Here is a 72,089-nt window from a genome sequence, read left to right on the forward strand (position 1 = left end):
CGCGTGCGCGTGCGCGCGCCCGCCCGCCGGCCCGCCCGTGTGCCGTAACTGCACTGGAAAAATGCAGGATAGCCCTGGGAGTCTGCAGAATTTGCGAGATGTTATTTCTTTGCAGAATGCACCGAGTACAACGTAAAGTTCGTGTTAGCAGATTCACTACGGAAAAAGTTCTCTCACAGAATATAACCCCTCGCATCTCAGTATAATACATTCTCATTTCCATGTGGGACTTATAATTCTCGTCGATGGAACAGTGCCAAGACACCGGTTATTTGAAATCAAGATTGCTCACTTAATAACCTACGTATGCAATTTTGAGATGAGTACTGTTGGCAGCATTAGGTATAGTAAAGAGTAGCAAGCTCAACTCCTCTAATAAACAACAAATGTTACTTAGGACTTATGTTTAGCACTCACATGCCATGGGTCGTAGGTTGGTCCTGACTAGAAAAAGAGGTACCAAGTACTACGACGGTTGCTTAACCACACCCTATCAGGTAGTACTGCTCACCGTCGCAATTACCAGAGCAGATAAAGGGCTCATTCGTCATTATACGCACACCATCAGGCAGAGGAATTTACAGTCCCCGACGCAACTTTACGCACGCAGTTTAAAAAAAAACTTTACGCACGCACTGTTGTTCCAATGACACGTGGGCCCACCAACACACGTCCTATTCTTTAATTTATAAGTTGTATTTTTTTTCGACCGTACTTTCAGTCGATGCTTATCGGCAAGTAAACACGACGACAAGCACTAAAGCACGTGAGACGGTTAACGGCTGCGGCGAAATGACGCGCCAGCCCGTGCTTTTTGAGCAGCAGCCACTGACATGGAGGGCAAGAGTGTAAATTCTCATGCTCAGAAACCCACGCCAATAGCACTTGGATCTCCAGGATTTCAGGCCTGCTTCGGTACTACTGCTACGTGGCGGAATAGTCAGGAAACAAAAACGGACCTCCGTCTCTGACTGGGAAGGGGTCCAACGTCTCGCGCCTGTTTTGAATCGCAGCCGCTGGATGTCCATCGGAGGAGCGACGGGAAGGCACAGCACAGGTCGTCGCTCCCTTGTTTTCCTCGCCCAGTTTTCTTTTTCCTTCGGTTGGGATTTGGGAGACTGCGGCTCGGGAGGTGGCCGTCTGGCCGGTGGGGTTGCTTGCGGCTGCGGCCTGCGGGCCATTCAAATTTGGGCGATTACTTTTCAGAAAGGAAAAAAAAAGGCGACTGTTTTTGTAGTTGCGATCATGTAAGCGGTAATCAGCCCCGGCCGTGGCGTCCAAAATGGTCGGTCTTGTTCTGGTTCAAAGGGCGGTTTCGTGTTTGATGTGGAGAGCGGCGGAGGAGCTGACAAATAAAGATGCTTTCCTCTAGTTTGATAATCACTTATTATTTGCTCAATCCCGTGCTGGTTTCAGTTGTCCCGTTTGTTGGGGCTCGTTCGGCTTACCTTAAATCCGGTTTATTCGGCTTATTTTTTTAGCCGGAATAATATTTTTTCTCATAACATTTCAGCCAGAATAGTGTTTTTCAACCAGTTCCAGTCAAGTTTCAGCGAGTCGAACGCGACCTTGATTTTTTTTTCATTGGAACCATTCAACCGAAGCGTCCGTGGTTACGGATTGTTAAAGCTTGAATTTCTTTTTTGGTCTTTACAACTTTGAGACGTGTGTGGTTTACATTCGCTAATCGGTAATGCTGTGTGCAGGACGTCTCTTGGTCCGAACGTCTCTTTCTGGGCCTGCGCACCAGCCCAATATAGAGCGTCCGTTTTTATTACGATGCCCGCATCCATTCCGTTGCGCCGGCCGGATAAGGAAATGAGACGACAGACCTCCCCTGCTCGGGTGCTCTACTCTGCTCCGTCATCGATGGTCACCATCGTCCATGGCGTTCTCTTCCTCTTCTTCCCCAAAAAATCTACTGCCCGCCACCTCCACTGCTCAAGTCTCCACACCGAGCGAATCTCTCTTGTCGCTGCTCCTGCTCCGTCGCCCGCCCCGCCTAATGGCAGGGGCATCGACATGCCCGCGCATGGGGACCGCTTCCTCGGTTGTCAGCTGGCCACGGTGGTCACCGAGCGTGCTCGCACCTGATGACGCCAACAGGCGCCGCTGGCGCAAGGAGAAGCGTCGGACCCTGGCGCGGAAGCCCTCCGGTCTCGCCTCCTACTACGGCTATGAGGCCCCGCTGCAGACGGCGAAGGAGGCCGCACGGGGATACGTCGCATGTTGCAAGCATATGTGTTGTCTCAAATGCTTCAGAGGTATGCTGCAAGTGTTTTGTATGGATGTTACAAAATTAGATCTAGGTGTTGAATATGTTTGCAGTGGTTGTACACATATGCTGCAAACGTCTGTTTTCAATATTTCATCTGTTTTTCAGACGTATGTTGCAAGTGTGTTTATCTAGATGTTGCATATGTTTCATACATATGTTGCAAGTGTTTTATTTGGATGTTGTGTATATTTGCAATGGTGCCTTGTTTAGATGCCATCCAAATTCCAAGTTTTTTCACTCTCTCTCCATCACATCAATTTTTAGCCGCTTGCATGGAGTATTAAATATAGGTAAAAAATAACTAATTACACAGTTTAGTTGGAAATCACGAGATGAATCTTTTGAGCCTAGTTGGTCCACGATTGGACAATATTTACCAAATAAGACGAAAGTGGTACTATTCATCAGGTTCAAAAAATTTGCAAAGTGAACAAGGCCTGGGTTTCAAGTGTTTTTGCAAGTGTTTCAGACGCATGTTTCAAGCGTTTTATCTGTCTTCAGATGTATGTTGCAAGTGTTGTATTTGGATGTTTCAAAAGTAAATCGGATGTTGCACATGTTGCAATGTGACCCGCCTGCTGCATCTGCTGGAGGGGGCGCGAGGGGTCGGGTGGGGCGCAGACGCCGCGTGGGGTCAGGTGGGTCGCATACGCGTTGTGGGGTCGAGTGGTACACGGAGGGCAAGCGTGGGTGTCCGGACATGGGCGTCCGTCCGGACGTCCAGGAGCTAGCAGTGTCGTTCGCTAATCCCACTATTTTAGATTAATAAATTTTAGATCATTTTATTTTTTTTTCCTTTGACAAAGTTTATTGAAAAGTGTTAACAATGACTATATTAACACTATGACCGTTTGTCTTGCCCACCATCCTTTGGAGAATCTGAGATGATAGGAATGGCGAAATCTTCACGAGTGGGCCCCACCATGCCATCATACAGCAAGCAGCAACTAAAGTCTGTGATGATCTTATAATCTGATGAAAACGCCTGAGATCCAAGTGATGTTTCTAGTCTTAGACATTGGCGCAGTTTGATCTAGAGTTTTTCAGGTGGGGAAACGCACCCTGTTAACTTAAAAAAATGATTATATTAAAAGTTTAACACTATGGAATGGAGGAAGCACAATCTCACTTATAGCGATATAGGTGTTAACAAAAAAATCATGTGTCGAATGATCCAAAGTCTCAAACACGGCTACCGTGTCACTGAGCCTGAATCTCTCTCTCTCTCTCTCTCTCTCCTCTCTCTCTCTCTCTCTCTCTCTCTCTCTCTCTCTTTTGTGCGAGTAGAGCCTCAATCTAGACACTTAAATATAAGGCACCCAAAAAAAGAGCATTGAAGGATTAAGAAACACTCAGATCAAGTGTTTTATGGCTTTCCCCTTTTTCATCTCTTATCATGTAGGTAAAAAATGCATATACACCTTTCTATAAACAATGTGTAATCAGTTCATCAGTTGGATGACACACGTGCCGAATTCGGTAGGGAGTTATCATGGTTGAATTAGCCGACACCTGCAAAAACGATACAGCTATTTACCGGGGCACCCTAAAGACCCTACAGCTTTTAATTTCGTGGTGCCGAAGAACGTTAGGTGTTCCCTAAAATGTGTAAATAGCCAGCTTGTCATGGTGAGGATGCATGAATAATTGAAAATAGGTGTTGCGTTATGAGGAAGTTGCACACTTGGATTCACACCTGTAGGTTGGCTTGTGCAGTTACGATTGGTTGAGGTTTCGAAATGGTCCACTCTCGATCCACTGTCATAATTGGAAGATATAGCTTTTCACTTGCGCTTGCTTCTTGTCGATCTCCATAACAATATGCATGCATGATGTTCATCTGGTCAGAAACTTGGATGTGTCATGTGTGGGAGCAAAGGCAAAGGACAACACGTCAACACGGTCTCAGAAGATATAAAAAAGTTAACTGGGCCTACGGGTATTCGTTAATTTGAAGCAAAGCTTTACGTACGGTGTTATATATTCTCGTTCAATTGACTATACTCTCGCCTGTTAAATTTGTGCCTAATTTTCACTAGTAGAGAACAGACCTTTGATCCTCGGTCAAAATGGGCTCTAGTCCTGGAATTTTTTGCGCCCAGGACTAGAGATACCTTTAGTCCCGGTTGGTGGCTCCAACCGGGACTAAAGGTCCCTGCCCAACGGCTACTGCGCCAGACAGAGGTGGCAGGGACCTTTAGTCCCGGTTGGAGCCACCAACCGGGACTAAAGGTATACTTTTACTCCCGGTTGGTGGCTCCAACTGGGAGTAAAGGTCTACTCCCGGGCCGTGGCTACGCCCGGGGTTGGAAAGTTACCTTTAGTTTCGGTTGGATCCATCAACCGGGACTAAATGTTCTCCCTTTATAAATCGGCCGTCTTCTCCTTTCTCTCCGAGCCCGAGCTCAGCACATTTTGAAGCTCACTGCAGTAGTGTTCTTGCTTCCTCCCTCCCTCCCTCTATTGTTCCTCCATCCATTCTTCGATTCCTCCATCGATTTCTTTGATTTCTCCGTCGATTCTTCAGTTGTAAAGGTTACCAATCTCATACTCTCATTTTTCACCATTTTCTTATGCCATTTTGTTCACTATATATATTTATGGTTCTTTATTGTGGTTTTTTTCATTTATAAGCAATTTGAGCTCAAAATCACTTCAAACTTGCATATTTATATGAAAGAAGGTTAAAGTATATATAAATATAAACTTAGAAAATAGTTAGAAAATTATAGCAAATCCGTACTAGTTGAACTTGCGGACCGTGTTCAGCTCGGCGAGCATGTTCTCTGCCGAGCGGTAACGGACGTCAAGGAGGAGCTTTGATTCTACGAGGGAGAGCGACAACAGTCGTGGAAGACCGTGTTCCCTTCCTTGTAGAATCGGAGCTCTTCCTTGACCAAGTACGGTGCCGTCCGGTGGAAAAATGCTCGCTGAGATGATCACGTAAGCAAGGTCAACTAGTACGGATGGTTATTTATTCACATGTCCCGATATCATCGCAGTAGTCTGTCAATCACCGTACCTAAACGTAGTATATATAAATAAAAACTTAGAAAATAGTTAAAAAATTATAGAAAATCCGTACTAGTTGAACTAGCGGACCGTGTTTATTTCGGCGAGCATGTTCTCTGCCGAGCGGTAACGGACGTCAAGGAGGAGCTTTGATTCTACGAGGGAGAGCGGCAACGGTCGTGGAAGACCGTGTTCCCTTCCTCGTAGAATTGGAGCTCTTCTGTGGCCAAGTACGGTGCCGTCCGGTGGAGAAATGCTCGCCGAGATAATCACGTAAGCAAGGTCAACTAGTACGGATGGTTATTTATTCACATGTCCCGATATCGTCGTAGTAGTCTGTTATGTGTGTACACTCCCATTCTTCTGTTAATTTGCGGAAACATCATGTGAATTACTTACCTGCCGCAGTAAAAGACGAGAACACAATGACCATTAAAAATATCATTATTTAGAGATCTAGATAATTTTATAGTTTGTTAATTTTATTTGTTTATAAAAGGAGAAATTTATAGTGTATTAAAAAATGAGTATAGAGAGTAGATGGCAACTGCTTCCGGGTCTTCGGCCTCTCATGGGTTTCCAAAGCGACTTAGGCCGGGCCTTCCTCTCATTCCATGCGGCAAGTGTCGCGATGAGACGAAGATTGTGATAGAGTACCGAGTGAAGAAGGAGGGTCCCAACAAGGATCGTATCTTCTACAAGTGTCCGAATCGCAATGTGAATTATTTTATCGTATTTAATGATTATGGTTAGTTTATACCTATTTTCATGATGGTTGTGATTAAAGGTCTAATTTTTTGTTTTAATTTCAGTGGGATGGCAGTGGACGATATTCAGGCTTCTACTAGGAGGAAGAGTATATTGAACTCGTGCAAAAATATCTTGCACAATAGGCAGATACGGCGGCTAATGAGGCAGTGATCCAGCCGAAGAAGCCCAAAGATGTTGCACAATCGGGGGATCTGTCTGTTTTAGTTGAGATTGGTCACGAAATCCTTGTGCTCCTAAAATGTATTTTAGCTTTAGTTCTTTTAGTGGTAGTTGGGATTGTCTACATTGTAGCGATGCTTTCATAAATTTGTATCTTTTGTGGTGGCACGCATGTTGTATAAATAATTAATTATGATCTAGGTTTTAATATGATATTTATGTCATATAATGCAGATGAGCCGTCATTGGATGTATAATGCTGATCGCCGCTCCCAAGAGTTCATTGACGGCGTGCATTCTTTGTTACGTGCGGCCGAGGCAAACAAACGCGACAGTTTCATGTGCTGTCCATGTGCCATATGTAAGAATACGGTGGAATATCCTTGCTCAAGGACTCTTCATTCACACTTGTTCAAGTCGGGTTTCATGCCAAACTATATTTGTTGGACAAAGCACGGAGAAACTGGTGTTGTAATGGAAGAAGGTGAAGAAGAACAATGGGACGACAATGATATTATTCCTGATGGTGCGTGCTTCAATGATACTACAATGGGAGAAGCTGAAGAAGAGGTAGCCGCAGAAGATGAGCCGGCTGATGATCTTTGTCAGGTTATTCGTGACGCACAAAGAGAATGTGAAAGTGAAAAGGAGAAGATCAAGTTCGAGTGGATGCTAAAAGATCACAAGAAATTATTGTACCAAACTTGTGATACAGAGCAGAAAAAGTTAGGAACCACACTAGAATTGCTGCAATGGAAGGCAAAGAATAGTGTATCTGACAAGGGATTTGGAGAGTTACTAAAAATCTAAAAGAAGATGCTTCCGAAGTACAATAAATTGCCTGCCACTACCTACGAAGCAAAACAAGTTATCTATCCTATGGGGCTAGAAATAGAGAAGATACATGCATATCCTAATGACTGCATCATGTACCGTGGCAAAGAGTACAAGAAATTGGATGCATGCCCGGTATGCCATGCGTCGCGGTATAAGATCAGGCGAGATGACCGTGGTGATGTTGAGGGCGAACGTCCGCGTAAGAAAATCCCTCCTAAGGTTATATGGTATGCTCCTATAATACCACGCTTGAAACGTCTGTTCAGAAACAAAGAACATGCAAAATTGTTACGATGGCACAAAGAAGACCATAAGGTAGATAATATGTTGAGACACCCTGCTGATGGGTCCCAGTGGAGAGCAATCGACAGAGAATTCCTGGAGTTTGCAAATGACGTAAGAAACTTAAGGTTTGCTTTAAGTACAGATGGTATCAATCCTTTTGGAGAGCAGAACAGTAGTCATAGCACTTGGCCTGTTACTCTAAGTATCTACAACATTCCTCCTTGGTTATGCATGAAGCGAAAATTCATTATGATGCCTGTGCTCATCCAAGGCCCGAAGCAACCTGGCAATGACATCGATGTGTACCTGAGACCACTTATTGACGAACTTCTCATTTTGTGGAATAAAGAAGGTGTACATATGTGGGATGAGTACAAACAGGAACACTTTGATCTGCGAGCATTGTTGTTCGTAACAATCAATGATTGGCCTGCTCTAAGTAATCTTTCAGGACAATCAAACAAGGGATATAATGTATGCACACACTGCTTCGGTGATATTAGAGGTGTATTCTTGAAAAAATGTCGAAAGGTCGTATACCTTGGCCATCGTCGATTTCTTCCTGCAAATCACCCCGTAAGAAAGAAAGGCAAGCATTTTAAAGGGAAGGCAGACCACCTGACCAAGCCTCGCAACCGAACTGGTGAGGATGTACTCGATATGGTCAATGATATGAAAGTCATCTTTGGAAAAGGACATGGAAGCCAACCTATTCCGAAAGACGCTAATGGTCACGCACCCATGTGGAAGAAGAAGTCCATATTTTGGGACCTACCCTATTGGCAAGTCCTGGAGGTCTGTAGCTCGATCGACGTGATGCACCTGACGAAGAATCTTTGTGTGAACCTGCTAGGCTTTATGGGTGTGTATGAAAAGCCTAAGGACATATTTGAAGCACGATAGGACCTGCGTTGTTTGAGAGAAAGAGACAACCTGCATCCAAAGAAGACAGATGATGGACGCCATTACTTATGTCCTGCTAGCTACACTCTAAGCAAAGAGGAGAAGGAAATCATGTTTGAATGCTTAAACAACATCAAGGTACCATCTGGATTCTCCTCAAATATAAAGGGTATTATAAATGTGCCAGAGAAGAAATTCTATAACTTAAAGTCCCATGACTATCACGTTCTCATGACGCAATTACTTCTAGTTGCATTAAGAGGAATTCTACCTCTAAATGTACGTCTAGCCACCGTGAAGCTATGTGCATTCCTCAATGCAATTTCTCAGAAGGCAATTGATCCAACTGATCTAGCTAAACTACAGAATGATGTGGTTCAATGTCTCGTCAGCTTTGAGTTGGTGTTCCCTCCTTCCTTCTTTGATATTATGACACACCTCCTAGTTCACCTAGTCAAAGAGATTTTCACTCTCGGTCCTGTGTTCCAACACAACATGTTCCCCTTAGAGAGATTCATGGAAGTCCTGAAGAAATATGTTCACAACCGTGCTCACCCAGAAGAAAGCATCGCCAAGGGCTATGGAACAGAAGAGGTCATTGAGTTCTGTGTTGACTTTATTCCCGACCTTGACTCGATTGGTGTTCCTAAATCGAGACATGAGGGGAGACTAAGCGAAAATGGGACACTAGGGAGGAAAACATATATTGGTACGGATGATGATTATTTCAATAAAGCGCACTACACAGTTCTATAGAACTCCTCTTTGGTAGATTCGTATATTGAGACATACAAGGATCTCTTACGATCCGAGTTTCCAGGGAAGACTGAAGCTTGGATTACGCATAAGCACATGGAAGCTTGGATTACGCGAAAAAATGTTAAGGTGATGAGAGCATCCATGAGCAACTGTATTTATTGGCTATGCAACCATCATGGCATATCGTCACATACAAAGGGTACGAGATAAATGGAAACATATTCTACACAGTAGCCCAAGATAAAAGGAGTACCAACCAAAACAGTGATGTCCGCATAGATGCCACAGACCCAAATGAGAATAAGCAGACATATTATGGACGCATAGATGAAATATGGGAACTAGAATATGCACCTACTTTGAAGATCCCATTGTTCAAGTGCCAATGGGTCAAGGTGACCGGAGGCGGGGTAACAGTAGACAACGAGTATGGAATGACAACAGTAGACCTTAGTAATATTGGGTACAAAGACGAACCATTTGTCCTTACCAAGGATGTGAATTAGGTGTTCTATGTCAATGATATGTCTACCAAACCAAAAAAAGGGAAAAACGATAATGACTCAACCAAAGAGCCAAAGCGCCACATAGTTCTTTCAAGGAAAAGAGTCATCGTGGGAATTAAGGACAAGTCGGACATGTTAGAAGAATATAAAAAGAATGACCGAATTCCGCCCTTCAAAGTGAACAAAGACCCTAGCATCTTGATAAATGATGAGGACACTCTATGGTTACGAAGCGATCATAACCAAGGGACATACGTAAAGAAGAAGTTCACTGCTGTGCCCACTTGATGATATAGTGATTTAATATAGTGTGTGTTTGAAATATTATGTAATAATTGTGAATTCAGATGTTTATTATGTCATATTTTAAATTAAATCAATGTTTGATTTGGTGGGATTTCTCTCTTAAAAAAGTAAATTAGGATACTGAGTGATGAAAAATTAAAATATTAACGTTAAAATGATGTGAAAACAAATTTCCTGTCCAAAACCAATAGTTTTAATAATTTTAATTAAACACTACATTTTTGCATTAACAAAATAATAAATATTAGTTACATTATGTTTTATAATTCTAACAAAAAATAAAAAAATTAGGTTATAGATTTTTCCTATGTGCAATAAACAAAAAGAAAATTCATATTTTTAACAAAATAATTTTATGTCTTTTATTTAATTTACTATGTATTTAACAAAAACTATTGCATTTCTATTGTATTTAACAAGACTATTGCTTAAAACAGGCGGGAAACGAAACTGCAGGCCACCTTTACTCCTGGATGGGAAGCCCACCCAGGAGTAAAGGTGGACTGCAGTTTCGTGGCCCACCAAAAAAAATCCTTTACTCCCGGTGCGTGTTACCAACCGGGAGTAAAGGTATACCTTTACTCCCGGTTGATAACACGCACCGGGAGTAAAGGTAAAGGGTTTTTACTCCCGGTTGGTGGCTGGCACCAGGAGTAATTCTCTCTGGTATATAATCTCCAGCGCCTGGCGCAGATCGATCCGCTCGTCTTCTTCCTCGTCGAACACCGCCGCCCTCTTCTTTCTCGCGCCGCGTCCGTTCGCCTTCCGTGACACCGGCGCCGCCCTCTTCTTCCTCGTGCGGCCTCCACCGCACGTGCCCGTGCCCCTCCTCCACGCGCGCCCGTGGCCCTCCACCGCGCCCTCCTCCGTGCCCGTGGCCCTCCACCGCGCCGTCCTCCGCGCCGAGGCCCTCCACCGCGCATGTTGCCCCACCGCGCCCGAGGCCCTCCACTGCCGAGCTTGAGGTGATATGTTCGTCGATCTCTTTGTACATTCGCCCGAGCCCTCCACTACCGAGTTATAGATCACGTCGAAAACTACAACTTTGGTGTAAGCCATGTCAACGCTCGAGGTCGATTGAAAATTCCAAATTTTGAATCACAAAATCTAGGAACTGAAAATGAATATTTGGAACTCTAAATGATTTTAAATAAAAAACATATCTTAACGCAAGTTTTGAATATTTGGATATTATATGGATAAATTAGCAAGTTTAATTAGAGTGTCAAAAACTGCATTTTATGGTACTAAAATACATTTTAAGATCACTGGGACCTGAACTCATGACAAGTTTAATTAAAGACCATCAATGAAATTACTTTAGAAATTAATTAGATCGATGTAAATCCATGGCTTGTATAATAAACACGCTATATATTATTTGGAAACAACGCTACGAACCATCCGCTAATGAACTTTCGTACAAACTCCTCAGGATGGCAACCATTGTCGTTGTCACTAAAGCTGAAAATGATCCAGCCCATCAACCGCCATATATTCATCACTATATGATATTGTCGTTGTAGGATATATAATGGTCAAATAGGAACTCAATTTTGATACCCAGTTTGTAAACTAAGCGTTTTTTAGTTTATAAAAAATATCACATGTGATGATGTAAGCAGTTTTGGTTGGACTTGCATGCATGGCTACAGACAAATGAAGGAAACTTCATTTGTGAACTTTGAATATACAGATATAATATATTAATGTTGCTAAAGTAATATGAGCATTACATATTTTTTTCCGGGAAGACTATCTTCAAACTTTATATCATAGCATCAGAGATCGCCTGTAGAAGAAGAAAATAAATTCTTATCATTTCGGAAATAGCTAGTAATGGTTATATTAGCAATAAGACACATATACTTACATTTTATAATGACTTATACTTACATTATTAACATAGAATTTTCTCATATGATGAATGACTACATGGTTCACATGGTACATAGGATCACAACATCACGCACCGACACCACCCCGGCCCGCCTCACGTTGTCGTTGTCGTCAGCATGCCGGCCCACCTCACATCGTCGTCGTCAGCACACCGGCCACCGCGCCGACACGTATATATACGTCATTTGTATTCATATGCATGTATATATATACGTCATGGAGCACCGCTGCCATCGTTCGTCCATGCGTTTCTATGTATACGGCGGAGCACCGCCACCCTCGTTCACCCATGTGTACAGACATATATACAGCGGAGTGGAGCACCGCCACTCTTGTCACACCGCCCTTTCTCGTGGCCTAGTTGATCAACATTCGTATTATCGTTATCGTTAATGCTAAACAATCACACCAGGGCGAACCGCGCTGTTGATGTCACCGACGTGGTTCGCCCTAGTCACCGATGCAATTTGCCCTCGGCCATTTATGTATAGCCCTAATTCGCCCTAGTACCGACGTAGTTCGTCCTAGTGTGGCGAATTGCGTCCGTGACCGAGGGGCAAGATTTAATAATGCATATTGTTCGTAGATTTTACGCATGTAAGCAAAGATTTGACGTACTATATATTGGTTTTGTTTTTTGAAGCTAGATGGCCGACCCGAGAAACATGGATGAGGAGGAGTTGATGATGAATTTGATCAACACTGGCACTCAAGTTGCCAGCGATGATGGTGCTAAAAATAACGTGCAAGAGGATGCAGATGACGGGAGTCAGTACTTAGCTCTTAAACAAAATGAGCAACAACATATTGGCCAAGTATATATTTTTTATTATTAGCTATATATATTATCATATGTCTTATGTGTGCTCATGACATTAAAAATAATGTTTATGTTTTGTAACCCTCTGGATCGACATCAACAACTACAACGAAGAGTAAAAATGTTCGAGGTCCCAAAAAGCCATTGGAGGGTCGCTTCATCATCTTGGAGTTCAATGTGGATACAGGAGAACCGGAGGGGGGGGCTGAATAAAATGAAATTTGTGCACCACTGTGGTTACCTTGTACGGGACTGGCTCCCGATTAGTACCCGTGAATGGAAGAAGAAGACCAATGCTCCTCATATCAGTTTTGTCTCCGATCGTGACAAGGTGTTAATTTGGAATGATGTCTTGGTACATTTCACGCTCCAAACAGATGGTTATGATGATATAATAGATGGTGATGAATTGAAGGAGCGAGTTAGGGATTGGGCAATGAAGAAGATGGCCACCCAGTTTCAGACTTGGAAGAAACACCTATACACGATGTATGTCAAGAAGAACATAGCACCAGATTTTACTGTCCCAGGCCCGATCTCAAAGCAGAGGCCCTATTGGGATGAGTTTGTACAGTACATGACTTCGGAAGAGGGTGTGAGTCGGGTGATAAAGAACTAACGTAATGCCCAACAGAAGACATACCACTATACCTTGGGATCAGGTGGCTACCCGACTGCCATTAAGAAGTGGAACAAAATGGAAGTAGACCTTCTTGCCAAGGGTATCAGACTAGAATCACTCGAGTGGGGAGAACATGCAAAGAATTAGTTTTTCGCTCATGGGAGAACACTAGACCAGGAGACAGGGAAGTGCGTTTATAGCGCAAGACTGCAAGAAGCAGCAGAAAGATTGTTTTATGCTTAGAGAGCTACTGCTAGTGGTGCGTTCAGGCCCAATAGAGAGAAGGATGAGCTGACATATGCCATCGGGACTATTGAACATGGTGGCCGAACTAGAGGCAAATGAAGTATCTCATGGGAGCATGGATTCCCTCAGGATAGACCTTCCTACAGAAGTCGCCAGAGAAAGAAGAAAGAAGAGGCACAGCGGCTCCAGAGGTTGGAGGAAGCGGTGCGTGAAGCACAGGAGCGGGAAAAAAAACCTTAAAGCGAGAATGCAGGAGGAAATCAGGAGGCAAGTGCAAATAGCAGTGAGTGCAAGCAAGCAGGCATCAGAGCCATGAATCAACATTAGCCAATCTGTTCAGTTGAAAAGCAGCTGCGCTTTCACGGGGATACCAAATCAAGGGGACACAGGACTGCGCTTCCCTATAGATGACGTCACTGAACCTTGTACAACGTGTGAGCTACACATTCCGAAGGAGAATTCCACAATCAAGGTGGCTATCGGTCTTGTTAATCCTATCGACTGAACCAAGACACCAAGGATTCATGGGAATATAATCCAAGAAGGATATGCTACCATCTCGGTAGATAAAGCTGAAAAATGTTTTAGTGATTTGCCTCTTGACATTCCTGGAGGTGATGGCGAGAAGACTCTAGGAGAAGCGGAGAAGACATTCATTCTATGGCGCAAGCGCTACATCATCATTCCAGGGATGTCGGCTCCACCTCCTCCTGAACTACCTCACCATAGGTACGTGCGGATGAAAACACTACATCATTAATTTGTATTGGCTTAAATAATTAACAATCTGCTCATAATAATATGTCATTCCTTTTTTTGTAGCAGATCCTCCCCCAACCTAAATCCAATTGTTCAATCGCCAGATCATCATAGTGCTCTGTACGATGACATTGTGTTGGAAGACGAGGCTGCATCCACACCATCTCCAAGGAGGTCTCCAACGCCGCTGCCAACACCTCCAAGGAGGTCTCCAACGCCTCCCCCACCCCCGCCTACCAAGAAGCCTAGCAAGAGGCCAGCCCCTCAAACGAAGAACCAGTCCCCGCCTGCAAAGAAAGCCACCATGAAACCAAGGGTTATTCCCAAAATAATATCTGAAGAGAAGGAAGAAGGAACTGATGCATATAAAAAAGACATGTCTAGATTCTATGACAAACTTAAAATAAATCAAGAAGCAAGGAGAAACCCGGAGAAACCGTACTTCTTCGTAGCTCCAGATATTCTAAGAAAAAAGGTGACTTCTTACCAGCAACAACAGCAGGAATCTCATAAGCCATCCAAATCAACGTTATCAGACTATGACCGCACTCTCACCAAGTCAATTGAGACGGCACAGAAAAAGAAACGGGCAAGGAAAGGAGTTGCCCAACTCGAACAACAAGCGCACCAATCAATCCCCCTGCTAGTTGTTGGTAATGAATATGGTTTGAATTTAGGATTAATGCATCAGGCAAACATACCTCCGGATGTCGATTTGGATCACCTTGGTGAATTTCTTGATGAGACTGGTCTCGACCTTTACCAGATGTTTGGTGATGGAAACATTGAGAGTGCGGCGGAGGTTGATATTTGGAAGAAAAAATTTGTACTAGGCCAGAGTCTATACAACCCTCGAGCCTTATCTGATCTGGGGACGCAAATGTACTTGCTAAACAAGTGGTACATGCAGGCGTCTACCAGTGGAGACTTCTGCGTTGGTGTCAGAATTAGAGACGAACATTGGTTCCGTGGCGATGATGTTATGTATGTTGACTTTGCAGAATTTCATCAACTATGCCACCTAACCTCTCTGGACAAAGTTATCATTAGCTGCTATTGCCTGTAAGTAATAATTCTTTCGATCTATTATTAAACTCATCATATGTGTGTATATGCATATAAATTATCCTAACAAGTACTATATATATGCAGATTTACAATGACAGAGCTCAAAAAGGAAGGCTGCAATGAAATTGGTTTTGTTGATCCCCATATAGTATTCAAAGACCCAATTACTCCAAAGACTAATTGGAAGTCTGAGTCAGAGAGTAACCTCATGAACTTCTTAGTGAACCAACGCCACAAGAAGGATATACTCTTTTCCTATAACTTCAAGTGAGTGTTAATCATGTCGATCATATCCTTAATGGCTCATATATTGATTCTAGTTAATTAATGAGTGTTATGCATTATATCCTATAAACACATGCAGCAATCACTGGATATTGATGGACATCGATCTGGTAAAAAGTCACTTGATAATCTATGACTCGATGAGAAAACCACAACAAGACTACCAAGATATGATAGATATTATCCAGAGGTAATTTCGGGATCTCTAGCAACTATATATACACACAAACATGATGATTAACTATATCTGATGACATGGCAAATTTTTTATTGGGCAGTGTTTGAAAAACCTTTATTGAGAAGCAACACATGGAAAAATGCAAAGCGCCACTGAATGTAATCCCTTTGAAAGTAAGTCCCCTGAATCGCATCATCTTTATTAATTAAACATATAGCTTTCACCGGATCACCAGATTGGATGACAAATCTTTTTCTTGTAAAGTGGTGTCTGAGGCAGGAACAGGGGAACAACTACTGTGGTTACTATGTTTGCAAGTTTATCAAGGTGCTCTCCCAAAGAACTCCTACAGAGAGACTCAAAGTACGTTAAAAATACACTATATATTCATTTAATTATTATTATTGATTGTGTTACTATGTCTTTTTTAATATATATGTACATATATTAATTTATTTTCCTTTAATTCAAACCTGTAGACTCGATGGTTGGAGGAAAAGGTCATACAGCAAGACCAAATCAAAGCAATTTAAGAGTCTATAGCCGGATTTTTTAATGAGCAGGTCATCGATTCCAAGGGCGAGTTCTACTTCGACCCAACACTGCCATTGAAGCCAAGCTAGAGGATGAGAGGAAACTTGTTATGTCACAACAACTATAATGCAATCTTTTGTAATATATGCACATGAAATAATATAATATAAAATACACATATGCATGCATGCATGTAAATATATATATATATGATGCATGCATGCATATATATATATATATTTCTATGCTTGAATTGTGTGATTTCATACGTTCATTGTGCTTGAACCGAAACATACTATATGCGCATATAAATGTATAATTAGCAGCGTACAATACGACTTCGAAAACCTATTTTGAAAAGAAAACAAAAAAATGAAAAGAAAAGAAAAAAGAAAAAAACCTTTTGTCCCGGTTCGTATTACCAACCGAGACTAAAGGTGTCGGCCATCGTGGCATGTCAGGAGGCACCTTTAGTCCCGGTTGGTGTTACCCACCGGGACTAAAGGTCCTCCTTTAGTCCCGGTTTCTGACCCGGGACTAAAGGACCCCCCTTTAGTCCCGGATGCTTGCTCCCGGGTGGGGAACCGGGACTAGAGGGGGTTCCCCACCGGGAGTAAAGCTCGGTTCTCTACCAGTGTTTGTTATGACAAATCTTAGACAAAGAAATATAGCGAGCAAAATCGAAGCCACACTTATAATAAAGTTTGGTAAGGAAATATGAGTCTATCGTGTGTGAGACGAGATGCTAACAAATTATGGTGTGCACTATTTGGCAATGAATGGTGTTTATCCTGATCAAGTTCCATAAGTCCAGTGTCAATAAAAGTTTCATGCCTCAATTTTTAAGACTCTAATGTGTTGGAAAAAGTATGAACTAAATCTCAACCCATGAAACTCATTTTTATTTCTATCAAACTTTGATCCTCTCTCTTTGTTAATACCATGTCACGTTAGCATATTTGCTAAGCTAATACTCCGTCTATTCTAAATTATAAGATATTTTGGGTTAGGTACATATTTGCTTGCTATGTACTTAAATCTACACTACGTCTAAATACATAGTAAAAGTAATGTATCTAGAAAAGATAAAATGTCTTATAATTTGAAACAGAGGAAGTAATTTATTTAATACTCAACAAACTCTTAGGAATTCCACTAAGGCCTCGTTCGCTTCACTGAAAAAATAAGTCAAAACATTGTTCCGGCTGATTTATTGTGAGAGAAAAACACTGTTCCGGCTGAAAAAGACGGATTATAAGAGAAACGAATAGGGCCTAAGACTGACATAATTAAAAAACAGTAGCACAGGAAAGAAAACGCCACAAATAAAGTGTGCTGGCTACCAAGCCCACATGATCCCAAGTGACTCAGATCGCAGCTGGGCCATTGTGTGCAGAAATCACAGTCATGCAAAAAGGACCTACTACCATCTCAAGCATACCACTCATCGTGTTTTTGCTACGTCGTCGGTTCCAAATTATAAAGATCCTAAATAAACAAACGCTAACAAGCAAACGCACGGTAGGTACGTCGTTCGCAATTATGGCATTTTGTTCTCTACGCACACACGAAAAGGAAATTAAGGACAATATAGATATATATACTTTATAGCAGGATCAGGAGACGGTGTGGTTTAGTCAGATCGTTATCGTGTTGCATATTTCGCTCAAAAGCACCTCGCCCTCATCATAGTTTAATTAACCTTCCGGCACCTGCCAAATGGCGAATATTTGTCATGTTGACCCCAACCTTTCTCGGTCATCAGTAACCGTGCGTGCAGAGTTTAATACTCCCAGTGCAGCAGCGTTCGTTTTTTTTAGCAGTGGGCACAGAGCACATGCCAGAAGTAATTAATCAGACCCGTCCCTGTGCATGCGCCCGATCTATACTGTTCGGTGGTACGTTGTTCAGCATGTGAGGTCATGAACTTTTCTCACGAGCTCCCTATGATATGAAGGGCTTTTGTCCAGAGAATTTTGTTTTTGGTTGGTCGTTTTGCAATTCAGAGTTTCGAGCCCTGTTGATAACGTGGGATCACAAATCCACAATCAACAAGGCTTCCAGAAGTCCAGTTCATCATGGGGACCTGGCAAAGTGGCAGATTTTTTTTAGAAAGAAGAAAGTAGCGGGTACTCCATCATCCGTGGACGCTAAAATAATTTAATGGTGATTCAAACATGCTAGATTATTATGGGGGTAAATAAATTACTATAACCAAAACACCATATTACAATAATCATGTAATCCACCTAACACTAGCTAATTGGAGATTATGGGCGCTAGAAACATCAACTTTCATCTCCACCTTATCCTCCATTAATAAAAGAAAACAACAGCAGCATACAAAGGGTGTGTTGTTGGTCTTATACTCTAACAACAATAATCAAAGCATCTCCAAGTGTCTTTCTAAAACTCACTCTCTACGTCATCATTTGGAGAGTTGTTTAAAAAATCATCTTCTATATCTTTGCACTCTCTAAAAACTTTTATATATCTTGAGCATACTCTAGAGAGTCATTCTTGCCGTCTATCTTTGGCTAACGAGAAATCCGAAATAAAGGGTGTTTTTTTCACGAAAATCTTTATTCCTAACGATTAAGAAAGGTACAGAGTCTCTTTGAGTTGCTGCTCTCAGCCACTTTATAAGACCCAAACATTCTAGATTATTATTAGAATCCATAATCTAGATTATTGTAACCCAACGAATTCTGTTGGGATCTAAATAGGACTTAAATTTATCCCGAATATAAGAAATTAAGTCCAATTATCCAATCAAGAGCAGGCCAATAGAAGCTGATCTGGTCACTTGTTGCACCAATCAGGACGGTTGTTTAAGGAAAGAATGGCGGACCTTTTCATTCTCTATTGTTTAATTTGTTCTAAAATCTTCAGATTTCTTTATGTTTTTTATATGGAGGGAATCTAGAAAAATAATATCGTGCCACATGATAGACTTTTCCTAAAATTCTCGGAATTAATGAACAAAGGGACCATCTAGTTTCTAGGTCAGGAGTTCTCTAATCGAAGTCTAATAAAATGATTGTTCAATACAGTATGTCATAACCAAGCATGCAAACCGCCTAGTGAGGTTATGCTAATAATTAGTAGGAGGAAAAGGATTGGGACTGATTGCTGATTCATGGAAACGATGATCAGTTAGATGGTAAGTACATAGGAACATGTATGGCACCTAAATGTGCCATTTGCAGTGTTTATTATGCTGTCATGCATGCCGCGGAAAAGAATATTCTATCCCAACTCTGTTCACGGTAAGCTAAGTTTATTAGGTTCTTGCACCCGTTCCAATAATCCACGACAGGGAATAACGGGTGCAGGAAGTTGCCTTGTTTCTCAAGAAAAGAAAAGGACCAATGACCTTCTTCTGGTGGGTGGAAACGTTTTATCCGGTGTCGCTGGGATCAATCAATCATACATTGGATGAGGCTTCTTTTTAGTTTATCCTAAGCAGAAGCACGCTTATGCCAACTCTTTCATTGAGCTGTGTGGCTCATGATAGCCTACGGAATAGCGCCACGTGCCTAGGGCCTTTAGGCTTGTTAATGCTCATGAATTTGTGTAAACTGTTAATTACTACTACTATATAAGCTAGCCTGGCTGGTGTCGTGCTGAATTCTGTTGTCTGTTTATAAAAACCAGTGGACAATGGATTCAGTTTCTTGAGCTTTTCTTGTTTGGATAACAAATTTTCCGTGAGTATCCTGGACAAGATATGACTGCATTGTTAGTACTTCTGTTGACTAGGGAGAATGGAAGACCAAATTGAGTAGTAATATTGAATTTTTAGTCCAATGTTTTCAGTGATTCAAAGAAACTGCTATTTCATTTTCAAATTCACAACCCCAACCTGAGCAATTTCTCCAATAATCCAACTTTAGAATGACAAGCTGGGTACAAGCTAGCAGACGTCATTTATTTTACATATCCAGATTGAGTTTAGGTTCAGTGTTCTTAATATTCCTATGCATCCATGCACCACCGGCAGTAGTTGAGATGCCAGATACTACTACGAAGGCATGCAGCCACCGCGCGCCTCAGTAGTGAGCTCTGTTGGGCCGGCATGACTACCTTCTAATGCCAATTTATTAATGCTCTAATAAGGTCTTCAGTCTTATTAGAGGCTGCTGACCCAAGGCATGATCCCACTCCGTGTGGCTGCAGTTCTCGCTGGTTCTCGTACAGTAGTGCAGTGGCATATGTTCAGAGTGTGAATCTGTCCATTAGAATGGGCACCAAAGGTTACTGCTAAACTCATTCTTATTAATTTATGCGTTGTGGTCTGAACTTTGAATATTGGATATTTCCATGAACTTGATATTTTCGCAGATGCATAGTGCTGCTTTCTTAAGCTTGCAAACTTGTATCTCAAATGTATATACAGAGCCTACCAATTGCATGGCATGCTATGAAATATTATTTATACTGAGTTTTGGCATCTTCTTTTGGATAAAGATGTTTTTAGTTAACTACCGAGAAGCTGTTGCTCACTTGACCTCCTAGTAGTGTCAAATTTTAACTTTGATGATCCTTGTGAGACGTCATTTGCTCTAAAGCAACCCCGGGCTGCAGTTTCTTGGATGGGTGATGACTGATAATCTAGTGTCTGAACATGAGTACTAGTAGTGATAACCCCAGCACTAGCTTGCTGTTGGGAGGTGCTAGCTTAGTAACTATCCATTCTTTAGTTTGTGCCTACAATTGATACTTTCATGTCAATACAGAGTTTTGTATAATGTTGATATATGACTGATTCTTTAGTTTAGTAGGCAGTAGCTTCATGTATCTATTTTTCCTATACTTGGCAGTATACATGATATTATTTGTTTACAGTATAAATAAAATAAAAATAATTTTAATTTTAGCATGTTGTTTTTAGCTATTTTTTAGTTTCTAGAAATGTAGCATGCAATGCTAGATGTATTGTGTATCCTCCAGCACTATTTAGATGTATTATATAATCCTCCAGCACTACGTGACTTGCGGTTTCTTGTTACTTGTAGATCTCTTCAGCACCATTTAGAGTTGTGGAAGGTGAACCTCCGCCTTCTTGGGATCCGGTACCAACTCCAGAAGGTACTCCAGAAGCTTCTATATGACTAATCTTTATTAGAGCTTCTATATGACATGGTTAATAATATTTAGCTTCTATATGACTATAAAAGTATATGCTTCAGTTCTACAATGCGTCTCTCACTGCGAGATCGAATTAGAAAGAGGAGGGAGGAAGAAGACAATGACATGATGCTATTTATTTTCCCTGCCTTATATCTTATGAGTTCTACTAGAGGGGGAGGAAGAAATGTCATACTTCGGAAGAAACAGGCGAGGTTAAAGTTCGTAGACTCCTCGAGGGACATGTCAAGAACTATCAAGAATTTGTATTTCAGACAGTTTTTATGGTGCTAAGTTGCCATTGATGCTCCCCTGAACACTATTGGGTCATACGTGCTGGAGTGTTGGTTGCCATGTTCTTAGGAGTGGGCCATGCACCATTGTGAGATGAGAAACTGTTTGTTAATAGTACTGTCAGTTATCAGGCTTGGAATTGTAAGTGATAGTTCAGACATTTTTACTAGTGAGAGTAACCATAGAGTATGTGGCGACTAAAGTGTCATAATTTGGTCTTTCAGGAGTTCTTCTAGACTTTAATGGATTTGCTAGTGAAGTTACAATATCATGTCTAGGTAGTGACTGTAACACCTCTGGTATTACAAGCTCGCTTAGCACTGAGATTATGGCCTGAGAAATAGATCTATAAGTACAGTGAGTTAGTTTAATCAAATGCGATAATGAAAATTCTTACAAGAAAATAAGAAAAGTAGTTTTAATTGTTTGGCACGAAAACCGATTTCTATAAACTAGAATAAAATAAAACTTGTATTTAGTACTTAAATAAAAATTGAAGTACAAGTTTTGTAGATGGAAATGCAACATTAACGTTTGGGAAGTAAAGGTTGTTAATTAGTGTTCTTGGAAACTCAAAAATCAAATTGGAAATTAAAATTAGCCCTTTTCGTTGAACCGGCAAAAAATTAAAGTTGTGTTGAAAGTACACTTTTTGGTGATTTTTAAAATGCAAAATAGTTAAATAACGCCCTGATGTTTTAGTTCTATTGTTTGGTATAAAGTGTGTGCTATGTCGTGAAATGGTTGTTGGTGAAGTTTGGTAAAGTTTTGACCATTTAAGAATTCAACCAAAAGTGCTAGGGAGTGTTAGTTCTAACTGGAACCTTGAATTTCTTTTAAGTCTGAAAAGATGATAGACAAAGCTACTTCGACATTTAATTATCCACAAAATTTCCTGTTTTTGCACCGTCGGTTGCGTCGAAATGAGCACTTGAGAACGGTATAGGTCGAGGGGGCGATAGGTGTCACAGTACTCTCGTAGAAATTACCTAACTTCGTTAGAACGCGCTGCGGTCCGCGAATTGCTGCTCGATTCATGAACCAGCGCCTAGCTAGACGAGCTCATCTTGGCACGCATGTATCTTCCTCTCGGATGGTCTTTTTGTTGTGCGGATTGCTCTGTTAGATAGCTGATAAGATCAACTTTAGAGTCGTGGAATTAGTTGAACCTCAATCATGGTCGTTAGCAGTTTTTCGTTCGGTTTAAAACTCGTGTGTAACTGTTGTCGACCGTAATGCCGTCCGCGCGCGCGTGCAGGGAGGTGCTCTTGTCCGTTGCCGTTTGGTCACTGCATCACTCGCTCTCGGTCGTTCATTCCACCTACCCGAGCTACTGTTGCCGCGTACTGCCTTTGCCCCTGCCCTCTACCTTACCGAGCCACCAGGCCATCCTATGACATTGCTCACCTCCTTCCTCCCCTAATCGAGTTCCCCTATTCTTAGCATTGAAGGTGAGCGCCTCGTCAATCTCCACACGCAGCCCGCCATAGCTCGATTCAGTTGCTAGTGAGCACCTTCAGCATCTCCTCCATCTATCCCAAGCCTCTGCTCCCCTCTTCCCACTTCCAGTCGAGCTCCCATCGAGCTCCGAGGCACCCATGCCCCCCCATCGCCTAGTCCCTCGCGAGTGTGCGCGAGCGCGCATGAGCCCCCCATGGCCCTACGCTGGTCCTGTAGTCCCACAACACTGTCCCTCCCGAGCGCCTTCCCCGCCACCGCTCAGCCTGCCCTGCTGGAGCCGCAGCCACGGCCTCTGCACGCCGCCATGCGCATGGTCAGCCTGCTGCAAGAACCTGCGGCTGCTCCCACCACCCGGCCACCACGCGTGCGAGCACGCCCTGAGCCCCGCGTTGCCCCGTGCCACTCCACCTCCATTATCGCGCCCCGCAGTGCCCCTGCCGTCGTCCGTGCCAGGCCGCCCCTACCGCTGATGCCCGTCGCGGGGTTCCACCTCCATGTGCCGCCCCCAGGCCATGTTTTGGTCCCCACTAGCGTGGCCAGGCGCGATCGTGCTTCGTGCATCACCAGCGTCACCACCGTGGCTGCCCCGACCAAAGACCCGCCAGTGACAGCTCCCCCACCGCGTACTCTGCTCTAGAGGAGGTCAAGGCGTAGAAGTGTAAATAAAAGCTTTTCCGAAGGGCTAGGTGTGAAAATTGTGACTCATATGAATAGTAGCACATAGTGTTGTTTACCTCGAGTTAGTTTAAGGTAAATGCAGGGTCCTTTTTACATAACCGCTAGGTCGGCTTGGGCAGGCCGCGCTGGCTGGCCTGCCGTCGCGCCGGCGCCTCCCTGGTTTGGGCCACGCGTCGGACGGTCGCTTCTGGCTGCTGGGCAGCCGCCTGCCCCGCCTAGGCTGCTCACGCCCGCGCCGTGTTGGGCCACGCTCGCCGTGCCGTGGGCCACGGCCTGTGGCCGCACGCACGCCCCGCCCCCGCCTAGGCCGTGTGTCTACGTGGGCCACCGTGACTGTGGGCTGGCCGCGTAGACTAGTGCCTAGAGGAAATTTCATTTTTTCTTTTTCTTATTTGCAGGAACTTCATAAATCCGCCAAAAAGTGTAGAAAATCACAAAATGCCAAACCAATTTTGTTAAGTTTCAAAAATCATGATCTATGTGACAGGGTATTTTGTTTACATAGGTTCTGTATGCTTTTAGGGTTGCTCTAATTATTTTAACATGCTTAATATTGTTAAGACATAAACTTGTAGAAATTTCTGTGATAAATCGGTGATAGTGTTAGCTCTAAAAATCTTGCAGTAGGTTAGAAGTGTTATCAGGTATTCTCGGTAATTTTTTTGTAGCTGCAGAGTAATTAAATTGTTAAGATAGCAAATGAGCCCTAGTTTGAATATATAGTAAATCAAATAAATGAAATAAAGAAAAACCTTGGAATTGTATAACTAAAACACTGTTGTGAAATGACACCTTTCTCGACGATGTTGATACGTAGATTAGTATGTTAGTCATTAGAGCTAGCTTGTTAGTTCGTAGTATGTACTCTGTTTTATGAGTTGTTGTTGCTTTGTTAATTAACTGTTGCATCATGTCTACATCGCATTGCATACCATAATAGGGACGATGATGGATCGCAAAGTCATCGGGAGTTGCTGGTGAGATGATACTTTTGGAGATCATGTCACCAAGTTGGAATACTAACTTTTGGTTATATGTTATCCAGGCAAGCCTAGGTGCATAACCTCTATTGTTCTGCACTTTAATTTATGCTTGTGCATTAAGTTTTAAGGAGTTGAATGAAACCCACTTGCATATATATATATATATATATATCCTATGAGTCTTACTAGTATGATAGGATCGTGTAGATTGCTATGTTACAGGACTCCGGTAGAAGTCGAGTGATTGCCTATCACTCGTGAGAGATAGAAAATATATTATTGTTGTTACTATATTATTATCACCTGGAATATAAATGAATGATAATTGGAGACCGGGTGGAATGGTACTTTGGATCTGGACTTGGTTTGGCATTCGAGCGAGGCTCGAATTGCATTTTTCCGCCTATGTCGGTTAAGGACCGACGGTTGCATTGGGTTCTAGGTAGGTCACAGACTTATTATCCTGAACACATACTTGTGTATGGGCACGGGAAGACTCATTGCTCTCTTGTCATGGGTTCTGGCTCTTTCTGAACCGACTGATTGGAGGCGAGGATGGTGGAGGTCTAAGCACCGCACTGAGTTCGGGACTCAGGAGCGGGGGCTTGGAGTCCAAGTTTGGATAGGGACCTAGACCCCATGATAGGAGGGTAGCGGGTTGGTCTTGCGTGTGCCTTGGGTACAAGCGAGGCATGTGTTTCAGGGTACCCTGCTAGGATACATTGGTTCATGAATCACCGAGTGATCCGATATGACTTATCTACAATCTAGCACCGTAGTAAGAACTGGAATATGAAAGATGTAAAACTAGTTCTTATTGCTTAGCACCTGCTTGAAAGTAGTATAGGTGCTTTACATAGAATGGTTAGTTAATGAACTAAGGATAACTGCTAATAAAATTGAATATAAGGACACACGTTTAGTAATGCTTCCTGCAGATGCAAAAAACCCACAAGCCAGATAGCCTTGCATATCCTTGGAGTCTTTTCTTTCCTCCTATCGGGTAAGTCTTGCTGAGTATAATTGAGTACTCAAGGTTTTATTTCCCCCTGTTGTAGGTGATAGGCGGATGCTAGAGCTGACTCTTGGGTGTGGATTCCTTCTGGTGGGCTCAGAGAGGATTCCTTTACGCTACGATCATAGTTTTTTTATTTATAACTCTCGCTAAATGTTTTATAATAGAAGTTTTATAATCTATTGTCATAGTTTATATATCAATGCTTCATCATGTCATGAATAGATATTTATTTCCGTTGTAACCCTGATCACATGTTTAAATTCTATTGTTAAATTAAATTGTTCATAACTCTGATAACATGGGTATATTCCCCTAAAAGTTCCGCTGTCATAATCTGTTGTTCGAGCTTGGCTTGAATTCCTCTCGCGCGACAGCATCCATGACTGGGCGGACCTCAAGAGGGTCTTCATTGGGAACTTCCAGGGGACGTATGTCCACCCTAGGAACTCCTAGGGCCTCAAGAGCTGCCACCAAGAGCCCAATGAGTCCTTGCGGGATTACATCCGTAGGTTCTCGAAGCGGAGCAACTCCCTTCCTGATGTCGATAATGCGGACATCATCAGCGCATTCCTCTTTGGGACAACCTATGAGTCCTTGATCCATAAGCTCGGCTGGCTGAAGCCCCGTACCACCCGTGACATGCTCGACGTCACCATGAACCATGCATCCGGTGAGGAGGCGGTCAGAGCGGTCTTCAACGAAGGCCAGGACAAAGGCAAGGCCAGGCACGAGGATCAGGACAAGGGCCCCTCCATGCATAGGGGCAAAAAGAACAAGAACGATCGGCGCCGACCGGCCAACCCCATGTTGGTCGTCGTGGCTGATCGCATGGGCAAGCAGCCCCAGCAGGGCCTACCTGACCACTTCAACGAGCTCATGGAGAACTCATGCACCAACCGTGCCTACCCCGTCAAGCACCTCTACAAAGACTATGAGCTCCTCAAGCGCTTTCTGCAATAGGCTGGTGGGCCAAAGGAAGGAAAAGGCAAGGAGGCAGCAACCGAGAAAGGGGGCGTGGCAGGCAAGGATCCAGACAACTGAAGATCCCTATATGGCAACCGAGGTGATCCGACTGGGCGCCTACCGACTAAAGGACAACAACAGAAACATTCTCACCAACACTTGGAATAGCGAACAACTACGTCGTTTCTTTCCCTAAAATTCGGTCTTACCATTTTTTTACTTAACGCTTGCTCTTATAAAGCGCCCCGACCCAAACGGTTTTGGTTCGGGTCGCTCAGGGGGCTCCACGGGGGTGCAATACCACCTCTCTTTTTTACTATCATATGGTAAATACATTTTTTACCCAAACAAAAGGGTAGTCTGTTCCTTTAATTACCTTACGTAACTTTGCTTTAAATATTTCGACCGATCGCACCCTGCCTCTACCTACGGTTATGAGCAGCTGAGCCTTGCGGGCCACGCTCGAGCTCTTAAGGTTGCAGCCTACTGGACGAATGGGCAGGTGCAAAAAAGAAAGAACAAAAAACTAAGTTATGCTAAGGTAAAAAATAAGGAACGAACAGGACAAGCTTCCCCAAATGAAGTAGTTCCATCACAAAAACAAAGTTGTTGTATTCATGAATACACAAAAACACTTTACATAGGGGGCTCCCCCACGACATTATCTTTTACATCTTCTAAAGTATTTCTACTCTAAAACTTCTACTATGGCTCCCCGGCGGCATCGGCTAAAGGCTCGACCGGCGAGGGTAGAGGCTGCTCATCCTCCAACTGGGCAACGTTTGGCTCGGTCGGAGGCGGGGCGATGTCCACTTCTGACCCAGGCTCTTTGCCATCCATAGGCTAGGCGACGTCCTCCTAACACGCGCCTTCGGCCGTGTCCGCACGGCAAGCATCCACCACCCACTGCGCGGAGACTTGCTCAGCCACCAACTTTGCGTGTGGCAGCAAGCTCTCCCCAAGCAAGTGGATGTCCTCCGTGCTCTAGCCATCGGCATACCCACTACAGATGGCAGTGAAGTCTAGGTCTGGGTGGTACATTGCCACCAAAGTCAACACCCCTGACGTCCTGTAGAACAACCCATTGGTGATGAGGGCCCGAACCTCTTTCAGAACCTCCGCCAGCTGGACGGCGGGCGCGCTGGTACTTGGTGCTGACCCAAAGACCTCCGAGACGATGAGCTAGGCAACATTGCGTATCTAGTCAAGTTCCCCCTCGAGAGCATGCTGCTCTTCAAGGGACTTGGCTAGTGCCTCCGTATTTCAGCCAATCGTCTCCTTGGTCGTCTCTAGGTCCCGCTCCAACGACTCCACCTTTTTGCCCAGCTCTAGAAGAAGGATGACAAGCTCAGAAGCAGGCTAAAGAAAAAAAAACCTAGACACCAAAAGTAGAAAGGGTACGTACCGAGGTAGGTGTTCTCAAGGATGGAAAGTCCCTCCTTGTACCGAGTCACCTGCTCATGCAACCGGTAGTTCAACACCTCAGTCCCAAGCACCCAGCCCCGGAACGCAAGCACTTCCTAGTCAGCCTTCGACCAGGCCTTTTGCTCTGCCTCTAGGGTCCCAGGGTACTCAGGAGCGCCACCTTGATCTTCACCAGGGACTTCTGTAGTGCCGCCTTGGTCTCTGCCTGTCGGACCTTTAGTGCCTCATGCCTCCTCTCGGCGATGGTCGCCCGCTCTGCCACGAGCAGCTCCACCGCTCATGTCCCGGTCACCTCCGCTGCCCGGTCTTGGGACTCATGGCAGGTAGACTCCAGCTCGTGCTCGAGCTCGACGACCCGGGCGTGCTCCATCCAAAGGAAACGGGACTTGCGGCTCGACATCTCCTCTAGACCCTACAAAAATGAGAAGCAACAATGCTGAGGCAATCGACAAAAGACCAAGGGGTCAAGGATGAATGCAGAAAACTCACCTCTGTGACACGGGGTAGGTCGACCGTGACCGCCCACTGAATAGACTTAACCTGCTCCTAGGCCTCCTCAAGCTTCACCAATAGTTGGGCGAGATCAGACTCCTTGGTGAATCCTCTCCCTCCAAGCACGTCCCAAAGCTGATCCTCCTGCTCATCCCGAAGGAAGAACCAAACCTTCCTCGGGTCCTCGGGGCAAGGCCACACCAAGTCAATGGCCCTCAACCCACTAGAAGGCCTAGTTGATGATCTGACCACCGCTAGCTCCTATGATGGTGCTGGCAGCTCCACCTCGTCACCTGCTTTGCCATCAGAACAGATCTCCACCACCTCAATTTCATGGGCCACTGGTAGGCATTTCGGCTCTGGCCCAGCCACATCTCCCCTGGCACCTCCAGCTCTGACCGATAGGGTGAGCCGTGTGGCCCTCCGCCTAGTGAGGCGGGGAGCTTGGTCTCCCTCTCCTCTTCTGCCATAGCCGGTGGAGGAGGGGCCGCAAGTGATACCTCTAATGTGGCCTCTGCCATCACCACCAAGATTGCCGCCAATACTGTCACCACCGCCGCTGCCATACTGGCGACCGACCCGAGGGGCACCACCCCTAGAAGGGAAGGACCCGCCGCCACCACCCTGCTCTCCCCGCTGCACGCCATGGCACACTGTAAGGTGGGGCCTCCAATCCTCCCGCATGGGAGTTGGGGTGATGCTTAGCCCCATTAGCATCTGGCCACTGTCGAAAAAAATACAGGTTAGTCGCACTCTAGAAAACTCAAACAACAAGATCGAAAAGAAACAAAGAAAGACATACCGAGATGTAAGCAGTAGGGCTCTAAAGCCCCGACCTGACGTCAATGGGCCCGTTGGGCGAGGACCGCTCCCGGACCATGACCCACGCCCCCCTCACTTCAACCGGGGGGGAGTCAACCCAACCGGCTCCTGCTCAGCCCATGAATCACCATGACCTTTGACTCAGGGCACGCCGACTAGAACAGCTAGCGAGGCATCATCCCATTGTGGGTCACACACTGGCACCGGCCCTGATGATGTGCGGGTGCGAGCCCGCTCCTCCGACCGCCTGACCTATCCCGCCGCACCCACAACAAGCGGGGACGAGGCCAGCGACGGCTCCAAAGGGCGTGGTGACCATGTCCGATTTGCCTCCCATTCACCAACGGTGTTCGAGCTCATGGCATGCTTCCTCAGCATGGGAACATCGCCATGTCTCTCCACCTCTCGCTCACCGCCAGTGGATGAGGCTGTAGGATCGTGATGCTCCACCGAGGTCGCAATGACCTCCCAGCCTTCCTCCTCATCAGAGAAGATCACATCATTGCCTACCTCTATGGGGTCCTCTGACTCAAGCTCTAACTCGATGTCGCTCCTATTTTCCCTGGTCCACAAACATCGGGTGATCTCCATCTCCTTCTCATGCTTCCGCCGAGCCTCCTCGGCTTTCTTCTTCTTCCTCTCAACCACCGCCTCCTTCAGGGTGGCTTGCCGAGTTGCGCCCTACGGCCCCTTCGGAAGGTATGGCTAGGACTTGTAAACTCTAAGTCCCTACGCAATGGATGACTCAAAGTTAGGATATGAGAGAGCAAAAGGGGAAAAGAACACAGAAATAAAGAGTTGGACTGCTCCACAGCGTTGAGAGCTCTAGGCTTTCCATCAAGGGTCTCTCTAGGCCTTAGTTGTAGCACCTGGTCAAGACGACTCTAGACCTCATCATTCGCTAGCTCCTCCGGCAATGCCTAGTCAGGGTCCATTGGGCCACCATACATCCACATCGGCTACGTCCTCTCTACCAGTAGAGCGACCCGATGGCGGAAGAAGGTGTGGAACACCAACACCCCATCAAGGCCACACTGCACAAGCTTCTAGAGCTCCACCTAGATAATCTCCACCTTCTTCTTCTGACAGCTAGTGGGGCCCCATGACTAGCTCTCCTACCTCTCTGGCCTCCTATCGGTAAAAGGCACGAACGGTGCCTCTGCCGAGTTCCTGATGTAGAACCATTCCCCATGCCATCCCCGATTAGAATCACAGGGGGTGTACATGGGGTATGAGCCCAACACACTCAGTGTCTTCTATAGCACGAAGCCCCCCACTGACGCAATCATGAGCGGCTTTCCCTCCGACAAAGCTTGCCTAGAGAATATCCGTCGAAAGAAGTCCACGTGCAGCTCCATCCTAAGGAAGGCCTCGCACATGGTAACAAAGCCAGCGATATGCAGCACCCCAGTCGGATTGAGGTGCTACAGCTCTAGGCCCCACTCATTGAGGAGCTAGCATAGGAACCAGTGCGTGGGGTATCCTAACCCACGCTCATGAAAGGTGAGGAAGGAAACAACCTCGTCGGCCCAAGGTTGCGAGAAATTCTCCCCATAGGAGCCCTCCAGTGCACCACCCTTCGGCGGCAGAAACCCCTTCTCGACGAAGGTAGCCTGCACTGACTCCCTCATGACGAATGACCTCTAGCTCGACATTGCGCTCTAGGTTCGCAAATGGATCTGTGAGTTTTCTCCTCTCCCTCGCTCTCCCCTTTTCTCTCCTAGGAACCACCACGGCACTCAAAAGCTCTTGGCGAGAAGGAAGAAGGAGAAGAGGTGGCAGATGAGGAATAGGCGAAGGAATGGAATGGAAGCCCTCTCCCTTCCCCTACTTAAAGAAAGAGGCACAATAGTTGGGAAAGGCGCAGAGATTGGGGAAAAGGGTGAAACAACGAGGGTGAAGAACCCTCTCCCTTCCCCCATTCAATGTGGATGGGATACAATGGGACGTGCCCTGATCAATGGGACGCACCTAGCTCGACGGAATGGCGCCTGGTCAGACGGGACGTGGCCTGGGTATGGCCCACTACTACCGTATGCTGGGTGCAAGAAACAAGGCACCACTATGCGTAGGTGGCCCTCCGCCTTCCTAGATGGGACTTAGAAAGGCCCAACAATGGAATCTCTGTTAGGACAGACCAACGGGCTTCCCGAGTCAAATCGGATGGCTTAGGCGAACACCGAGAGACAGCTAAGGAGCAGGGGGATGCCCCATGTGGGCCATGCCGACTCCATCATGAACAATGAGCATGGATCTTAGTTGGACATATCCGATAGGAGCTCCTCAAACCTTGTCACTTGAGTCATCAAGGTAACATTATCAACCCCCACTATTTCTTTATATGAACATTCATTCATCCATGCATGCATTCATTCATTCCATACATCCAAAAGCATCGCATATGTAGTTAAATGTATCACAACGCTCCATGTTGTGTCACAAAGCGGTAGTTGCCTCATTCAACATGAGCAACGACCGACCGGGGTTCGAAGGCTAGCCCATGAAGGGCTCGAGGCTGCCTCGTGTCAAATAGAGCCAGGGGAGAAAACACAGATGAGCCCCGAGCGGCCCTCGCCTAGTCTGCCCTGAAGCAGATAGGGTCATCTCAACCTTCTCGTTCGATCCTAACCTCGAGCCAAACCCATAGAATCTCCATCGAGGGGAGGCCAGCGGGCCACCTAGGTTGGTCTCTGGAACAACCCAGGCATTTGCCAGGTTGCGGGTTAAGGAGCAGTGGAGTGACACATGAGGGCTATGTCGACCCTATCACAAACGATAGACCCAGACTTTACTCGAACATGCCAGTTAGCGAGCTCATCGAGTGCGTCACTCGAGCCATCAAGGCAAGCGACATTAGCTCAGTCCCTCTGGTTGTGAGAAACCATGGATAGGGTAATGCACAAAACTCAACCGACCCCTACCAAGCCCAACAGGGCTTAGGGGGTCAAGACACCCAAACACCTCGGCTACACCTGGGTCCATGACTCTGACTCGCTCGATCCCCCAGCGCGCCCGACGCCTGGATCCATGAGTTCATCTCGTCCAATCCCTTGGCACGCCCGACGCCTTGGTTACCGACTCCAACTCGCCTGATCCCTGGATCCGCAACTCTGATTGGCCCAAACCCTCAGCACACCTGGTGCCCCAATAGATGAAACTTCGTCTCGCCCAGTCCCTCGGCCATGACCAAAAGCCTAGGACCATGCTCCTGGAAACGATGGGCTAGAAACTAGAAAAGAGAGGCTACGCCCACCAAAGTGCACACACTCACGCCCGCTGACAAAACCCCCAGACGATTCTATCGAATCGCCTAGGGGCTCGGGGGCTACACCTACGGGTGAGCTCGCATGCACCCGCTGATGAAACAAAACTTCCCCCGCTGGCAACACAAAACCCCCCTAGACGATTCTACCCAAATCGCCCGAGGGCTCGGGGGCTACACCTATGGGTGCGCTCACGCACACCCGCTGTCAAGATAAAAATCACCCAGATGATTCTACCCGAATCATCTGGGGGCTCAGGGGCTCCTGTCAGGTTCATAAACCTAGGGTCCCTCATATACCGGCTTATACCGGCTTCCTAGCAAAAGCTTGGCCTAGAAGACGACATTGCGAACGACGCGCAAACTCCTGGGCTGGCCCAAACACCTAAACGATAGGCCAGAAGGGTGATCCAATCTTCGATCGGAAGGCCTCACTAAGGAGGAACAACGCTCGCTTCTGACTCTGGCTCGCCTCTCCGACCAGAAGGCCTGGCCAAACACCGCTTCTGAACTCCGACCCGCGTCTCCGACCTAGGACACACCGAACCCCTGCTTGCAGCTCTTCACCGACTGGCGTAGTCGGAGCCAACTGGGACTAATCGACCGGGGATGCCCGCTCATTGAGGACCTAGAAACGGACGGAGCAAGTAAGGCAGGGCACTTAAGTCAACCGCAATACCGAGGACCGTACCCTATACACCTAAAGGACAGTACCGACAGGACATGTGAGAAGAGTGCTCTGCAACCTTCCAGGCATGTAAGAACCCAAGCAGTGTTGTTGGTGCTGACATTTGCCCTACAGTGTTGTGGGCGCCCGCAAACTCCCATACCAGACGAGCACGGTAAAACCCCTTGCATGCCTCTAGGCATCAACAGTATGGCAGGCACCAACGTCTGCTATACCAGAAGAAGACAACACAATGTCCCATATGCATCTGACATTAACAGTGTTATGGGTGCCTACAATCATCTTGTACCCGACGGCGTGGGCAACGAGACTTAGCATACGTACACACTCTCTATCTCTCACTTGTAAGGCCATCCCCTTCATCTATAAAATGGGGTGCACTCTCTCCCAAAGGGGAGAATCAGTTCACTTATATCGATTCAACACACAACAATAGAACCACCTGGTTCAAACCTTGAGCACACGCTCGAATACTCAGCGCACGCGGGAGCTCTTGTCACTCTTGGCCCTTCAGACCAAAATCCGACTGGGCCTCTTGTACCCCCCATCTTTCTCCCTTCTGTTTGTAAACCCATAACAAACTTCAAGCACCTGGGCTCAGGAATAAAGTCACCGACTAACTCAAACTAGACGTAGGGCACGTTGCCTAAACCAGTATAAGCCCTGTGTCATTGAGTGCTAGGCCACATCCGATCACAACGTACGGCAAAACTATATATATTTACGTTTTGGTCACTTTCTGCACCGACAGGTTGACTACGTTGTGAGTCATTTTCGTTCAATTATTCAGTAATTTATAAAAAACATTGCTGTCATTTTCAGGGAGGAGGCAATGATCATGAAACATTGGATTGGAAAAAGTACCTAGACACTTGAGTAGGCTTAGACTAGTTATTACAATCTTTCCTCATACAAACATTTGGATTTGTGCACTTTGTGATGGTTTGTATGATGAAAGATTGTAATTTCATGAGTGGATCATGACAGTCTTTTGGTGCACCTCTTGTCACTTTTAGCACTAGATAGCATGTCCTTGATCTGTGGATGCACATTATGAGAGACTTACATATCAAGAACCCCAAAACATGGGAGATTTTATTTATTTCATTTTGCTGCAATTGATGAGAGCATGTTTTTGCTGTTTCTGCAATGTATTTGCAATGTATTTCATGAGATGTGTTTGCAACACTCCAACACTTGTCCTAGCTGGTTTAGTGCCCCAAGTAATACCTGTTTTGGATCTCTGGCAAACCGAACAGCAGATGGTTGAAGCATAGAATAGTTATAGGCAGGGAATAGTTACAGGAAGAGAATGAGTGATAGGCACGTACCCACTCATTCCTGGACTGGAAGAAATATGCTCTGGTATTGAATTCACAGCAAACGAATGAGGCCTAAAGGTGTTGAAATGTCTTTTTTCTCATGCGAAGACACTGTCCTAGGTCTTGTTCGACAGAACTTATTGCTGCTGCGGCTGATTTGTAGGGCTGATTTGTTGTGAGAGAAAAACACGGTTCCATGACAGAAAAGTAGGACTAATTCTGGTTGATAAGCTCAAGCGAACAGGGCCCTAGCTAGTAGCTCTGTGATGTTGGATCCAGATCACATCACACGGAGAACATCCATGCTCACACAAGTCGTTTCTGCCCGGCTTTCTGCAATCTTGTCTACTCTGGGTTATAAATGTCCATAAAGCCCGAGGCACGACGGCACGACATGAAGCCCGCTTTTTTAGCCTGACACGGGCACGCATGGCCCGGTGACGTGCGGGTCCAGGCTGGCTCGGCCCGAGGGAGCAGGCCGTGCCTGGGCCGCTGCTCAGGCCCGTGGGCTGGCACGGCACGGCCCGCCCTGCGTCGGTCGGCCCGGCAGCGGCCCGGCCTCCCCCCTCCCCCTCCTCACTCCTCCCTTCCCTGCGGCCTAGCGCGGCCGGCCCACCGTCCCCGCCTCCCCCCTCCTCATATATAAGCCGCACGCCCGCACGCCTAGCGCAGCCGTGGCTCTCCCCCGCGCAGCCCCACCCCCAAACCCTAATTCCCCTCCCCCTCCCCGCCGCCCCACGCAGTCCCCTCCCCCACGCCGCAAGCCCGCAACCGCACTCGCGGAGTCACGGCCTCCCCATGATGTGCCCCCTCACTCGCTCGTCTTCTTCCCGTGATGTGCCCTTCACTCGCTTGTAGCCTTGTCTTCCTCCCGCGATGCGGCGGGGACGGCCTCTCGCTCCCTCATGGCCTCCCGACGGCGGCAGTGACGCAGTGTCGAGCGCTGTTGCGCGCGGTGTCGAGCTCGACAGCAGCAGTAGCGTCGAGCGGGCGGCCTCCTCCATCCTCCATGGATCCGGCCTCCTCCATCCTCCTCCTGGCTCCTACCGCCGGATCCGGCGGTAGCCGCCAGCCCGCCACCTCCCGCGACTCGAGTAGCTCGCGCCGACGGCCTCCCCTCCCCCGCCTCGCTATCTCTCTCTCTCTCTCTCTCTTGGGCTATGGTTACGGGCTTCGGGATAACCCGGTCTGCACGGCCGCACTCGCACCCCGCTTCTCCCCACGCGTGATGCGGGAGACGGGCCTCCTGCCCTCATGGCCACCCACTACCGCCGCCGCCGCCGCTGTTGGAGCACGTAGCCGATCTTAGGACCTCGTCCTCCGTCCTCCGTCCTCTCTCCCTCCCCCTGCTGATGCGGCCTCGGGCCGATCTGGCCTGTTAAAAAGGCCATGCTTTTCGGGCTGTGTCTGGCCCAGGCCCGGGCCGGGTGGCCCGAATGGTCATCTTTACTCTGGGTTATTTCTGCAGCAAGCTTTTACCATGCGGCCAAAAAAACAGTGCAATATGCAGCAGGGGGCAGATTTGTTCGTTCATTACAAACACGCTTCTGATGCACGATTCCCACCCAAACAATGATGCAAGTTACCTTAACTGGTTACATTTTGGCGTTGAAAAGATGATTGATTTGTTTAGTTAAAATAAACAGAAATGATCGTGTGTGTGGCGCTTTATGATGAGGATGGTTCATGTGGCCACGTACTCCTACAGGTTAAAGGCGCAGGGGCCACATCCGGTATGGACTCCCGCGGCGCGGATGCATGATGCGTGTCCGGCCGTGCAGCTGCAGCGGGGAGTACGAGCAGCGCCCATCCGCATTCACCCGGCGTGGCGAGCAGACACGAAGGGAGCGCGTGCTGGTCCCACTCGAGGTTGCCGCCGAGACGCGAGGCACGGACGGACCCGCGCACGCGTCCGGACACACGGGCCCCGGCGCTGATCTTGGTCCGGCCCGGCGTGGGGCCCGGTTTCTGTTGATCTGTGGCGGGTGGGCTGGGCCGCTGGTACTACCAAGGCTTGCGGGCCCGCGCGACCTAAACCGAGCAGGGCTCGCTGATCGGTTGATGCTTGCTGCCCGGCAGGCGGCACCACCGCATCAGCCACCAGGCGCGCCCTTTGCGCAGACGGCAGAGAACTGATGTGTAAACTTCCTCAAAGGCGAGAAACGGCCAGGGGAGGGGCACGAGAGTTGACATCTGCTCGATGCACAAGGGCACAACTCGCACAGTCACACATGAAGCAGGTGACGCGCATGCATGGGCGTGGACCCATTAAGTTAGGAGGCCAGCCGGACAAGCGAGCTGCTAGATCGACGCCCTACTAGCTTGCCACCTACCTAGCTATACATGCATGGGCTCAATCGATAGATGTGGGGATCGATCGACATGACGAGGCCGGCCGGCCGGGCTGCTTTGATCTGCCATGCATACACTCTTCCCCTCATCGATCTCGTGCGCGCGGTCCTTCTTCCAGCTCCCCTCCATGATATGATAGATGGGGATTCGATGGGTACGTTTCGGCGCGCCCGTTGATCCGTCCGCGTCGATCTCCTCTGGTCTGGGCCTTCAGTTGCAGGAGCTAGCGCAGGCGATCGTCGTCCTGGGTGTGCTGTACGTGCCAATGTCTTGGTTGGAAAGAGACGATGATGCGGACGTGAGGCTTCCATCGAACAGTGCCGCGGCCGGCAGTGAGTCAGTGACCCCATCGATCTGTCCGCTGCCAGCGACCAGCGTGCATGCACGCAAAGGCGGAGGGTGGAGGGGGTGAGTACCGTGGTAAGTTATATATAAATAAAGAGACAAAAATGACGTGGACAGACAGGGGATGTAGCTCAGATGGTAGAGCGCTCGCTTAGCATGCGAGAGGTACGGGGATCGATACCCCGCATCTCCATTTTTTTTCATTTTGATTTTTTGTCTTTCTTTTCCGTGCAAGACGTGAGCTTCTATCTGGTTTTCCATTTTTTTTCATTTTGATTTTTTTTCCTTTTTATTCATGCAAGACGTGAGCTTCTTTCTGGTTTACCATTTTGATTTTTTTTTTCTTTCCGGGTTTTCCATTTTTTTATGTTTTTTTTTCATTTTGATTTTTTGTCTTTTTTATTCCTGCAAGAGGAGAGCTTCTTTCTGGTTTTCCATTTTGAATTTTTTTTCTTTCTGGTTTTTCCTTTTTTTTTGTGTGTTTTTCCCCTGCAAGACGTGAGCTTGTTTCTGTTCTTTTTTTTTTGTTTGTTTTTTGCCCTGCACGACGTGAACTTTTTTTAAGGTATATATACTCGGCACAATTTTTTTCCTCCACTTCTGAAGTCACCATTCTCTATTTCTTTTTTTGTTGTTGCCGATGAATTCTAGGCTAATCTCTCATCATATGAATAAAAGCTAACCTGTTTGCTTTGGTAGCTCATGGCCCTTCTCCGTTTAGCTAAATCAAATGTACCATCTGCTAGCTTCTTTTGTGTCTCCATGTTCTGTATTCCTAGTCTACGCTATTTTGAAGCGGAAATGGTCGATCTACATATATATGTTGCTATGATTTGCTATTGAAGTTATGAAATGAACACACCTAAGTAATGTTAAAATGTAATTTTTTATACGTATCTAGCTAAACATATGATCTAGTACTACTAGAGCTTACTGGTCAGAACATGGGAGTGCATATATAGAGGAGTGCACCCCAACCTTTTCCCTTATAACCACATGGACAAGATGTATTAGATGGGTGGAGACAGGGAAGCAGAGGTACCTTAGGGGTGTACAAATAATCCTCTCACGAGGAATTCATCACTAATCGAGTTTCTTTGGTCTTCTCTCTTTCACGTCAGCTACCTTACGTACGATGTCAGCAACCTTCTAGATAGATTGTTACAAATGCTCTAAGACTTATCTCTTTCCTACTGCTTTGAAGCATTCCTTGATGTCTTGGTGCCCTTTATTATGATCAATTCTTGTTAGTTTTGAAATGATATCGACGTACTCTTCAAAAAAGTGAGGTTCACGCTTCCTTGGGAAAGGATGGAGTAGTTCGGGCGGATGATGCAACAGATCGATGCTGCTGAATTGATTGGTTACAACAATGCATCGTGCCGCTGATCGGATCATCCGTGTACACAGGCACAGGCGCACATGCATGGCGGCGGCCCTCCCGCCTCCCCGGCCTATCCCCCACGAACGTCCGGCAGGCTACGGTACCGGCCATGGACACGTGCGTGCACCAGCGACAGCCAACAGCGGCGGCAGGCACCGATCGAGCGGCACTGACGACGGCCCCATATCCGGCTTCGATCGGAGAACGAATTGAAGTCCGGCCGGACGGGGGCCAGCCGCCAGGAAGGATCCTTCATCTCATCAATTCGCCGCCTTATCCTGCCTGCTCCGGCTGTAGGAGTGCGTACGAGTCGCCGCCACCAGACCATGTGCACGCAATGCCATTTACTAGGCACAAGGACTGTGCACTCGCTACTCGGTCACTCCACTCGCAGTACTGTACTAGTAATGGCCACCTCTGAGCTAGCAGCGTGTCCTTCGATTTCCCTTTTTTGTGCCTCTGGATGCGGCTCACGCTTTTTCACTCGCTCCCCTCGCCTTATCCTCATCCACCTGCCCCACGTCGCTCAGTCCGCTCCATACGGAGACGCTCGCCGCCGCTCCCTCCCGAGCTGCTCATGGCGCCGCCCTGCCCGAGCCGTGCGCTGCCCGCCCGTCGCGCCCTCCCTCCCTCCGCGACCTCCGTGACCTCCATGCCACCGGAGAAGAGGGCAACGGCGGCGGCTTCCGACGAGGTAGGTGGGTCCTTCTCTGGATCTGAGCCATCCTTTCTCCACCTCCTTCTCTGGATCTGAGCCCTCCTCCTCCTCCTCCTCCTCCTCTGGATCTAAGGGATGCGACAGTGGCTAGGATTCCGGCGAGCTCTCGGGGTCAGATCTCGACGTGTTGCCATGATTTTTTTGATGTTGCAACAGATGATTTCGAATGTTACAATGAGATTTTTTTCAGGTTGTTGCAATAGATGTTTTTGCGATGTTGCAGTAGTACGGCTTGAGATGTTGCAGTATGTTTTAGTTGCTTCAATCTCATGTTGCAGCAGTTGTTCCATGTTGTTGCAACTGTTTTTATTTCGAGCGTTGTTTTATATGCTTCACACCAGTGTTGCAATAATATGTTTTAAATGTTTCGTCTCCTTCAACCTATTGTTGCAGCAGTTAGTTCGGTGTTGTTGCAATAATATGTTCATGGTGTTTCAACTGCTTCAGCCTAATGTTTCAGCTGTTGTTCCTTGTTGTTGCAATAATATGTTCATGGTGTTTCAACTGCTTTATCCCAATGTTGCAGCTGTTGCTCCTTGTTTGTTGCAATATATATGTTTCATAGTGTTTCAGCTGCTTCAGCCTAATGTTGTAGTAGTTGTTTTCGTGTTGTTGCACGTGTTTTTCTCCAGCTTTCTATGTTGTTCGGGCGCGGAGGGGCGAGCCAGGACGGACGGGGGCGCGTGGTTCGCCGGGGCCTAACGGGCGGAGGTGCTGAGGGTGGCGAACGTGGGGGTGCTGTGGCGATGGGGGCGTTAGGCATGCAGCATGCGCGTCGTGGGCGTGGGGCGGACGCGACGGGCAGCGGGGCGATCTGGGGGCGTGCGGACTCGTGCGACACAGAGGCTAGCGAGCTCTTCGTAGGCATCGTGGGTCGCGGGTTTGTCAGTGTTAGCGGGGCTCTTCGTTCGAAGAAGACGAAGCAGCGGCAGTTCGCGTGAGCGCGCGATCTCAGGGCTGCGGCGTCGGTCCATGCTGCTGCCCCCACCTCGTACCATCACAAGCGGGTCTGCTCCTTGCGCGCGTCGCCAGGGACGTGCTAGTAGCGTGCGGTGCGGAACTAGAAAAGAGACGCGCGCTAAACGTCCGAGCGCCAGCACTCTCGTTTTTTTGTGCGGCGGCCAACCCACGCTCGCAAGCAATATAGCCTTCCTTCGCAGCATTAATAAAGTTTCAGAAGCTCGACTTTTCTTTAGTTCAGAAACCGCCCCTCTTTTCCTGAGTGCAGGTTCAGACTTCAGAGGAGATTGTACGATTATTCCAAGTTCGTTTTCAGTTTTTGCCCCCGGAGCAGAGAACGGAAAACGACGGCCGGCATCGGCATGCACGCAATACTGCAAGATCCGCGGCTCTCCTGTCGCCTAGGGACAGCTGCTGTTGCTTCAGGAATCAGGATAAAGCTTGGGACCCGCTGCTCTCTTTCTCTCTGTCTGTCTCTCTCTTTTTCACAACCAGCCAAGCCAACTCGGCATTATGGAAATGCATGTAGTACTGACAGTTGCGCTCCTGTCTGGATGCGCATGTCCTAATGCCTAGGAGTACTCGTACTATCTGTGTGTGTTACTGTCATGGAGCAGCATCACTTTTTTGAATCTCTGTCCGCGGTCTGGGAGGACCGGAGTAGACGAGCCTCTGCTTTTTGGACTCGTCATATCATCATCCAAACTTAAAGTAGACTTGAGATATAGAGATGCCACAAATTCTTGATGGGGCCAATGATGGTAACCTGAAGCAGTTAACTTGCAGCGAAGAAGGGATGTTTTTGAGTTTTCTTTTTGTTGAAATTCTTGTCACGCAGGCACCGCAGCCCGGGCAGCAATGGTTAACAGTCTCCTAAACAGAAGGGGGCAATCTGCTCACTTGAAATGTAGAAATCAGTTTGCAAATGCATTTCTATGGTCGAATTTTTTGGCATTTGGACACCCCACGTACTTCTGAAACATGAAACAAAGTTCAGAGCAAAACTCAAATTCAGATCATGTCCCATGTAGACGCAAGAGAGAACGTTTGGGTGCATGTAGTCTAAACTGAAACAATTGTTAAACTGCTGACTCTTCAGACACAGATGTTTGGGTGCATCATCAGATCTCAGCAGTATGTGGCCAAGCATGTTCTTGAAGATCTGAAGCATCTATCACTAGAGTTACTATACGTTTTTACGGTAGCATTAAGTCATCGACGGTACAAAACGGGTGCTCTGGTGTCTGTGCTGATGTGCTCTGTACTCTGTACTCTGCACCACGGTCGCTCGAAATTTCGAAAACGTGAACACAAATTTAGAGGAGTTCGGGACTTCCTATCCTATAGATAGAGTATAGATGACCTCTTATAACATTTTTAGGGAACTTTCTTGTTCGATTGAACGGTATAAGGAGACGGGGACAAAATTTTGGAAAAAGGACGACCGACTTATGAGATCTTGTAATTCGAAACTCAGCCCAAGAGATCTTGTAACTTATCAATGGGGGTCCATGCTGGCAACCCGAGCCTGCAAAAGCCCATGTAAATTAGCATACAGGGCAACGAGGGAAGGCCATCAATATTTTGTATTATTTTCTATAAAAAAAAAATCAATATGTTGTACTAGCTTTTCTCTGCGAGAACATCAATGTTAAGTCTTTTTATTAGCTTAAGTTTCCATTGCCGAAACCTAGTATGCACACACTCATATACACATATACATTCACCTCTATGGCTCTATGAGTTGGATAGGCAAATCTCTTAGGCCCTCTTTAGTTTCCAAGAACTGAGAGAAATTGAAAAGTAATTTAACAATAAAATGAGAAACACTTTCTAAATATTGATTTCAATTCATGTGATACAAACGGGTCCTAGCATACAGGCATTGAGGGAAGGCCATCAATATTTTGTAACTTTTTTTACGAGAACCGATGGCCATCAACATTAGGTTTTTTTCATTAGCTAAAGCTCCCCCTCCCTAAAACCTAGTGCATGCACACATGCTCAGACATGTCACTATCACTAAAAGATAGTAGTACCGTTAAATCCTACAAGAAATCTAAAAAAATTTCGAGCACCCATATTACCTAACCAACTGAACTATGCTCAAACCGCTTCATTAGCTCAAGCTGATCAAGGTACTAGGTACCTTGAGTAACACGATGTTCAGTTACTCAAGTTTCCTGCATGTATACTTATCGAGAAGACCCAAGTCCCTACTAAATTGTTCACTCTATTTATTTAGAATGGAAAGAATGTAATTTTGGTCTCAACCAAATCAAACTTTTTTTAAAGTTTTTTTAATAAATATGTAGAAATTATTATCAAAATTTATGTATCCAAATATGTTTATTGTAGAAATATATTTCATAATTAATCTATTACTTCGGTATCATAGATGTTAGTAACTTTTTTTTAAATTTACTCAAATTTAAATTTATTTGACGTCTCAAAAGTGAGGATTATATTATTTTTTGGGATGGAGGGAGTAAATCATTTTGATTTTGTCATAAGTTAAATATCTAAATTTAAACCTGTTTCTAGAAAAATATATATTAACAACATACTTTATGATGAATTTAATGAAACTAATTTAATTGTAGATGTTTGTAGATTTTCTATGATCTTAATAAAAGTTGAAAAGTTTGACTTCAAACTAAACTAAAAAGACTTACATTTTGAAACTAAGAGAATGTATCTTCACTCGTGATCATATCACATCAGCTACATATATAATTCTACTCCGGCACCGCAATCTCGGCAGCCAATGAGAAAAGTTTCCCCTGCAAGAAGTATATAAATCATAATAAAAACACCATCGACATCAAGCTCCGGTACTCAAGCAGTGGCTTTGGTTTACACAAATGAAATAACATGACTTCGCAGCTTGGCCAGAGAGCACCGGCAAATTTCGTCCCTCAGAAATAAATTATATATACTCCTCGTTTTCAAGCGTCAGATTGAAGATTTTCAGGAAGAGAGGCAGGCCTGCCCCATTGCTGCTAAACAAATGTTTCAGGTCGATCATGTTGCTGTCGATTAATTGGTTGCCGATTCAATCACATCGTCCAATCTGGCAATTTGCATGGCAAGGTCACCAACTAACTCTCTCAGTTTATTGCCCTGTCGAGGCCTTAAATATCTAGCTTCTCGATGATTTGAGAAATATATATATATATGTAAGCCGGCTTCATCATATGTTCTTTTTTGGCTTCATGTTTGGAGAAGATATTTTGGTAGTTGATAAGGCCACTGGGAAAGCGTCAGTGATATTTTACTGTTGTCGTCTCTGCTGTGCTGTGTTTAGTCTCAGATAAGTACAAACGTTTTACCCTTATTTAATTGAGCGACAGAGCTCCTTCCTTTTATTTCCAAAAAAAGGAGAAGAGAAGTGCAAACGTGCGTACAAATATACTACGCCAAATTCATGTCTCTAGACGGACAAGCGAGCATAATTCATCCAGCACCGTGCACGAATGGAAGCTGTCAGACCGGACTGATTTCGTTCCGGAATGAAACCATATATGCTGTTCATGAGCCAATAATAATACTAGCATCCAAATGTCGAAGGAAAAAAAAAACAGTCGGTGGCAACTAGCAACAAGGCATGACAAACTCAGCTCCTTAGTTATTTCATTCTTGTACTGAATCCTCGTCCACAAACTTTGCATATGTGATATATCACATCTCTGTATTTCTGCTATCACCCAACAGCATTCTAATCCTCTACTTCCTTCTTTCTGGATATGTTGTTTCTAGTGAACAAGAAGTTGTTAAGAAACAGCCAAAGGAAAATAATGTACCAACATGGAAATTTAAATTTCGGTAAGAAAGAACTTATAAATATATTGGATATACATTTCATATAGAAGGGGCCGAAAAATGCAAGCATATGTTCAGATTTTTTACTAGATAATAGACATCATATTGGTATCGACAATTGACTCGGTTACTCAGAATGAGTTTTCTTGGTTGACTTGTATCCACGGGTATAACAACACCAAAGACACGGCAGGCAAAGACCAAGCAGTTGCAGATTTGAATCATGGCCAATCAACTCTGGCAGTTGCAAATCAAACTCGGTGCAAGTGCCATGCAGTTTAGTGCAGGTAACCTGTGCCTTCCACTTCCACGTCTAGTCCCTGCAGTTTACCAAAGGAAAAGGTCTATCTATGCAGATTGAAGTTGGTTTAGTTGCAGACGTTCACATCTGATAATCTGAGTGACGTGATGAAGAAGATCATTTGACCCACACATCGGCAGTATATATGACGCAGTTCAGATGACGAAACCTAGGTTACTTTGCATTTCATTTGGCGGCCGTTTCTGACCTTTTGCTGGCAACGTGTCGAAAAGCGTATGCACCTAATTGCCCTCCACTAAAATAAACCATGGATCTCGCTCGGAGTATCACTAGATTGATTTTCTTCAGTACATTAAGTTGACCATGGGAATTTACTGTTATATAGAACTCCTTGAGGATAAATAAATTTACAAATAGTGCTAGTTGCATGGAAGTAAGTGTAGTGCTGGTGCTAGTCACAATCTTAAGCCACCATTCAATTTGGACATGTCAATGTCAGTAACATGTTGTATGAAAGCGTTACGAAATGAAGTGTGTCATAAAGTTTAGAGTTGTACAGGCCCGTTCGGCTTACCCCATATTCGGCTTGTTTTTTCAGCCGGAACAGTTTTTTTTCTCCCACAACAATTCAGCCAGAACAGTGTTTTTCAGCCAGTTTCAGCCAAGATTCAGACCAGCGAACGGGGTCAGGTGGTGATGCACCTATGATGTCACTCACCCCCATCCTCCTGAATGGCCAATTGAATATCACTGAAGCTTTGTGTCTATGCTACTAGTATTATGCCAAAACCATGTGACTCTTTAAAATCTCTGTACTTGCATGGTTAATCTAGCCTCAATATTTAATCCATGCAGCGTGTAAGAAATCAGGACCATTTGACTTAAATATGACTAGATCAAAACCATTCATATTGCATTAGCTTTAGGCTAAATTTATGCATGCCGAGTTACTCCAAATGCTACGATCATATCAATATCATCTTCACTGGTAACCATTCACTTGCATGGCGTAAGGGGCAGGCTCCGGAAGCTGCGCAACGAATGAGGAAATTTCCTCTGCATCAAGTTAACTGTAAACCAGCTTGAAAACGCCACTGACATGGAGCTTTGGCACTCACCCTGTTGCTATCGTCTGAAGTGTCTTTGTCCTGAACCTGAACAAATAAAAAAATCTAGCTTCCCAACTTGCCCAAAAAATCTAGCATCGATTGGCAATTTGGCATAAAAATACACAGCTCATTTTCAGGCAGCAGATTTAAGATTTCCAGGAAGGGAGGCAGCCCTGCACCATCGCCGCTAAACAAATGTGAAACGTTTCAGGTCATGATCCTGTTGATTGATTGCTTGTTGCCGGCAATCACAATATCACATTCACAGGTCGCCACCTGATTCTTCAGTTTATTGCTGGTTCGGAAACTGAGCATCTGCCGAATGATTTCAGTCAGTACAACTTGCGAAATACGCGCCGGCTTCATCATATATTCAGCTAGCATATGTATGTTTGTTTGTTGCTGAGCAGACAATTTGTGCAATGTTTATGCGTGCGTCATTATTTGACAGGCACACAGTACCTTGTTTATTTCATCAGTAGGCTGCTTATGACAACGCCAGCCAGTTCGATCTTGCTGTCACGTCACTGCTGCGCTGTGCATAGTCCCGATCAGAGCAAGAATTGGTAAGCAATCTGGCATAGGAGTATATGTCAAGCACGTTCAGACATACGGATGAGGGTGCGAGAATTCATCTAGCGCTGCATGTGTGTGTTAAACTTAACATCAAGTTATTTCAGATCGTTGTAACCATATACGTTAACATCATCTTTCAACCAGATTTCCTTCCTTGCTTAACTTGTATAAATGCATGAAGTAAACAGAACAATATGCAATTCAAAGCTGTTAATGCGCCGAAACGTAGTACTAACACTAGTTTCAGGTCAAGTCAAGGACACCAAAGTCCAACGGACGCGGCAGGAAAATACCAAGCAATTTCAGGTTTGACTCCGGTGTGCCAACTGGCCTTATCAATCGATCAGCGAACTCTAGGACTAGGACACGACCGTAAAAAACTGCATTGTAGTTTATCCTGTAGAAGTGTAGATAACACTGTGCCTCCCATTTTATTTCTATCTTCTATATAGTCTCTGCAGTTGGTTGTTAGTTTAGTATTTGATCTGATCCTTAGCAGGGGTTTCAGTCGATTTCTCTGCGTGTGTCACCTGTGTTCAGTAAATTCAGTAGAGATTGGCCAGAGATCAGAGATTCAGTTTGTAGTTGCTACTTCTTCAGTAACTAAATCCACATCTTGCTCCAGCGAACTATTACTGAAATCTGCTCCTATCACTACTGCTTGGTTATTTCATCCAATTCAGACTGTGAAAAGCAAACCAAATCACCACCCGCGCGCTTAAATGACAAATCGCAAGTTAACTGACGCAGATGTTCTAGTTTGAGCAATGGATGACGCCATTCTTGTGACGATCCTGCGGTGACTTCACAATGCATTTGGTTTAGTGCCTTCTGCTGACCTCGCGCAGGCGATTGAGGAGTGCTGAACTCTGCGCACGCCACAACATGACCGATTCTCCCACTAGTTTCTCAGGACAACTTTCGGGTGTCAATTTTGGAAAGCCGAATTACCCGACATGAACTTTTCATGTAACCCCTGGATGTGTGTATGATACGCCGATGTTGCCATATTCCAGAACAAAAATGTTTATCAGGTGATGTGTCAAGAACATATGGCATGACAGTCTAACTGACTATTTTTTTTTCTCATGATTACTACTCTCCATGACCAGATAATAACTGGTCATAGAGCGGCAACTGATCATCAAATGAACCCCCTGATTGATGCATATTTAATCCTTTGTGACCGTCAAAAATCAAAACCATGTGACTAGCAGATATGGCTAGATTTTGACCTATTCCGTTGCCATCTTGATATTGTAAATTGGAGGCCTCCAACAGAGATCCACGTTAATTGTTATAAAACATGCTAGGAAAAAATGATATATATTAACATTAAGAAACATGTAGCCAATAATTTGGTTTTCAATCATCATCACCCATAAGAGGCATAGGAGAATTGTTGGCCCACTAGACCACCGGCTCAGGTGAGTCGACCACTCACCAGTCTTGCCGACAACGGCCGAGCACGACAGAGGCTGTCCGACCACACATACTATGGCTAGAGGTAGAAGAAGAAGGAGAACAGAGCATACACACAGTACAAGCACCAGCGTTGGCCGGAGCCCTGTATAGGAGATGGCAAAACTGAACTCTCTTTGTTGAGTTGCAGTGGCAAACTATATATAGAACTCTATTCATCTAGTCCTAATACAACTCCCATGCTGTACAGTGACTAGATAACACAGCAAGGCTAACTCTGGCGCCTGCCCTTGCATGTGGCTACAGTCCGACAGGTGAGCTGTTCGACGCCTACCTCTATAGCGGCTACAGTACCACAGCAGGGGGTCTTTTCAGTGCCGCCTTCCCTTGTTGTGTGTTCACACAAGGAAGCAGTAGATTATCTAACAATTTTTCTCCTAATCCTGCTGCTATCCTTTATACCTCCTCTATGCCGACCATCTCCTTCAGCTCCGTGAGTCGAAGACGTCCGAGCGGCTTGGTGAGGACGTCCACGAGTTGCCGACCAGTTTCGACGAACTCAATGACGATCTACCCTTCATCGACATAGTCTCTGAGGAAGTGGAACTTCACGTCGATGTGCTTGCTCCGGTCGTGGAGAATCGGATTCTTCGCAAGGGCGATGGTGGGCTGGTTGTCCACTATTAGTGCTGGTGGGTGAGCTTCCACGCCGGTCAGCTCGTCCAACAGCTGACGTAGCCACACAACTTGGCACGCCGCTGTGGCCACCGCTACATACTTTGCCTCGCACGTAGACAACGCCACCACCTTCTGTTTCAGCGACAGCCATGAATTTGGAGCCGATCCGAGGAAGACGAGCACTCTAGAGGTGCTCCGCCGTCCATCGATGTCCCCCGCTATGTCTGCATCACTGAACACTGTGAGCTGCAGCCTACTCCCGCCTGTCTTGGGAAAGATGATCCCTTGATCCGCCATCCCCCTGACGTAGCGTAGTAGCCGCTTCACCGTAGTCCAGTGATCCTCTCTGGGATCATCCACGAAGCGACTGGCGTAGCCCACGGCGAACGCAATGTCCGGCCTCATGTGGACTAGGTAGCGCATACCGCCAACGATGCTCCGATAGAGTGTTGCATCCACCTTCGCCACGGTGCTGGCCTTCGTCAGCTTCAGCCGCTCCTCCATCGGAGTCACGCATGGCTTGCACTCAGCCATGCCGCTCCGCTTCAATAGCTTTGAGGCATACGTGCTCTGATCGAGCGTGAGTTTCTCCTTCCTCTATCTCATCTCGATGTCGAGGTAGTAGGAGAGTGCGTCAAGATCGCTCATTCAAAAATGAGCCGCCATCTCACGTTTGAAGCTGTTGATGTCCTCCGTGCGCGCGCCGGTGACGATCAAGTCGTCCACATACACGCCGACGATGAGCTCCTCCTTCCCCCATCGCCGCGTGTAGAGTGCGTGCTCTGTTGCACACCGCTGGAACCCAAGCTCGCCCAGCGTGGCGTTAAGCTTGGTGTTCCATGCTCGTGGGGCCTACCGTAGCCCGTAGAGCATTTTGCGTAGTTGGAGCACCTTGTGCTCCTCTCCCTTGACGGCGAAACCTGGAGGTTGCCTAACAAAGACCGTCTCCGCCAGCTCGCCATTGAGGAAGGCCGATTTAACGTCCAAGTGATGGACGCGCCAGTCCTTTGCAGCTGCCAAGGCTAGTACCAAATGGACAGACTTCATGCGCGCTACTGGCATAAAGACTTTCTCGAAGTCGATGCCCTCGCGCTAAACAAAGCCTCAGACGACGAGGCGTGCCTTGTGCTTGACAATGGCATCAAGCTAGCCCCGTTTGACCTTGTACACCACTTCAGGCTGATCGGACTGCATCCTAAAGGTGGATCGATGAGCTGCCATGTCTCATTTTTCTCGATCGCCTTCATCTCCTCCAGCATCGCCCATCGCTAGTTTCCATCACGCTCAGCCAGCGTGAACGTGAGTGGTTCCTCTACACTAATGAGCATCAGCTCTTGGTCATTGAGCAGCCGACCAGCCAGTCCTGAGGGCCCTGTGCTGTCGACGATGTCGTCCAGCCTCTAGAACCGTACCTCCTCACCTTCGTGGAAGGCATCCATGAACTTAGTAATGTCACTTGGAGGCGAGGCGAACTCGATCAGTGTTGATGGAGTTCCCTGTTCTGCCAGAGTGCTCGGCACAACATCTAGAGTGCTCGGCATCCTGGTTGTAGTGCTCGGCACTACTTCTGGATAGCTCATCACTACTCCTGTAGTGCTCAGCACCACTGTAGGAGTGCTCAGCCTTAGCCTTAGAGTTGTTGGCACCACTACAAGACCTCTTGGCTCCACTATGGAAGTGCTCGGCACCCGTCCTAGAGTGGTCGCCACAACTGCAGAACCTCCCGGCACCATTCCTGGCATGCTCGACATCCCTCCAGGAGTGCTCAGCACTCCTCCCTAAGTGCTCGGCATCGCCCCAAGAGTGCTCGGCTCTGTTGCTGGAGTGCTCGGCACCCCTCCCGGAGTGTTCGGCACCTCTTCCCTAGCATCTCCACCACCATGGATGACCAGGTGCTCGACGACGAAGGTGCTGGTGAAGCCGCTAGCTTCCCCCGTGCTCAGACTGTTCTAGTCCCAAGCCGCCTTCTCGTCGAACACGACATCACATGAGATAAGCACCTTGTCTCCATGTGGGTCGTAGAGCCGGTATGCCTTGGTACCCTCTGCGTAGCCCAAGAACACCATCGATGTGCTCCTGTCCTCCAGCTTGGTGAGGATCGGCTTCGTCTTCCTAACATGGCCGATGTAGCCAAATGTCCAGAGGAAGGACACACTTGGCTTGCGCCCATACCAAGCTTCAAATGGTGTCTTGCCCGTCTGAAAGCTCTAGTTTGGTTTTAGTGAATTGATGAAACCCTAAGTGCTAACCTAGTTTATCAAGTGATCATGAGATAGGTAGCACACTTCAAGTGGATAAGCCAATAAAGATCATAACATGACAATGGTGATGACATGGCGATGATCAAGGGCTTAAACTTGAAAAGAAGAAAGAGAAAAACAAAAAGCTCAAGGCAAAGGTATAATTTGTAGGAGCTATTTTGTTTTGGTGATCAAGACACTTAGAGAGTGTGATCACATTTATGTTTGATAGCCATACTATTAAGAGGGGTGAAACTCGTATCGGAATACGGTTATCAAAGTGCCACTAGATGCTCTGACTCATTGTATATGCATTTAGGATCTAGTGGAGTGCTAACACCCTTGAAAATATTTGTGAAAATATGCTAACACATGTGCACAAGGTGATACACTTGGTGGTTGGCACATTGGAGCAAGGGTGGAGAAGTTAGAAGTGAAAACAGAGCTGATGCCAGCGTCGGTCAAGTGACCGGACGCTGGATCCAAAAGCACTGGACGTTGACTGCCTACGTCTGGTCACGTTGACTGGCGGTACAGAGGCTAGGGTTAACCACCGAATGTGGGGCTGTGTCCGGTTGAGCTGAACCGGACGCGTCTGGTCGATGAAAATCATGTTTCGACCCTTACTGTACTCGACCGGACGCTGAGGCTCCAGCGTCTGGTCAGTTTCACCGGAGTGTCTGGTCAGCTTTATAGCCGTTGAAAACTGACGAACAGCGTTTGAAGCTGGTGACACATGGCATCCATCAGTGGACCGGACGCTGGGTCTAGGGTCCGGTCAAGTGGACCGGAGCGTCCATTCAGAGCACAGTGTGCCCAGTGAAGGGGTACAACGGCTCTATTTCGTGGGGGCTTATATTTAAGCCCTATGGTCGGCTATGGCTCACCTCTTTGGTCATTTTAATTGACATAGCAACCTTGTGAGCCTAGCCAAAGTCCTCCCACTCATCTCCATCATTGATTCATCATCATAGTGAGATTGGGAGTGAATCCAAGTGCATTGCTTGAGTGATTGCATCTAGAGGCACTTGGTGTTCGTGTTTTGCTATGGATTTCTCTTGTTACTCTTGGTGGTTGCCGCCACCTAGATGGCTTGAAGCAGCAAGGATCATTGAGCGGAGGTGGTGATTGTCTCTGGCTCTGATCATGGTGATTGTGAGGGGTTCTTGACCTTTCCCCGACGAAGCGCCAAAAGGTACTCTAGTGAATTGTTTGTGGCTTGTGTGATCCTCATCTTGTGTTGGTTGTGCGGCACCCTATTGAGGGTTTGGCGTATGAATCCAATTAGCGCGTGAACCTCCAAGTGAGTGAATCGCCACAACGAGGAGTAGCTTGCCGGCAAGCAAGTGAACCTCGGTAAAAATCATTGTGTTCATCCTTTGATTCTGAGGTGATTGGTCTTCATTGATATTCATCCTTGTGATTGATTGGTTCACTCCTCTACATGGTGGTATAACTATCTTGATCACTCTCTTTACATTATCACAAACTAGTTGACAAGCTCTTTAGTGTAACTAGTTGTGAGAGCTTGCTGGCTTGGTTGGTGTGGCTCTTTAGTTAGTCTTTGAGAGCACACTAACATAGAGTAGTGTCATACCTCTTGTGTGAATCGACACTATCTAAACTAGAATTGTGGTAGGTGGCTTGCATTTTGAGTAGGCTAGCGCAACACTTGCTTCGTCTCATAATTGTCTAACCTTTTGTTAAGTATTGTTGTAGAAATTTTTATTAGGCTATTCTCCCCCCTCTAGCCATTAGGACCTTTCAAATGGTATCGGAGCTGAGGTCACCGTTATTTGAGGCTTAACAACCTTTGGTGTTAAAATGGCTCAAATCAACAACACCAAAAAGCCATCCCAATTTGATGGCACAAATTATCTTTATTGGAAGTCAAAGATGACAACACACATCAAGTCAATCAATAGAAAGGTGTGGAAGGTGGTAGAAACCAAAATTGAGATTGGTGATCCGGAGAATCCCACCGCCGCCGAAGAAGTGCTTCTCCAAAACAATGACATTGCTCTAAGTGCCATTCATGATGCAATTGATGAAAGAACATTTGAGCAAATCAAGAATATTGAGATGGCACAAGAAGCTTGGAAGAAGTTGGAAGAATCATTTGAGGGCACTCAAGCCATGAAGGGTGCAAAGGCATACATTCTCAAAGAGAAGTTTGCAAGCTTCAAGATGAAGGACGATGAGAGTGTGCCAGAGATGTTCTATAGGCTTCAAGTGCTTATCAATGATCTCAAAGCACTTGGAGAAGAGGTGAAGGACAAGGACTTCTCTCACAAGTTCTTGAGATGCTTGCCTTCAAGATTTGGTACATTGGTCACCATTCTAGTAAGAAGCGGTTTGGACACCATAACACCAAACCAAGTATTGGGAGATATAATGACCGATGACACCTATAGAGATGATGATGAGAAGGAAGAAAAGAAGGAGAAGAAAGATGAGAAGAAGGATGACAAGAAGAAAAGCGTGGCATTCAAAGCCACATCATCCAAGGGCAAAGCAAAGCAAGAAACATCAAGTGAAGAAGATAAATCTTGGGATGATGATGATGATGAGAGGATGGCTCTATTTGTCAAGAGATTTGGCAAGTTCATGGTGAAGAAGGGCTATCGTGCTAGAAGAAAGAAGTCTTCATTCAAGAACAAAGAAGAGTCAAGAATGTGCTTCAAGTGTGGAAGCAAAGATCATCTTGTTGCTCAATGCCCATACAATAGTGACAATGATGATGACAACAAGAAGAACAAGAAGAAGGACAAGAAGGAAAAGAAAGAGAAGAAGGACAAGATGGCCTTCAAGAAGAAGAAGGGTGGTTCATATGTAGTCACTTGGGATAGTGATGCTTCCTCAAGTGATGATGATGATGATGATAGTGATGATCACAAGACCACCAAGAAGAAGGTTATGCTAGCATTGCCATCAATGAGAAGCCTTCTCTCTTCGAATCTTCATCATGCTTCATGGCAAAGGCCACTAAGGTACAATCTTGTGATGATGAAAGTGATGAAGAACATATTGATGATAATGAACATGAAAATGAAAATGATAGTGATAGTGATGATGATGAACCTACTAAGGACAAACTCTTTAACATGCTAGAAGATGCTAAAGAACACTTTGACATTAAGAGAAGGGAATGCAAGAGCTTGAATAAGGAGGTAAAAGCCCTTAAGCAAGCCCTTGATGAGCTCAAAGCAACTCATGAGAAGCTAGAGGTAGCCCATGAAAAGCTTGGCAAGGCTCATAAAAAGCTTGAAAAAACTCATTCCACTTTGCTTAATGAACAAGATAAAAAGAAGCATGTTGAAACTTGTGATGTAGATGTAACTTGTGATTTAATTGATACATCACTATCTATGCCTATCATTGTTGCTACTACTAACCCTTCTTGTAGCACTTCCATTTCTACCTCATCTAGTAGTGATGGTCTCACTTGTGATGCCTCACTAGTGGTTGAGAATGAGAACCTCAAGAAGGAGGTCACTAAGCTCACTCACAACCTAGCTAAGGCTTATGGTGGTGAGGACCGCTTGCTTATGGCCTTGGGTAGCCAAAGAGCTTCTCTCTACAAAGAAGGATTGGACTATATCCCCAAGAAAGGCAAAGCGGCCTTTGCTCCTCACAAGACTAGTTTTGTGAAGAACAATGGTCGGTTTTGCACTAGTTGCAAGCAAGTTGGTCACAAAGAGCAAGAATGCAAAAATAAGAACAAAAATGCTAATGTATCCTTTATTAAGCTTGATTCATGCTATATGCTTACTAAGGGTACAAATGGTGTAAAGGCTAAGTTCATTAGCAAACCATGGATGGGCTCAAAGAAGAAAGTCATTTGGGTGCCAAAGAGTTTGGTTACTAACCTTCAAGGACCCAAGTAAGTTTGGGTACCTAAAAAGAATTGATCTTCTTTTGTAGGTCAATTATAAAGCCAGAGGAAGGCATTGGGTTCTTGATAGTGGGTGCACTCAACACATGATCAGTGATGCAAGAATGTTCAACTCAATCAACACCAATGGCAATGATGATTATGATAGTATCACATTTGGTGATAATGGCAAAGGCAAGGTCAAAGAGCTTGGTAAGATTGCAATATCCAATGACATGAGCATATCCAATGTGTTGCTAGTAGAGAGCTTGAATTTCAATTTGTTATCCATGGCACAATTGTGTGATCTTGGATTCAAATGCATATTTGGAGTAGATGATGTAGAAATCATAAGTATAGATGGCTCTAACTTGATCTTCAAAGGCTTTAGATATGAGAATCTATACTTGGTTGATTTCAATGCTAGTGAAGCTAAATTATCTACATGCTTATTCACTAAGTCTAGCATGGGTTGGTTATGGCATAGAAGGCTTGGTCATGTTGGAATGAAACAATTGAATAGATTGATTAAGCATGACTTAGTTAAAGGCTTGAAAGATGTGTTTGAAAAGGATAAGCTTTGTAGCTCTTGTCAAGCTGGCAAACAAGTTGGAAACACCCATCCTAAGAAAAGCATGATGAGCACTAGTAAAGCATTTGAGTTATTACACATGGATTTGTTTGGGCCAACACAATACACTAGCATTGGTAGAAACAAATATGGATTTGTGATAATGGATGACTACACTAGATATATATGGGTATTCTTTCTAGTGGATAAAAGTGATGTGTTTGCAACATTCAAATCATTTGTCAAGGGCATTCACAATGAGTTTGAAACAACCATCAAGAGAGTTAGGAGTGACAATGGTAGTGAATTCAAGAACACTAGAATTGATGAGTTATATGATGAATTTGGAATTAGACATCAATTCTCGGCCAAGTATACTCCACAATCAAATGGCCTTGTTGAGAGAAAAAATAGAACACTCATTGATATGACAAGGTCTATGCTTAGTGAGTACAATGTGAGTCAATCTTTTTGGGCCAAAGCTATCAACACAGCTTGCTATTGTAGCAACTGCCTCTATTGTCACCGATTGAAAGAGAAGACACCTTATGAGCTCTTGAATGGTAGAAAGCCCAACATTGCATATTTTCAGGTCTTTGGTTGCAAATGCTATATCTTGAAGAAAGGCACAAGATTGGGTAAGTTTGACAAGAAATGTGATGAAGGATTCCTACTTGGCTATTCCACCACAAGCAAAGCATATAGAGTTTGGAATTTGGATAGTGGTACTCTTGAGGAGGTTCATGATGTTGAATTTGATGAAACCAAGGGTTCACAAGAAGAGAATGAGAACTTAGAAGATGTTAGAGGCATTCAACTTTCAAATGCCATGAAGAACATGGATGTTGGTGAATTGAGGCCTAGGCAAGTGATTGATGATGAAGATGATCTAGTGCAAGTGCTCTCCAACTCAAATGTGCAAAATAATACAAATCAAGCTAGTGCAAGTGACTCTCATGATATTAATCAAGATCAAGTGGCTAGTACTTCATCTCAACCCAATGATCTAGCAAGTGCAAGCAATCAAATTCCAATCCTCCAACCAACAAGTATTGCAAGAGATCATCCTTTGGACACAATCATTGGAGATATTTCAAGAGGTGTACAAACAAGATCAAGATTGGCATTATTTTGTGAACACTTCTTATTTGTGTCATCCATTGAACTGAAGAAGATAGATGAAGCTTTGAGGGATGTTGATTGGGTGAATGCTATGCATGAAGAATTGAATAACTTCACAAGAAATCAAGTATAGAAATTAGTAGAGAGACCAAAGGGACACAATGTAATTGGAACCAAATGGGTCTTTAGAAACAAGCAAGATCAAGATAGGATAGTAGTAAGGAACAAAGCAAGATTGGTAGCACAAGGCTATACTCAAGTTGAAGGTCTTGACTTTGGAGAAACATATGCCCTGGTTGCTAGATTGGAAGCAATAAGAATCTTGCTAGTCTATGCTTGTGCTTACAATATCAAGCTCTATCAAATGGATGTTAAGAGTGCATTTCTCAATGGTTATATCAATAAAGAAGTATATGTTGAGCAACCTCCCAGTTTTGAAGATGACAAGAAGCCCAACCATGTGTACAAGTTGAAGAAGACATTGTATGGCTTGAAGCAAGCACCTAGAGCATGGTATGAGAGATTAAGGGACTTCCTCCTCTCTAAAGGATTCACAATGAGCAAAGTTGACACCACTCTTTTCATCAAAAAGATTGGAAAAGATCTATTTATATTGCAAATCTATGTTGATGATATTATATTTGGATCAACAAATCAAGAATTTTGTGATGAATTTGGAAAGATGATGGCTAATGAGTTTGAAATGTCCATGATTGGAGAATTGAGTTACTTCCTTGGTCTTCAAATCAAGCAATTGAAAAATGGTACATTTGTAAGTTAAGGCAAATACATCAAGGACATGATCAAGAAGTTTGACATGATTGATAGCAAAGTCATTAGCACACCAATGGGAACCAATGGCAACTTGGATAGTGATGCAAGTGGAAACATGGTAGATCAAAAGTTGTATCAGTCCATGATTGGAAGCCTACTCTATGTCATCGCATCAAGGCCGGATATCATGTTTAGTGTATGCATGTGTGCAAGATTTCAAGCCTCACTAAGAGAAAGTCATTTAAAGGCTACTAAGAGAATATTGAGGTACTTGAAGCATACACCAAATATTGGTTTGTGGTATCCCAAAGGAGCAAAGTTTGAACTAGTTAGTTACTCTGACTCAGATTATGCGGGATGCAAGGTAGAAAGGAAGAGCATCTCAGGCACATGTCAATTGTTGGGAAGATCACTTGTTTCATAGTCATCAAAGAAGCAAAATAGTGTTGCATTATCAACCGTCGAAGCCGAATACATATCCACCGGTAGTTGTTGTGCACAAGTACTTTGGATGAAGGCCACTTTGAGTGATTTTGGAATCAAGTTTAAAAAAGTGCCATTGCTATGTGACAATGAGAGTGCAATCAAGTTAACAAACAATCCGGTTCAACATGCAAGAACAAAGCACATTGATGTCCGCCACCACTTCATAAGAGATCACCAACAAAAAGGGGACATTTGCATTGAGAGTGTAGGCACCGAAGATCAACTTGCCGATATATTCACCAAGCCATTGGATGAGAAAAGGTTTTGCAAGCTAAGGAATGAGTTGAACATATTGGACTCCTCAAATATGTGTTGATGCACCCCACTCATATGACATGCCTCTCCTTCAAGTAATCCAAGATAAAAGTTGATTGGCATGACATACATCCTTGCTAAGGACATGTTTAGTGCATCTAGTCATATTTTCAATTCTTTTAGAACCTTTCAAGTGGTTCTATTTTATTAGGCTCATTCATGGAAAACAAATGATTTTGATGTTTATATGGTATCACTATTGCTTCTATGCTTGTTTTGATCTAGTGATAGCATATGACATGTTTATGGGCTTGTAAACCTAGTGTTTAATCTAGAAAATGAACTATAAGTGTTTAACTCAACATGGTACAAGATAACACTTATTTGGAGGTGTGAAGAAGCTTATCCTTAGATCAAACTGAGTTAAATATCTTTGGGGAATAATCTAGAATTGAACCAAATTTGGGAAAATGACCCTCACCCCATTGATTGACATTGATAATCTCGACCCTACAAGTAATTCTATTTAGAACCTTTGTGGTCATTAATGACAAAGAGGGAGAAAGACAAAGATAAGGGGGAGAGAAATAAAGAGGAGAGAGAGAAACAAAGAGGAGAGAAACAAAGATAGTGAAAAAGGGAAAGAAACATAAAGATATCTATCTTGACACATGACATAGGGGGAGAGATATGAAAAAGGAAAAGGATCAACTAAAATTTTGAGCACACAAGTAGGGGGAGCAAGCTCATGAACTTGTATGGTGCATTTGTATGTGCATTTCATATGTTTGCTTGCATGGCACAAGTATTCAAATTCACACATCCATGCTTGTGTGATGAATGTTAGTTGTAAGGTTGAATGATGAAATGAAATCACTAGATAATTTTCATTTCCAAGCAAGTCTTTACAAGTGGTATCTTTTCAAAGTATGTTTCCAAGTGATATAGAACTAACCATGGTACTAAGGATGGTATATTGGTGCACTCTGATTGGTATCATGCTTCAAAGGTCCATCTTTTATACCTTAGCATCATTTGGTAGACATTGATTCCTACATTTCCTATCTAAGCATATGTGCAAGCTATAATCCAAACTCTTAGCACATATGTAGGGGGAGCAATTGCTACCATTTAGGGTTCATGAAACTTATCCATATCCTTTTACACATGACAAATATGCTTGGGCAAGCAACATGGATTCAATTGAATTTCAATTCATATCTTTGTATAAGAGTTATCATCAATTACCAAAAAGGGGGAGATTGAAAGCTCTAGTTTGGTTTTGGTGAATTGATGAAACCCTAAGTGCTAACCTAGTTTATCAAGTGATCATGAGATAGGTAGCACACTTCAAGTGGATAAGCCAATGAAGATCATAACATGACAATGGTGATGACATGGCGATGATCAAGGGCTTAAACTTGAAAAGAAGAAAGAGAAAAACAAAAAGCTCAAGGCAAAGGTATAATTTGTAGGAGCTATTATGTTTTGGTGATCAAGACACTTAGAGAGTGTGATCATATTTATGTTTGATAACCGTACTATTAAGAGGGGTGAAACTCGTATCGGAATACGGTTATCAAAGTGCCACTAGATACTCTGACTCATTGTATATACATTTAGGATCTAGTGGAGTGCTAACACCCTCGAAAATATTTGTGAAAATATGCTAACACATGTGCACAAGGTGATACACTTGGTGGTTGGCACATTGGAGCAAGGGTGGAGAAGTTAGAAGTGAAAACAGAGCTGATGCCAGCGTCGGTCAAGTGACCGGACGCTGGATCCAAAAGCACTGGACGCTGACTGCCTACGTCTGGTCGCGTTGACTGGCAGTACAGAGGCTAGGGTTAACCACTGGATGCGGGGCTGTGTCTAGTTGAGGTGGACCGGACGTGTCCGGTCGATGAAAATCATGTTTCGACCCTTACTGTACTCGACCGGACGCTGAGGCTCCAGCGTCCGGTCAGTTTCACCGGAGTGTCCGATCAGCTTTATAGCCATTGAAAACTGACGAACAGCGTTTGAAGCTGGTGACACATGGCGTCCATCAGTGGACCGGATGCTGGGTCTAGGGTCCGGTCAAGTGGACCAGAGCGTCTGTTCAAAGCGCAGTGTGCCCAGTGAAGGGGTACAACAGCTCTATTTCGTGGGGGCTTCTATTTAAGCCCTATGGTCGGCTATGGCTCACATCTTTGGTTGTTTTAATTGACATAGCAACCTTGTGAGCCTAGCCAAAGTCCTCCCACTCATCTCCATCATTGATTCATCATCATAGTGAGATTGGGAGTGAATCCAAGTGCATTGCTTGAGTGATTGCATCTAGAGGCACTTGGTGTTCGTGTTTTGCTGCGGATTTCTCTTGTTACTCTTGGTGGTTGCCGCCACCTAGATGGCTTGGAGTAGCAAGGATCATTGAGCGGAGGTGGTGATTATCTCTGGCTCCGATCATGGTGATTGTGAGGGGTTCTTGACCTTTCTCTGGCGAAGCGCCAAAAGATACTCTAGTGAATTGTTTGTGGCTTGTGTGATCCTCATCTTGTGTTGGTTGTGCAGCACCCTATTGAGGGTTTGGCGTGTGAATCCAATTAGCGCATGAACCTTCATGTGAGTGAATCGCCACAACGAGGAGTAGCTTGCCGGCAAGCAAGTGAACCTCGGTAAAAATCATTGTGTTCATCCTTTGATTCCGAGGTGATTGGTCTCCATTGATATTCATCCTTGTGATTGATTGGTTCACTCCTCTATATGGTGGTATAACTATCTTGATCACTCTCTTTACATTATCACAAACTAGTTGACAAGCTCTTTAGTGTAACTAGTTGTGAGAGCTTGCTTGCTTGGTTGGTGCGGCTCTTTAGTTAGTCTTTGAGAGCACACTAACATAGAGTAGTGTCATACCTCTTGTGTGAATCGACACTATCTAAACTAGAATTGTGGTAGGTGGCTTATATTTTGAGTAGGCTAGCGCAACACTTGCTTCGCCTCATAATTGTCTAACCTTTTGTTAAGTGTTGTTGTAGAAATTTTTATTAGGCTATTCATCCCCCTCTAGCCATTAGGACCTTTCACCATCAGGGCCTTGGTCGGAGCACAGTTGAGTATGAACACCGTCGTGGTCACCGTCTCACCCCAAAACCTTGCTGGCATGCCTTTGGCCTTCATCATGGATCGAGCCATACCGACCACCGTTTGGTTCTGCCTCTCCATCATGCCATTCTGTTGTGGCGAGTACAACGTGGTGTGGTGTCGCACCACACCCTGATCTACGCAGTACACAGCGAACTCCACCAAAGTGAATTCGCTGCCGCGATCAGTCCTCAGCACGTGGAGCTTCTTGCCGCTCTCGGCCTCCATGCGCATCTTGAACTTCTTGATCGCCGCTATCGCTTCATCCTTGCTCATCAAGAGTTGTAGCCATATGTAGCGACTACAATCATCCATGAGCAGGAGGAAGTATCGCTGACCACCATTTGTAGCTGGTGTGATCGACCCACAGAGGTTGTCGTGGATGAGCTAGAGAGCGTCCTTCGCGCGATACTTGGCTGCCTTTGGGAATGGTAGCCTCCTCTGGTTCTGGGCCAGGCATCTCTCACATAGCTCGCCTCCATGCTTGATGTGGGGTAGCCCTCGGACCATCTTCTCCAGCCGACCAAGTGTGTCGAAGCTAAGATGTCCGAACCGGGCATGCCATAGCCACGGTTCCTCAGTGTGCCTTGCCACCAGGCACACCGACTGCTCTACCTTTAGGTCAAGCATGTACAACCGGTTCAGGGACCTCTTCACCTTGACGTGAAGTCACTGCTCCTGGTCCCTGATCCTAAGGACTCCATCCTTGATCAATACCTCTCTACCACACTCATCCAGCTGACCAATGCTAATGATGATGAAATATAGCTACGGGATGTAATATACATCCATTAGCGTGCAGTGCTCCCTGTTCTGGCACCTGAAGATGATGGTGCCGCACCCTCGGATAGCCACCCTTGAGCCATCACCAAACTTCACCATACCAATAACATCGTCGTCGAGCTCAGAGAAGGATGCCTTGGAGCCCATCATGTGGTCGCTGGTACTAGAGTCCAGGTACCACCGCTGCTCTTGGTCGGTGCCCACACGTCTGAGGTGGACTTGGGCACATGGTTCGTCGAGGTTGACAGCCTTCAGAGCCTTTCCAGGTCCTTCCACCATCGTCGCCTCTTCCTTCTCCTTGGCCTCGATGTCTTATAGTGCACAGAACGTCGCCATTAGGATAGTGGCCTCATCATCATCATTAGCTTGCGCTAGATGAGCCTTAACCTTCTTCTCCTACTTGTGACTTGGGCACTCCCGTGCCCAATGGCCCATATTCCCGTAGCGCCGACAGGCGTTGGGGTTGACCTACTTCTTCTTCACTGAAGAAGTCTTGCCGCGGCGTTTGCCATCGCCACCGCGACTGGAGGAGGCTACCCTAGAGTTCCTCCGAGCAGTCCACTCCCCCTCTGTTAGCAGCAATTTGCCATTGTCCTTCATTGCTGTTGCTTGCTCTAGGCGCTCATCCACCGCCCATAGACGGCCTGTCACATCCTCAATGGTGAGGGTGGACAAGTCTAGCATCATCCCTATGGAGAGAGCGATCTGAATGTACATTGCCAGCACAGAGTGGAGGTACTTGGAGACCGCCTCCTCTTCGTCGATGGTGATGCCATGGCTCTTTAGCTTGCTGATGAGTGTCTATAGGTGGAGAAAGAAATCCTCCACTATTTCACTATCCTTGAACTTGAGGTTGGCGTACTCCTACTTCAGAAGCTAGTCCGTCGCCTTCTTTGCATGGTCGAAACCGACATGTATCGCCGCAATAGCCTCCTTAGCAGAGCTCTTCGCCCCCAACGGCTCCCTGTACTCTGCTGGTATAGCAGTGAGGATAGCCTCCAATGCTAACATGTCATCTTCCTCATTTTTGGTGCCCTTGCTCGTCGGGCTCTGAGCTTGACCTTCATGGTCACCAGCCACTCTCCATAGTTGGTGCGAGTCAGCGTCGGCCAACTGGTGCCGCTGACCTCCCGCACCATATGAACAATGACCTCAGATCATGGGTGGGTAGCCACAGCAGTGCCACTGCTATCGCACATTTCCAAATCATTCGTCATCGGCAGCAGTTAGTCCAGCGATGGTGCTTGTATGGCTCTGATACCACTTGTTGGCCCACTAGATCACCGGCTCAGGTGAGTCGACCACTGAAAGGGTCAAGATGGCGACTAGAGGGGGGGGTGAATAGTCCTTTTTAAAATTAATCATGTTGGCTAACTGAAATAAGTGCGGAATTAAGAACTATCGGTCTAGCCAAGACTACACCCCTCTATCTATGTTCTCTAGCACCTTCCAAAGATACTAATTAAGCAACAAAGGTGCTGGACTAGCTAGAGCTCACCTAACCAATTCTAGAAGTAAGGTCACATAAACCTATACCACTAGTACTTTAAGCAACAAGGGAGCTCCTACATATGCTAGTAAGCAAAAGCACAAAGCTACCTAAGCTCACTAGCAATGCTCAATAACAAGGCAACCAATGCCAAATTAGAGAGCGCAATTACTTAGCTACACAAACTAAGCAATGTGACTAACAAGGTTACACAAACCAAATCAGCCATGTAAGGGAGCTACTTCTATGCTATACAAGCAAGAAGGTAACTAGCAAGCTACACAAGCTAACTAATTACAAAAGCAACAACACAAGCTTAATGTATATGAAAGTAATTGCAAGCTTGTGTAATGGGGATGCAAACCAATGGGAAAAACAAGGTTGGCATGATGATTTTTCTCCTGAGGTTCACATGTTTGCCAACACGCTAGTCCTCATTGTGTCGACCGCTCACTTGGTGGTTCGGCGGCTAATTGGCATCACCCGCCAAGCCCGCACATTGGGTGCCGCAAGAACCTACCCCAAAGGTGAGGGTAGCTCAATGACATGCTTTACTAAAGTTGCTTTTTGTGACTCCCACGGGGCGAGCACAATGCCCCTCACAAGCTCTTCTCCAGAGCACCACACAAGCTTCTTGTGGGCTTCGACGGAGACCACCACCAAGCCATCTAGGAGGTGGCAACCTCCAAGAGTAACAAGCACCACTGGCTTGCAACTCGATCACCTAGTGCCACTCGATGCAACCTCACAATGTAATCACACTAGAATCGCTCACTCACACAACCAGATGATCACTATCAAGTATGTGTGAGATGGAGGGCTCCTAAGCACTCTCAAGCATGGACACAAAGTCCCCCATGTAACACCTCGGTGTTAAACATGCATTAACATTCCATCTCATGAGCATAATCATCATTTCATTATGCATAAGCAGCATCTATGCATTCCATTCTAAAGAAAGGAAGTGTCATTTCATATGGTGCTGAAATTAAATTGAAATTCATCATGTTTAAACTATTTGAAATGCCATGCTCATGTTTGGGTGATATGATTTCTTGGTTTGATCACTAAGATAGCTTATAAATATTTAGGATACAATTTGGAGCAAAGTTTATATTTAAATTTTTGCCAAATTTTGCTTTTAAAAATAATTCTTCAAAAATTAGGGTTTTGAATTATTATTGATTTTAATTTTGTAATTCAAAATCTATTTGGAATTTGACCTTGGTCATAAAAGCAAAGTTGTAGAGAATAAGTTTTTGAGCAACTTTTATTTTTGGGCCAAAGTTTGAAACTGCTTTGAAAAAGTTCAAAAATTCATTTGAATGGAATAGGAATAGAAAAATAATTTGAAAAATCACATTTTTACCTTATTGGGCCACCACCGCCCTTTCGGCCTAGTCGCACAGGCGGGCCCGGCCTGCCTCAGCGCCGCGCCTCGCCCGTTCACTGCGCCCATGCCCGACCACGCCAGAGCGCGCACGCCGCGTGGCGGCCATGCGCTGGCGAGCCCGCCGTGCGGCACCACTGGCCTGCCTGTCCTGACCAAGCCACGCTGCCTTCAAGGCTCCGCCAACCACACCCTGGCGCTGCACTCTGAACCCCCTGCCTCTCTCACTTCGACAGTAGCAGTAGCGCTCACCTCCACCACCGCCCGCACCAACTTTCTCGCCGGCGTTGGCCGTTCTGGCCGCTCCAGTCCGCTAGGGCTAGCTCCGTCTTGCCCTGAGCACCACCTCCACCTCGCGCAACCAGTGCTCACACCCTTTCGCTATGGTAAGTCTTCTCTGGCCGAGAATTCCTCACCGGAGCTTGGCTCCACGCGGACAGCCCCGCTCTGCTTTCTCTCCCGCCTTCCTTTCTTGCGCACGGGCACTGCACTGTATCGCTGAGTATCTCGAGCCCCTCCTCTCACCGTGCCATGGCCGGGGACACCTCACCGGCGATGACCCCCGCCACCGCTCTGCCATGCACGACAGCAGCCAGCTTCTCACGCTCTTCGGCCCATGCCACGAGCACCGCTAGGTTCGCACGAGGGTGGGGAGCACGCCGGTCACCTTCACCGGGCCTGAGACCTCGCCGTCGGCGAGATCTCGGCGGTCCGCCGCCTCCCCTATCCCATGAGGCTGGCAGCTGGGGCCGGCTGACCTGCGGGGGCCACTGTCAGCCGCAGGAGTGCAAGCCTGGGTGGAGATCTGGGTGGATCTAGCAGTTTTGAACATGGATTTTCAGAAAGAATTTAAGAAATGATTTTTAGATTTCTATTTAAATGCTTTGAAAATTTATAACTTGCTCAAAATTGCTCCAAAATTTATGAAATAAATTTTGTTGTGTTCCTTGTCACCAGATTTACATGATAAAAATATTGCATGTCATTTTTGAGATACTTTAATGTAGAGCTTTATTTAATTCTTGATATTACTGATATCTTGTAAAATGTTTAGTAAATCCTATATATATCAGAAAAATATGATTCCAATTTGGTTGATCTATTCTTGAGATGTATTATCTATGAAAAATATATGTCATGCATGTTATGTGGAAAAATATGGCTAGGTATGTTATGTGTATTAATTGCTGATTTCTTGTAAAATTGCTAGGGCTAAAACATATGAATAATACATGTAGGTGAAACTTTTTGTACAGTGATTGTATGCTATGTAGATTACGGGAAAAATACCAAATCTGTTGTTTGACACTTTTCGTAGTACAAAATATTTTCATGCTCAATTATCCACCATAGCTTGTCATTTTTGTGTAGGCTGTTATACTTATCTAAATGCCATAAAAATTTTATGGTAGCCAACTTAGAGTAGTACTATGCTACTGTAATGTTCTCAGATTTTTATGAGCACCAGAAATATATGTTGCTATTGTAGCCCTAGTTTAAAATGAAATAAACAAACCTTCTTTAATGCATGATTAGTTAATAATGTTTGCTTCGGTGTATCTTTGAAGCATCTTAGATTGCTATGGTGACTTGGCATGTTAGTACAGTGGTTGTAGTAGTAGTATGGTAGTACATGTTCTTGGATGATATTGGCTACCTTGTAGAAGAGCTTTACTTCTACTATGTCCAATAAAGTTAAACATGTTCATCTACATTTCATGTATCATGATCATTACATGTCATCTCTTCGATGCACCTATGCATTAGCACTCATACATCTGCATCACATAGGATTGCAGGAGGAGTTGCTAGCAGTAGTTCAGGAAGAGCAGACCGGGACAGATCCACAAGAAGTCCAGGCATAGGAGGTGCCAGAGGAAGAGGAGCCGAGAGAGGACTTGCCCGAGTGCGTGGATCATCAACCTAGTTCGTTCGAGCGAGGCAAGCCCCGGAGCATTCTAAGTTTCCTACTTTATAAAAGCAATTCTTTTTATATATATGTGTTTATATATTGTTGCATTAAGTTATTGGAGTTGATTGAAACCGTTGATGCATTTATTACTATCCTTGCCTACCTTATTACCTTTTACCCTATTAGGTCAGGATCGAATAACTGCTTAGCCTTACTTAGACCGGTAGCGATCGGTGATATCCGGTCACCTACATTATAGGTGGTTACTAGAAGAATTTAGCTATAGAAAGAATGATATCTTGGAATTAACCATGTGTGATGGATAATTGGAGACTAGACGAAAAGAGTTATGGGCAACCAGACGGGGTTCTGGGGTGCTGTTAGTTTCCGTCTGTGTCGATTAAGGACCGATCGTTGCTCATCCCTCTTGTCATGTTGAACGCATGCCTCACATTTAGCTGGCCGAATAAAGTACCTTTCGACCGCGAAGCTAGTGACACTATTCGGGCCAGGATCTACATGGGTGTGTGTATTGGTGCTGATGGGGGTATGACAGGGACACGAAAGTGAGCCCAAGGGCAGGTGCGCCCTGATTCCTAGCAGTCGGGCGGTCCCTGGGTACTGCGGCTCTAGATTGTCCCGCGGCTACCTGAATAGTGTCCTTGGTGATCTAAGCTACCCTGGCAGGGGAAGCATGGTTTGTGTGAGGAATAAATCACCAGCTGGTTAGGAATCGATTCGAATCGCCATCGCTCCTAGATAGTGAGCACTTGACTCGAGCTACGACATCATAGTAATTATTATGGAACAATGATGGTTATCTGGATGGTATGGGATATGCTAAATCTAAATTGGTAACTAGATGTTATTGGTTAATCAAGTGATTGCTATAGTACAGGTGCTTACCTAGATGGATAGGTCATAATAAAGGTGATGCAAAGTACTTAAAATGGTTTCTTCATGATAGCTTATGCTTTTCGCAAACAAGTCAGCTAGCCCACTAAAGAAAGCCTTGCATAATCCTTAGTGTCGCTTTATTTTGGTTTAAGACGGGTAAGTCTAGCTGAGTACCTTCTCATACTCAGGGCGTTGTTCCCATTGTTGTTGCAGATGGTCAAATGTACTACGGCTATTGCATTAACTGCCTGTACCCGGCGATGGGTAGGACCAAGGGCAATGGTCACCCCGTATCTCTCATCTGATGCTTTTGTTGGAGATGACTACCTACTGGCACTGTATCTGAACTAAAAGTGTATGTGTGGCTTTAAAACTATTTGCTTCCGCTATTTCAGATTGAACCTGGTTTGTAATAACTTTATATTCTAAACTCTAATGTATCATACTGTCATTGCAAACTGTAACATGTGACGGTACTTGCTAAACTTGTACGATCTTGGTTTGTATGTCGATTGGTTTGAAATCCTTCGTGGTTTCATGGACTACCGGGTTATACGAGCTTAAGTTTGCTAAATTATCTGCTTCGGCGGAAGATTTCCTTACTTAATCTCGTATAATTGGTCAGTTCTGTTACACCCCAAGGTGCTCAGCTCTGCTCAACCCTAGCCATGACCGAAGGCCACTTCTATTTATAGCCCCAAGGGCTAAACTAGCTGTTACCCCTTCACTAGGCGTTTTTCAGGCTGACCGGACGTAGCACCGAACACTGCACCGGATGCACCGATCGTGCATATCGAACGTGTCCGATCGCTATACCGGACGTGTCCGGTAGCTGCCTGACTGCCACATGTCCGACCGTTGCTTCCAACGGCTCTTTGACACGATGGCCGGACGCTCAGCACGAAATGACCGAACGCTCACCCGTTGTGTCTGGTCGAGTCCAGTAAACCTCCAGGGCCGACCGGATGCGACAGTTAGAAACCGACCGGACGCTGAGCCTCAGCGTCCGATCGAGTACAGTAAGCACCCACTAACGACTAGACGCGTCCGGTCACACCGGACCGGACGCAGCCAGTGTCCGATCGACTGTACTGCCGAACACCATGTTTTCTGATTCACACCGGACGCGTCCGGTGTGGCGACCGGACTCGTCCGGTCGCTGAGTACGCCGCCAAATACCGGGCGTGTCCGATCACCATACCGGACGCGTCCGGTCACTCTGTAACCAGCGCGACTCACTCTTTTTCATCACCAACTTCTTCTCCTTTGCAAATATGCCAACACCACCAAGTGTACACCATCATGTGTATGTGTGTTAGCATTTTCATAATCATTTTTCAAAGGATTAGCCACTCAACTTGCCACGCCACTCGATCCTAGCGACGATGTAAAGTTAGATCACTCGAGTGGCACTAGATGACCGATATGCAAACAAGTTTGCCCCTCTTGATAGTATGGCCATCTATCCTAAACCCGGTCATAAACTTCTCTACACACCTATGACCGGTGAAATGAAATTCCCTAGGTTATACCTTTGCCTTGCGCATTCCATTCCATCTCCTCCAATGTTGATGCAACACATGCACCAACACGATCAACAATGATATGATCCACTTCATATCATCACATGATCATATTGGTTCATCGATCTTGACTTTACTTGCTCTTCACCGTTGCCATCATTCATCGGCACCAAGTCTTGCTCAAGCTTCACCGCCACGTGGTCCATCACTCCAAAGCCTTTGACTTGCCCTTCACGCTTGCAACCGGTCCATCAAGCTAAGTCTTATCTTGATCTTCTCCACCTTTGATCACATGACTCAATGTCATGTCTCATGTGCAATGAGCTCCTTCATCATCACATATGTGAGCTTTGCAACATCTCCAAGCCATTTTCACCTTCATGGCATATGTTGCTCACACACATGTACCTGTGGACTAATTACCTGTGTATCTCACATAAACACAATTAGTCCACCTAGGTTGTCACTCAATTACCAAAACCAAACAAGGACCTTTCAACGACTCACCAGTCTTGCCGACCACGGCCAAGCACGACAGACGTTGTCCGACCACACACCCTATGGCTAGAGGTAAAAGAAGAGGGAGAACAGAGCATACACATAGTATAAGCACCAGCGTTGACCGGAGTCCTGTATAGGAGATGCCAAACTAAACTCTCTTTGTTGAGTTACAGTGACAAACTATATATACAACTCTATCCATCTAGTCCTAGTATAACTCTCATGCTGTAACAGCGACTAGATAACACAGCGGAGCTGGCTCTAGCGCCTGCCCCTGCATATGGCTACAATCGGCAAGTGAGCCGTTCGGCGCCTGTCTCTACAGCGGCTACAGTACCACAGCAGGGGGCCTTTTCGGCGCCGCCTTCCCTTGTTGTGTGTTCACACAAGGAAGCAGTAGATTATCTAACAAGAATTGCCCCTACATTTGCTATTATGAAAATAATAAATAAAGTAAACACCACAAATTTGCAACAAAATTACCCACTTTTGCCATTATCAAAGATAATATGTGTCAAAATTATGTAAAAAACTAAAATATTCGTCAAATCTATGTGTAAGTTATTAATATAAGTTATCATTGAAAATAATTAAATAGACATAAAGTATGTTATATGTGTTCCTACATTACCTACTTCTATTGCTTTTTATAAATTTACAGTAAACTTAAATGCTATGTACCATCATGTTGATTGGGCATATATGCATACATTAGTGATAAACATATATTTTTATAGTTTGTGGATCTTAAAAAAATATTCCCATAACAAACCACATGTCAATGACACCTATAATTTATTTTAAACTATATTAATACTTTTGACACTATTTTTTGTAAGCTGTTACTCTACATAAGTCTATACATTTTGACTGATAATTATGAACTAATGATAGGGGTAGGTTCCTTGTAGCAGTGAGTACACAAAATAAAATAGGAGGATTATTGCTACAGTTATATATATATTCACATTGGGGGGCTTTGGAAAATAAGGGCAGCCAACATTTGACCTTTTGGTGCTCTGATTTTGGGGTACTGCTGTACTAGATACTATCAGGTAACAAATTGGAACTAAAATATAGCAGATGATAGATAAGCTGCAACGAATAACTATTTTAGAAAATGATCCATACTGTAAGCTTCAATTAATGCTGGTGCTACTGTAGCAGATGATCCATAGGTGGCAATGACTGACACTATTTTGGTGATGCTCTTAGGCTGTTTTTGGCATGACCCCAGATGGCTCCGGGTTCCTTGCTACAGTGCACGAAGGAACTAGAGTCGGTGAATGTAAAATATAGTTATTTCACTAGCTCTTAGTTCATTTTTTCTGAAAAGTTATCGATAAGAGCATTGCCGGACATATATTGATAGAGAAGGGTTCCAGGTTTATTTTGAGAAGAGAGAAAAATGACTCCTCACTTTAGTAAACGGAGGAGTCAGAGTTAGAGCCTGAGCTCTACCACACGGAACCAGGTGAGCTAGAACACATTTGGTGATGGCCTTTTGCTGACGTTATCCATAGTCTACTAGTAATATCTGGATCTCACAAATCCATCTATGCATATTTAATCGGATGTGTCAAAATATCAGAATTATGTGACTTATATATTTTTTAAGAAAATGGAAATGTGACTTCTATATGAGTAGCTTACATGTTTTCTGACCTAGTTTGTTGCCTATTACTCCATCTACAATAATTATAATCTTTGTGGAGCTGTCTCAGTGTCAAGTTGGAGACATATTTGGTTCGAGTACGCCTGTCATAGTTCACATTTCCCCTCCAGGAAGTGGCACTCGGCAAAGAAGGGGTCTTTACCGAGTGCAGGGCCTTGGCACTCGGCAAAGGCCCTCTTTGTCGAGTGCCAGGGTCGGCACTCGGCAAAGAATTTTTTTTAAAAAAAATGACGGCGTGGGCGGGCTCGACCGTCAAGTGCCATTTTTTTTGCCGAGTGCCACTCTTTGCCGAGTGTTACACTCGGCAAAGAGGGCTTTTGCCGAGTGCCGCCCTTTGCCGAGTGTCGGAGCCACTCTTTGCCGAGTGCTAGACTTTGCCGAGTGCCACCCGGTCCGGCACTCGGCAAAGAGTGGCTTCGCCGAGTGCTCGATTTTTGGCACTCGGCAAATCTGCATTCTCCCGTAGCGGTGCCCAAGATCCATGCCTGAATTTGTTGATTAGATATGCTTCAATGTCTTTCTTGAGAGAGAAATATGCCAAACTCTTTAGAGCCAATATCTCTCTTGTCAGTTACTCAGTTTTATTTCTTGGATGTGTTTCGCATGGGGGTCCAAATGTCCAACTGTCGCTACTCCTAATACCGGCATTGTCATTTGATGAACAACCATTTATGTGATTTTAACCAACTGTGCGAATTATGCCACTATTACAGGCCAAAATCTTAGAGTAGAAATCATTGTGCGTGTTGTTGCACTAGCTTCGAGTTGGGATCTGAACTTACACCAGTGGTCACATGTCCTCTAATCGGTGCGAAACTCTTTTGAGTCATGTATGTGCCATATTAGCAAAACCATCCTTAAAATCACTCTGAACTTCTTCTTCTTTTTTTTGGGGGGGGGGGGGGGGGGGGGGGGGGGAGTAATTTGGCCAGTTTTGAAAGCTATGGTGTGTATGTTGTTTAGTACTTGGGTTCTGAGGGTTTTCAAATTGAGCGACAAGTTTAGGGGGATAGAAGAGGCGAAAACAATGGAAATACTGTAGCAAAATAGAAACAAAATGGATTTAATTTCGTGC

The 72,089-nt window shown here is 45.3% G+C and overlaps 1 protein-coding gene and 1 non-coding gene across 2 annotated transcripts; one reads left to right on the forward strand and one right to left on the reverse strand.

Moving 5' to 3' along the window:
- The first annotated feature begins 37,582 nt into the window (after nt 1–37,582).
- TRNAA-AGC (transfer RNA alanine (anticodon AGC)) lies at nt 37,583–37,655 on the forward strand. The gene has a single exon. It is a non-coding gene; the product is annotated as a tRNA-Ala (tRNA).
- Nucleotides 37,656–48,285: 10,630 nt separating this feature from the next.
- LOC136536604 (secreted RxLR effector protein 161-like) lies at nt 48,286–48,897 on the reverse strand. Its single transcript, XM_066528843.1, has one exon. The coding sequence runs from the start codon at nt 48,895–48,897 to the stop codon at nt 48,286–48,288; it is 612 nt and encodes a 203-aa protein (XP_066384940.1).
- Between the last annotated feature and the right edge of the window lie 23,192 nt (nt 48,898–72,089).

This window comes from Miscanthus floridulus, chromosome 2 (assembly GCF_019320115.1).
Source record: "Miscanthus floridulus cultivar M001 chromosome 2, ASM1932011v1, whole genome shotgun sequence".
In the NCBI taxonomy this organism is placed as follows: Eukaryota; Viridiplantae; Streptophyta; class Magnoliopsida; order Poales; family Poaceae; genus Miscanthus; species Miscanthus floridulus.

Coding starts and splice junctions, on each gene's coding strand:
- LOC136536604 (XM_066528843.1), bottom strand. CDS start 48,897: ATGGAGGAGCGGCTGAAGCTGACGAAGGCCAGCACCGTGGCGAAGGTG.